General features: G+C 42.6%; 1 protein-coding gene across 10 annotated transcripts; it reads left to right on the top strand.

The window, feature by feature from the left end:
- Window positions 1-38,038: 38,038 nt before the first annotated feature.
- greb1 (growth regulating estrogen receptor binding 1) lies at window positions 38,039-69,173 on the top strand. 10 transcript variants are annotated; one of them, XM_029258709.1, is made up of 33 exons: window positions 38,039-38,138; window positions 38,451-38,639; window positions 44,030-44,189; window positions 45,275-45,388; window positions 45,814-45,990; window positions 46,921-47,103; window positions 47,920-48,054; window positions 49,732-49,857; window positions 50,574-50,696; window positions 51,063-51,182; window positions 52,194-52,379; window positions 52,931-53,281; window positions 54,469-54,597; window positions 55,929-56,039; window positions 56,207-56,404; window positions 56,650-56,830; window positions 57,359-57,542; window positions 58,078-58,214; window positions 58,496-58,835; window positions 59,151-59,266; window positions 59,653-59,852; window positions 61,342-61,853; window positions 62,189-62,291; window positions 62,408-62,563; window positions 62,867-63,003; window positions 63,389-63,550; window positions 63,690-63,894; window positions 64,148-64,340; window positions 64,740-64,961; window positions 65,890-66,049; window positions 67,348-67,548; window positions 68,235-68,373; window positions 68,523-69,173. In XM_029258709.1, exons 3-33 carry the CDS (start codon window positions 44,033-44,035, stop codon window positions 68,684-68,686), a joined length of 5,622 nt encoding a protein of 1,873 aa, XP_029114542.1. In that variant the 5' UTR covers window positions 38,039-38,138; window positions 38,451-38,639; window positions 44,030-44,032; the 3' UTR covers window positions 68,687-69,173. The 10 variants fall into 10 exon arrangements, with proteins under 10 accessions (XP_029114542.1, XP_029114541.1, XP_029114540.1 ...); XM_029258708.1 differs by having other exon boundaries at window positions 38,039-38,142; XM_029258707.1 differs by having other exon boundaries at window positions 38,039-38,150.
- Window positions 69,174-72,089: the final 2,916 nt, after the last annotated feature.

The following is a 72,089-nucleotide window of genomic DNA, read 5'->3' as shown; positions in this document are numbered from 1 at the left end:
TTTAAAAACCTGCTATAATTTTTCACATCAATTTTTGCAGTGGATAATTTTTCATTCTTGCCATGTTAATCATTGACCACGGAGTGCAGAATTAGCATGGAATGGTGATAATCATCACAATCACCATCATTATCATAATAATGAAAGGTAACATTTGTATGCAGTTTTATGTATGAACATGCACATTTGCACACTGTTTGCATGGTTGCAGATACTTTAGATGTGCTTTATGTCGCTTGAAAAGTTTTTTTTTTATTTATTATACACTTGTTTGGGCACATATGGGTACATATACCCAACACCACTGCTTTGCTGGACCCCATAATTGAATCATATGCTCAGTAAAGTGGACGTCAGCACTTTGCTGTCCCCCTTTCACACGTACAGTACGTTTTATTGTCCTTCCCTGTACCTTTTGAATGATAATGATACAAATTACAGTTAGGCTTTATTAATAGCTGAACCTCAAAAGCAGGAAGGGGAAGGGGGAAAAAGGGGACCATCTTTTTTTTTTTCCTTTTTTCCTTCCCTAAGTGCTAACTTGGGATTTCCCGGACCCATTGTCATGTCAACTGGACCCGCAGCTATTCCATTGTGATGATAATGGATTCGGTGTTGTTGGCTCCGAGGTCACGGGGTCAGCATAAGCTCCTTAATGGACTGTGAAATAACTCTAAATGCATTAACCTCCCCAGATCACATGGTGCACTGCACTTTTTTGCTCCTCGAACCGGACGACTTTATGGGGACAATACAATTGGACTGAATTTTAATTTGCCAGGCGTACACCTGGAGGAAGATAAAGGGGATTTCATAATTGATGGGGGATGGAGGGGCACAAATAAACTTTTTTACAGGATAATGGACAAAGGCACTTCAAGGCTTTTTCTTTATACAACAGATTAAAATAAAAGGTGGCAATTGTTTGCTGTTATGAAAATGCAATTGTGAATAATGTAAGAAGCTTTTTCTGCACTTATTGAAAACAGATAATGTAACTGCAATCAGTGTCTTTTGGCATAACACTGACATTCCTGATGCTTTGAATAAAATTTAAGATTTACTTTTTTGCATCAAATGAACTTGATCTGTTTCAAGTCGGTGATTTGATTGCTGCCATATTATTACTTAAGGAGTTCATATCACCATAATACTTCTGTATTTTCTACATATTTTAAACATAAATGCACCCATATTAGAACATTCCTTTGTCCGCCGTCTCTCCCCTCCTCCATTTGTCTTGTGATTAGTCCTCGGTCAGGTTCACCGACTTGATGATTGCCAGACCTTGCATGTAAAAAAATTATATAGTCACATGTGAAAGCTAATGCATACACCAGGGAAATGAATTTAGAAGCAAAACAAGAAGCAAGAAACGTGCCATTTAGTCTCAGTAAACCGGGTATTCGTAGTACTTTATCCACAAATCTACCACGTGATTCAGCAATGTACACTGGTCACCAATCTTCTGAGTCATTCGTATACAACTGATACAAGAACAGAACACGTTAAGGATGTTAGTAGACTTGATACGGTTCCAGAGGTTCCAAATCAAACGTGTCCTGTGTAGGTTTTTAAGACTTGTAAGTAACGCAATAAGAAAAAGATTATATCGACCATATGATTCAGTTTCCCAAAAGAAGAAACCTGTTCATCTGAATCGCATATGGTGAATATTAAAAGTAAGGGATAATAGTAGTTAATTTGCACAGCTAGCTACAAAGGACACAAAATTGTTGCACATGGATTTTGGGAAAAAGGTGTTTAAATTTCAAATTAAACTAAACTACATAATAATCAACAAGGCTTGGAATGATATAGGACATCTTCAGTTCAGCCAAAGGTACTATAGTGTAAAGACTGAATAAGCTGCCACTAAAAATTTTTTTTCTAGATGCACTTCAATTTATATCTAAAACGTTCACTCTATAACATGTTCTTTCTATTGTGAACTGTAAAAAATAGAACTATCATGTCTTTGATATTGTTATCACTGAATATGGGGTGCAGTGAAAAAAATATTGTTTACTCCATCTTTGAATGACTCCCGCAGCTAGGGTTAATAAAAGCAATATACATCTTGTCATTCTGACATTCCTTTGTTTGACTACAAACAAACCTAGCATCTATTGGTAATAAAACCACCGTTTCTTCTGGTTTCACAAAGTTTCATAATGGTGTATATATATATATATATATATATATATATAGCCATCAAAAATTGTTTGCCTGAACTGTATTTATTATAAATGTATTTATTCTTTCAAACTTCCATACTCTCACAGGCTTTCAGCCACACAACATTTTAGAGTTCTATTTGTTCATGTAAAGGTACAGTAAAATAAGTGTTACAAAATTTGTAAAAATCTTTTATATCATTAATATCACATTTAGAAGATGTTAGAAGATGATGCTCTGGGAAGTTTCATATTTTCATACATTTTCTAACTTTATGACAACAGAAAAGAAAGATAATAATTATAGAAATATTAATAAGATACAACTGAAACTGATTGATTCAGTTTTGACTACTGTGACCTTGTCCAGAGTGCAACTCTGCTACATTTATTGTATTCTGAACCATGCAGATACTGTTTACCTGTTCCCAAATTGTAATTTGCAAAGAAAAAACTGGGAACATGAAGTCAGGAATGCTAATTTCATTCCCTTACTGACTTAAGAGTAGAAGGAGAAAATTGTGAAAAATGATTGAATATGATAAAATATAAATATATAGAAAAAAAGGATTTCTGTACATTATGGAAAACATTTAAGGAAGTTTTTTTGCACAAAGGCAAAATATACATTGCTGATGTTTCTTGACGTATTACTATATGCACTGTATTTATATTGTATGTGGCTGGAACCTAAGGAACTTCATAACCTTAAGCATCTGGTTCCAGCAATCACTATCCCTGTCCCAGTTCAAGATCACATTTATGTAGAGTGCTGATGAGGTCCATTGACCTCATGTTTATATGTATTCCATGTATTCCATGTTTATAAAGATGACAAAAAAATTTCTAAATCTCAACTGTACTTGTAGGTTTTTTGTAACACCTTCCAAATATAAGAATAATTTCAAAATTATTATTTTGATTCTGATATTTACATTATGGAACATGGTCTCTTGGTAAAGGTATACAAATAAAGATCTGTTAATTTGCCGTTATTAGTTTGTTTATTGTTACAATTCATTTCATTTACTCAACCACCATTGTCTTTTGTTATTGATTTTTCAAGCATCATGTTACAGAATCATCCAATCTTTTTAGGGGTTCTGCTTTGGACATGTCAGGCATGGATGAGGGAGTTTCTCTTAGGATAACGAGAGCATGCTTCAACAGCACTCAAAGTCGTCTTCTCCCCAAAGTAAATGGCAAGTGACGAAGCAAGGAGCTGAAGTTCATAGCACCAACAGAGCGCAGTCTGTGCATGCGGAGGATAAACAGCGATTAATTTCAGTCAATAAATAACGGTCTGAGGCCCACGTCGGAAAAGCCGAACAATTACTTTTCCATTTTTCCTGCCAAATGGGCTGATGAGGGAAAAACAGGGGATCCGGCCACGTAAATCAGTCTTAATTTTGCCTTCCCCATTAAAAAGGCGCCATTAAGACCCTCTTCGCCTCATTTCATCGCCTCCTTGTTTCACTTTTTCAATTTGTGCGAGAGAGGGAGTTCACTCATCATAAAATTTCACTTTGGCTGGCCTATCATTTGCATCTGAGCCAATAAATAGCAATTAGCATTAACAATTAAACCAGAGAGTGGAACCAATGGCTGCTCCCTCGGAAAGCTGATGAATGGCTAGAGAGGTGCTTCTCCGGGCAAACTCGGGAACATTGCCTTCTCTGGCAACCCATCCCTCTGGCAGTAAAACCACACTCTCGAGCGGTTCCCCCCCCACTCCTCAGCACCACACACAGATTTATTCAGAGCCACATAGAGCTCTTGCAAAACTGTTTTTTCTTGCCATGTCTTCTCCAACTTTGGTTGTTGCTGCTTGCGTCTCCCCCTTGAAAAATAGGTAGGACCCCCACCTAGATTCAGGATGGGTGAACACAGCCGCATGCCCCTCCTGAAGTGTATACTGTGAACCACTCACTGCTTCTCACTCCACAGACTATGGGCACCATCAAGCGATATGATACACTTGGAGGTTACCATTGTTCAACAAATGTTAACCTCCACCCACTGCCCAGTAGACAGCCTAGATGTAGCTGTGAGAAACAAAAAATGAACCACTGCTATCCTACCAACATCACTAACGCACCACTGAGAGGGTTTTCAAAAGTTCTGTTCACAGAGTCCACTGGGGCATGTGAGGTGTTCAAACTCCTCAATGGTCTGGTTCTATACAATGTTCTTTGCTCCACAAATTTTTTCACGTAAACCGCATATTATTTATCTGAAGCATTTCCACAAAGAAACCTACAATGATTTACATTTTTTATATAGCAAGGAAACTTGAGCAACTGAGTCAAGAAGAGTACAGCAGAAGGTGGGATTCAAACCTGAATCATTCAAGTCCAAAGGCAGAGGGTCTGACCACTGTGTTACTTGCAGCCCCTTGGATATTTCGTGCCATGTGCCACCACACAGCAGTAAACAACCAAGATTAACTCACATATAAAGGTGTAAAAAAGAGGATCCAAAAAATTCAAGGGCATAACAGAAAGATGGAGAGTTAATATGTAGGAACCATTATGTGTTTTACTTCAACACTCCTTCAAAAATATATAGCGGCATTCAGTTTTTATTTAATATTTATCTACAATGAGTTAACATTTTTATTGTATGTTAAAGACAGTTTATAAACTTCCTGCCTCTTAGGCAGAAGATAATTGACTGCATCCTGTGGAATTATAGCCACACAAACCAACGCAGTGTGCTTGACTACTTAAGTTGCCGAAGCACATTTTTAATGCGTTTTTAGTGGGGCGTTTTATTTTTCCTTTGTGGGAAATGAAAGTAAACTGCAGTTTTGAAAGGCTTTCAGGATAACCTTTAACAATGTTAATGACAAAATTTTCATGCACAAGCAAAATTGTTCAACACTTTCTGACTGAATAAATACGGCACACAGTCCAAACAAAGAGCGTTAATTTTTTTTTTATTTTTTACGGTTACGCATATTTCGGAATTCATACGTTAAACATATATAAGAACTTATTTTCCAGTAAGGAAACTTTCTTTTCCAGAGTATGTCTGATGGACATCAATACCACGCAGCCAAGCAGAGATATATACTGCATGTCGGTCGATGTGTACACAGCAGGTATGACACCTATCACGAATACAGGAAAGGTATCACTATCCACGCTTTATGAATCTCTCTACTCATATTAATCATCCAATAAAAGCACTGACACAGCAGAATACCCAGTCTTGCCCAACAAACCATGGAGCAAGGACAGTGGCACCCAAAAGCAGAGCAGGGAGGGGGTGGTGTGGGGGTGTACTGGTGAGGTGGACGCTGGCGGACAGGGTGGAGGAGCACGGCGCTTTTTATTAACATCGCGGGCCCATTAGAAGGATCCCTGTTCTCCTTCACTGGAGCAATAAATGAAGAGGCTCCAGAGCGCGCGGGACTCCCGCGGTCGCCGTCGTCGTCATGGCCGCCACGCGGGCAATGCACAGACGAGCAGTAGTTGCGTTGTAACGCTTGTAAGAAACAGATGTTCCCTCCCTGACAAATCCCCTTCCCTTGATTTATTATTCATTTGCTCAAATCACAATGGAAAGTCCTCGGCCCATTAATTAAATCCCAAGCAAAAAAAAAATAAAATTTGCAGCAAGGGCTCATTACCAGTAAATGACTTTGACACATCATCAGATTTGAAGGTAAAACGGGCGACTTTTTGGAAGTGGAAGGTTGGAAGGGGAAGAGAGCTCTTTTCTTGGATTGTTTCGTGATTTTGCAGAACAGAAACATTGGTACAGGTTTTATATTTGCTGAAAAATCATGATGTCAAGACAGTGAATTGGGATACTGATTGGGAGGCCCTGGAGTTGTTTTTTTTTTTTTTTTATAGATCCAGAGAGGAAACTAAAAAGACCAATAACAATTCTAAGTTTAGAGGGTTATAGTTGATGTTGATTTCTGTTTTATGTATATTTCTGACTTTCGATTGTCTGATGTCTTACAACTGTAGAAGTATTCCCTTTTTGAGAGCTCACAGTTAAATTTGTAGCACAAGACAGGGGCAAATTCTGTGTAGTGGCTGCCAATTCCAGTGTGTCAAATGATCTTTTAATTACCGTTTTAGCTTTGCCAATAGAGAGCAATCAAAAACAGAGAAAAATAAGCTCTCTGCCCCCTCCTCTAAACACTTGCTAATCACAGGCCAGTTTTCAGCCATTAAAGATTACACTGTCTGGGCACATGGGGCGATATTACTCTTTCATTTACCTACAGCTGTAAACATAACGTTTCACCCACACGTTAAATCAGATTTTAATTATAATCCATCTACTAAGTCTTTAGCCTGTAACATGGCTAAATATGATTTATGATTAATAAAACACATTTCTCTGAAAATCTGGACAAAGGACAGCTTTATGAAGAATATTGACTGTTTCATGTACTTTTACTTTTTTAATTTTTTGAGCGCTACATTTTTGTTCACTGCTGAAAGGTCAGTGGTTTCCATCATATGAGGCGTTATTGGATTGAAAAGTTCACGGTCCAAATGAAGAACACAAGTATTTTAATAGTGTGGAAGAACTCTTATAATTCACCTGATGTCCTTAGAAATATATTCATTTCATGCTGGAAGAATAAACACCTACCAAGTGCAAAAAAACTCAGAGTCAGCCATGATCATCTATTGTTCCTTTTCCCCGTGTGGCTGCTTTGGTTGACAAACGCTGAGCATGTGGTAAAAATACCCCTCGGTCTCTCTGCTGCATTATTCTCCATTTAAAGCTCCTATCGCTATAGAGGTGAACTGAAGGCTGCTAAAATTAAGTGGCGTCACTTCTCAATGACACTTTAATGATACCGGCACTTGGTAACAGAGACGGAGATGGTGCTGAGCATCTGCTAAAAATAGCTTCTCAGTGAAAAGCAAGAAAAAACCCATCCAAATGGCTAAAACTTTGTCTGCCTCAGCTGGTAGGTGCACCATGGGGTGGAGAGTGGGATGAGGCCAGTCAAATTATTTGGTCCACTGGGAAAGCCACCGTCATTTCTGGTTGCCATCAGGAGTTTGGCACCACCAGCCCGCTTGGCAAGGACTCCTTTGGGGAGAAGGGGTGGAGGGAGGGTGGGATATTTGAAGAGATAAGTATGCTGGATTCTGGCACGTACTCTGTGTGTTGGCCTCCCCTCAGCCGGCTCCCTGTCTCGCCGCTTGCAGCGCCTCCCTGTAGTGCTTCATATTTTGCCAGCATGGACTGCGGAAGCTGGATCAACACGTCTTCTTAGAGTCAATCCTGACACAAACACAGAGCCCTGCAATCGATGGACAGAGGAAGTACGAACAGAAGAGGTCAATCATTAAGAGTGATTATAACAGAACTAAACTGAGAAATGTGAAAATTACATAAAGAAAATGCACTCAGCCACACGCACACTGATAGGTAGGCTGGTTATCTGGTTTTACAGGTTCTGTTTATGTATTAGCATCAAATGTTTGGTTAATTTAAAAGGAAATATTTCACAAGTAGGTTATCTGAAATTTGCATTTATGTCACGTTTTAGGTAATAAAATATTTTTTCACTTCTAAAATGCATTCAACAGAAATGATGATCCATTTTCAAGCTATCATTTTTCATCAGTTTACTTTTAACTGTTAACTTTTTAAACACCTGTACTTTTGTGATTTGTATACTGTTGGAAACATCCATGTTTATAGGATTATTGCAGGTTTTTATTAGCAGAGACAGCAAGTAACATAAGGGTTAAGGCCATTTTCCTGCAATCTGAAGGTTTCTGATTTGAATTCCCATATTGCTGTAGTACTCTTCATCAAGGTACTTTCATTAAATTTACATTTATTAATTTAGCAGACTTTTTTTTTTTCCAGTGCAAGTAAAATAGTATTTTCCACAACAGACCAACACAGGTCAATACTTATTCTGAACTGATACAGAAAAACTTTGCTGTATAAATGTGTAAAAGTTTTTAATCAGCTTACATTTATTCATGCAGATGCTTTTCTCCAAAGCGACTTCCGATGAACTCCATGTAGTGTTATGAGCCAACACACCTTATTCACCAAGGTGACTTACATTGCTAGATACACTACTAGATACACTACTTACAACGGGTCACTCATCCCTGCTTCAGCGGAGCACACTCGCTCTGTCATTGACACACTGTAGCTTAGCACAAATTCTTAACAAGTCCACTTAAAGTTTGTTTATTACACACACACACAATGTCTACAACCGCTTGTCCCAAGTGGGGTCGCGGCGAACCAGAGCCTGACAGTGGGTCCCGGCCAAACCTGCTGTACCACCTCACCCCCCTTGTTTATTTAGTAGCAAAAAACAAAATTTTAAATTATTGCTAGTCTGGAACCCAAAGGTTGCAGGTAGGCTGGCTATGAGAAATAAATTAAAAGCCCAGTTTCATTGCAGATGCACAACTAAAGAATGGTAACCTTATACTGTATATTTCTACAGCAGCTGTGACAAACCGTGAATAATTGTAAGTAGCATAACATTTTAAGATGCACTGGAAAAAACTGAATTAAAAATGATAAAATGTAAATTAAACTTTTAAACCATGAATGCTTTTATATTTCTTCCCACTCCTATAAAAGAAATACCCATATTTCAGGGATTAACAGAAAAAATGTAACTGTAAGAATTCTGAACAGTAGTACACAAATAATAAAACAGAACAAAGCTAGAAAGGCTATACCTTTAAAAATATAAGGTGTATTGTTACCATAAAACATAGTCTTCTGGCCTGCATTAACCAAGGGAAAAGGAAGCTGACCTCAGAGAAAAGGCAGAAAAGTAGTAATCTGGTGCATCACTGAGCAGTCAGGTTGGACAACAGGCTTTGATTTTGACTTGGGGAGGGTCCATGGCACAATACTACCCAGGAGCCATGTTGCAGTCCAGTTATATTGGTTTAGACTCTCACACCCTTATGGGCTTGAAGAGCGAGGCACCTGATAATGCTGTCAAGTATTTATGGTGAGACTGCAAGGGTAAGTGTTCATCTGGCTTTTCCCTTCCAGCCCCCAAGTACAGGCCAGTTGCAGGGGCACTGTCAATTACAACAAACTGTCTGTGACTTAACTAACTAGTCCAAAAGATAGCGAATTCTGTAGGTCAAACCAGGGACAGCATCTGTTGATGCAAGCCAGTTCAGGGGTGTCAGTTTAAATTCCACAGCTACCATCAATGTAAAAGTAGGGTGAAGATTGCATTCTTCTAATGCTAGCATTAGACAGAGATTAATCACAAATCTAAAACTAATTAGTATATTTCATATATTGGCATACTAATATTAATTCTTTTAAGTCATAACTTTTAAAATGCAGATTTTTAAAACTACAACTCCAATTATATATCATTATTTTAATGTTTATTTTCCATTTTGTCTACTGTGCATATTACTGTATTAAAGTGCATACATGAAATATTACTGTATTAATTCAGAAGCGAAACATTAGAATTTATCAGTTTTCACGGTCTGTAAAAACCCAAGTGGTAAGAATATTCCTGAAATTCAACAGATCCCAACCACGTGCGATGATAAGCTACCAAAGGGCAACCGGAAGCAGCGAGAGAAAAAAGGCCCTGACAAGTTAGCGACATAGAGCAGGACACACGGGAACGCTGGGGGGACTTCCGGTTGGCCTGACCAGCCAGCGAGGTGACGTCCAGGAGGATATGAGAGGAGTGGACAGGACATCGCCGCTCTGCTTGTCCCCAATGTGGCAGCTTCCCCAACTCCCCCCGCCGCCCCCGATGTGATGAGAAGAGACAAGGTGGGGATGTTCTCTTTTTGAGACGTCACATGAACTCGGCCTACTGAAAGTCTGGCCAAAAATCATCTTTTCTGATTTGTAGTGTCGTTTTACATTATTCGACGTGAGGAGGTACATAATAAAAAAGATGCGAATTGTGTGTTTACTCTGGGGTTTCATGTATCTTACTCTTGCGGTGCTTGTGCCATGAGCTAGCATTGCGCCACAGGTAGCTAACTGCGTTCCTATGAACCATGACTGTGGGAGAGGAAAACCGCAAATTGTTTGCAAAACACACAGTACAACCAAATAAAATCACAGAGAAGATGAACATCAGTGACAGAAAGATCCAGGGTATTGCTAAAGTGCAGCAGTGTCTTATTTCTTCCAACACAAGACAAAATTCAACGGTAAACGATTCCTGTACAATCCCTTAAGGAAGAGAGTTGTTACAAAACAGTTACTGCACAGTATCAAATTAACTCAATTAACTAAGCACTTTTTTGTAACAGAACTGAGTACATTTCAAAGTATCTTTGTGGATTCGTCACTTGTAAATCGGTGTAAAATATACATTTTATACAAAGTATGAAAAAGGGGTGACACGCATTGGTTATATACAAGTATTTCAATGCAAATTAGTATAACAAGCATTTTGTGAGCATTGAAATTCTTTATCTGATGCTTTTCTTTAAAGAAACTTGCAATAATTTACCTATTTATAAAGCTAGGCAGTTTAGGATAAGTATATTGCTTAGCAGGGGTGGGATTTGAACCTGTATCCTCCTAACCTGTGCAGCATCTGCTGATGCCACATTTGTAAAGAAAAAAAAAGAATATGCATTCAATTTAAACATGTTTTATAATAATAGAATAAGAAATCTGTAATGAAAAAACCCTAAAATTTAAAAAAATCTACACATATACAATATAGACTACCCATTATTAGCCCACTGAAGATTATTATACATGTAAAAAATCTCCATTTTTGAGGTCTTCTAATTTTTTTACCTTGCAGTGGCAATGTTTACAAGTTTTGATGGAGATCATTTCCTCTGGTGCCAGCCAAGGCTAATTTGTATGGCGAAGAAATTTATCTCTGCATATACACACCAAAAAAATAGTCAGTCTTTGTGATTTATCTCTGTGCCCACTTTGTTTGTTCTGGGAAACTCTATATTCCTACCTCCCAAAAGCAGCACTGACTTGGATCTGTTACCTTGGGTCCCCAGGTAAGGCAAGCAACAGGTCTGGAAGAAATAACAACACTGCCCAGGCATGAGGGGTCAATTGTTTCCATGTTTTAGGACTGAAGGCAATAAATTACAAATGCATTTGGTTATCATAATAGAAACATTTCCACGTTCTGAGGGTATAGATGATTAGTGCATACTCACGATTGCACCAAAGTGCTGCAGACTTAAAAGTCAATGAAAAACTTCAGTACACACATGAACAGGCTTGGTCTAACCAACACAACTTGCCAATAATCATTTTATAAAGAGTAATTGTACAGGACCGTTAAAATTCTCATAAAAATAGGATCAGTTTACAATGTCTTTAACATCTTAGAAGTGTTACACAATTTAAGCTTAACAGATGAATAAAGAACATTCAGTATTTAATGATCAAAACAACTTTAAGCATAGTTAAGGAACCTTTAACTAGTGATTGACTCATATATGAAGTTCATTTATCAAAAACATTGTTTTATTGTTTTCACATTGTATTTTACGTTTCACATTGTATGTTTGTGGCAAAATATCTGGTGCCTGTATGTGTAATTCAAACATTTAAAAAAAATCCATATTACTGAAACTTTACGTATTGTTATGTGAAGCTGAAGAGTCTATTTTAAAATGTCCTATGGGTAGAGTATTGAATCTGTGACTGGGTGCTTGAAACAGGGAGATAGTGAGACATCAATCAATAGACCTAAAGGTGTTCAAATTAAATATTCATTGATGGATGAAATCCAAGTTTGCATAAATAATGGAAACTTCCACAGTAGAATTCCAGGGAACTTGGGTCACCAAAGTATTGTTTATTAATACTGAATATATCAAAATAATGTCAAAATCGACTCAAGGCCGAGTACGATAAACGCATATTTCGAAATGCGACTGTACAATCAACTAAAACAATTTTTGCTGTATTTACTAATTTTGTTACCCTTCTGAAGTGAAACAATTATGCTATATAAATGGTGGTTGCAATATTAAACTGCATCACAGCACCTATAAATTGCACTGACATCTATATATGTATGATGATTGTGGCACACTATCTCAACAGAATCCTTCCATGCTAATTAACAAGTATTATATTTTATTCCAACATATAATATGTTGATTCCTTGTATGGATGTTTCTAAGAAAGAGTAATAAGTTGTAAATGCTGTATCTGTTGCACTGCCCATCTGGAAAATCTACTGCACGACAATAAATTGTCTTTCTTATTTCATTTCATTTATACTGTATGCAAAAAAATGGTCTGGTAATATGAACCATTGTTGAGTCTTCATTTCTAGTTTTGCTTTCACTTGTATTTGTGTACATTTCCAGTAAAATATTTTGATTTAGAAGTCAGTTTGTCCTTCAATCCAAAAGGGGCTTCTCCCTTCACGCAAAGTCTCTTAAATCTTGGGTTGTCAGTGTCTCAAAATGCACTATTAGCATTCCCTCTCTCCTCCAGCCCATTAATCTCCATACTAAGTCATGCCAAGCCTGGAAACATGTTCTCTCAAGTTGAGATGTCACTCCTGTGGACAATAAAAAACAGGTATATTCATGAACTCCATTTGCGTTATGCCCTTCCCCTGGTCAAACAGTCCCCCTGTGTAGCTTATGCTCAGCTCTGTGGAGAATAAAATCAAATTTGTCTGTCTTGTCAAATTGTCATCAAAGTGATCGCATTACAGTAAGATTAACATTTTGTCAAGCAGTAGAAGGTAGGAAGAATGATATGGGAGCATATTGCAATATACTATCTTTTTATAGCAGTCTCATACTGCAGACAAGCAGAGAATGTAACAACTTTCATCTCTTCTGTCCACAATGTCCACTTTTGTCTTTAAAGAAGTAAAAACCTTCAGTCATAAAATCAAATTTGTCCAAAGGGTGTTTCATAAGTTCATAGAAGTGCTCCTCCCTGGCCCAAAGCCAGCTCAGAACAAAGTGACAGAGCATAAAATATTGAGATTGCAAAAACCTCCATGAAATGTCTGATTATCATCTATAAACCATCATGAGGGATTTGACAAACTAAATATAGTAGCATCAAGTACCCCCATACACACAATGTCCACAACCACTTGTCCCAAGAGGGGGTCACGGCAAGCTGGAGCCTAACCTGGCAACACAGTGTATAAGGCTGGAGGGGACACACCCCAGACAGGACACCAGTCCACCACAAGGCACCCCAAGCAGGATTCGAACCCCAGACCCACCACAGAGCAAGCGCTGGTGAAACCCGCTGCCTCACCGCACTCCTACCATCAAGTGTCAGGTTATTATTTGTTTTGGGAAATCATGTCAGTACAAACAGCTAAGTTTGTGTTAGAATATAGAGAAAAGCAATCTGTGTGTAATGTGTGAATTTATCTGCAGAGATTAATAAGTATTATCCTAAATTTTCCAATCGTGATGAACAAGACATGATTACTTGGCATTACTTGAAAAGAGCACACTGCATTGGCTTTAATCTAGTGAAGGTATACAGTGACGTTGTGGTATACAGGGTTGAGGTGGAGCAAAAGTACAGTTATGGCAGAGATGTGGCATAAATAGGAAGTTGGTGTCCCTCCAGGGGAGGGGAGGGTGCGGAAGAGCAGATGTGTCACTGCCAGACGGACGGCTCTTGTGGTGTCGCCCGGGTTCAGAGTGTCTGTTAACCTCTCCCATCCAGGCCACGCCACTGTCTGTGCCCACCACACATGTCGTAAACTTCTAATTAATTTAGCATCTGTTGCTTTTCTTTATTCTCTTCTCTGGAGAAAAAAACAATATTTCACTCATGTTTTTCCCTAAATTCTTTGTTTTGGTCCAAATGGTGACATAATCTATAAACAGTTGTTAGACAATGAAATTCAATCCACAAAATATTTCAAAATTCTGAGACTGGAGACAATTGTGGGGTTTGTCAGTCCTTTTTTTTCTAGAAACTTGATAAATAAACTGGAATATTTATTAGAAAAGCCAGGAATTGTTTCAACCCATAATAGGCAACAACTAAATTTCTAATCTGCATCTGATTTTGAAATAGTACTTTAAAGATGAGGACAATGTGTTGGTTTACCACACTGTTAAAAAGCTCCAACACGGCACCCAGCCCAAGGCCCAAATCTATGTTCTCCCAAGACCTGAGCTTGAGTGACAGCGCGAAGAGATGTTCATTAAAACACTGTGATCGGCCATGTGGTTAGAATTCCCAGCCTCTCATCCTTACCTGCAGTCTTCAGTCTTCAAGGACACACCGCCGCCACAGTTTGTCTAGCTGCGAGTTGTATGGCTTTAGGCCAGAGAACCACTGAGGACAATTTTCAGTGTTTGCGCAAATTAAAACTGACAACTTACTCCAGTTTTTTTTTTTCCTTTTTTCTACTGCTGAGTTTTCATGTTTACAAATGTCACAAAATGACCACAGAACAAACCTGCACCAATTTGCTGTTTTTTACTTCCGCTCTGATTCTTCCAGCTATAAACTTTTTTCTCTATATAAGTTTAGTGGAATTTTTTTCAAAAATGCTATCCTTAAGGCTATTATTGATAGTAGGCCTGAAAGTTTTTAAAGATTTGTTTGGAGCTGACAATTTGTGCAGAAGCTGGATTTCATAAAGACAAGTGCAGGAATTTAAAAAAAAAAAAAAAAAAACACCTGCTGAAATGAAAAATGCTGTCACTGTCCCAATAAGGACCCGATGCAAATGTATATCATCAAATTCACATTCATAAAACACATCATGAGACTTACAATAAAAAAATATATACAATTAACATGAAATCCTGGTTATATAAACTGGCCTTTGGCCAGCAAAGTAATACAGATGGAGTAGCAGTCATAAAACACTTGAACAAAAACACATTGGTCTGTCTAAAAGAGCAAGAACGATTTAAATAGCGGTTCTGTGGAAACATGTTAATGAAGCCCTTCCAAGCTTCGTAATGTGAGATCTGTCAATACATGGAGTGGAGCAAACCCATTCCGAGGATGGGCATCTATGAAAGCAAGGCTATTGGATTTATTCCCGTTCTAGAGCGGCGGCCCGAACGCTGTGCCTTCCTCACCAGCAGCTGGAAGCGAGGCCATGGTGCTCAAGGGCGGGTCAAAGTCACCGTTGCCGTTTTTTTCTTTCCCTGAGCTGGATGTCACAAATGCTCCATGCCGTGGCAGCTATGCGTAGAAGCCTGTGGCTGTAGCCAGAAATGGGCAAAAATAGACGGAACAAGCCAGTGCCGGGCCTGTGCCTCACCAGCATTTAAAAAGCAGTCAGCACAGGGAGCGAAGCCGAGAAGGTGGAGACCTGACAGCTCAACCACAGTGTCCAAAGGGGAGAGCACAGGAGGACATGAAAAACAGGGAAAGAATAATTTACTGGTCATGTACACTCGCTATTGTAACAAATGTTTGCATTGCTCCCCCCCCCCCCCCCCCAAAAAAAAGACATGTAGAATGAAGCCATTAATACAGAGAAGTAATGAATCAGTTCATGATGAACATCACTAGAGCATTCATTTAACTCATAGTAATTTTAAAATAAATGTAGCTAAATGTTACTAGAAAGAAGCACAACTCATGTACACATCTATGCATCTGACAGCATCTGTTGATTTGCTGATACTGTACACCATAAGAGTTATTTAAAACTGCATTACCACTCAATAAATAATGTTTTTAGAATAGAAGGAACTAGTACTACTCAAAAGTAAAGGTTAGTATTTCATGTATTTTCTGTGTAGAACACAAAATTTCTCTCTCAGGTTCAGATTTCTTCAATGTAAGCTGAATAAAAAGGAAAAAGCAAGATTCTAAAATTGAAGTAGATTCTAAAACCTTTGAAGACTCTGGCCCGTGTACGGGCTGTGATGCTCGGGGTGAGGGGGCACGTTCTCCTTAATGAACACATGCTCGAGCCACATCATCGGGTGTCTGGCCACCTTGTCAAGTTCAGACTGCCCATGTCACCCCACCTGCCATCACCCATTAGGCCAATTTTCACCAGCTTTAACTCTCCACGAGACAATGTCACTGCTTTTTGTTCCTGTGTGTGATCTGGAAAGAATGGGGACACATTCATGAGGTGGGAGATCATGGAAATGTCATAGCGTAGGGTGTCTAAATCATGCACATAACTGCTACAGTCAGGACTCTCACACCTCAGACACTGGGGCTGTCATCTTTTATACTTCTTTCGGGAGTGAATCTTCACTTGTAGATGACAGGCAAACACAGCCTCTCAGTAGGTAGGTAGAGGTGTAGAAAACCAAAAGGCAGAGTCCATTCCATGGCAAAGCCAGCCTTGCAAGAGATACAAGTCAGACCAGACAAAATAAATACATGCCGTTGTAAGAGCAGGCCGTGCACATGGGACAAGGTTCAAAAGTGTATAAAGAGTATTTGACTAAGGTAAGTAATGCCTCTGTTTTGCCTTTGCACCTTCAGCGACTAGAATGCTGTGATGACTGTAATCGATTCAGCGAAAGGAAACATCAAATCTCAGTTCACCAGAGTACCAGCCACACTGCAAACAGCTCCCCAGGGATTAGCCATTTCCATCATTTTCATGTGAGCCTCTGGCACAAGAACCAGCAACTTGGGGATAATTAATATTGGTGCATGTAACTGGGCATGGCACCAAGACCCCATGGGCACAATATTGCCCACATTGTGATAGTAACAATGTGACTGCCTGGTAGAAACATTTGACGCTTGGGGACGACCAATTGTGACGGTGCATGTGACTGCATCCCTCAAGAGCCATCGAGGGCCACACACCTGGGCAGAGTCTTGTCTGCTCTACAGGGGATCTGTAGCGCTACACTGCAGTGCCTGCACATGACCTTGGATTGCTGATTGTAGACCTTGTGTGTGTGTGTGTGTGTGTCCTATTAGCAAAGAACAGGTCTAGTCCAGTACCACCTTCTTTTCCAGCATACACTGCATAATGAAAATGCACTGTTATGTATTATTAATGTATTATTATTAGATAAATTCATTGCTGTAGCAAAATAGTTATGATTATTATGATAATTTTAATAGTAACATTATTCTTAATGTTGTTTCTGTTGTCGTTGCTGTTATGTAACGCATAACCAAGCACTCACAACAAAGGCTTTAATACACTGCCTTGCAGAAAAACAAGTTCAGCACCTTATAGACTGTGTGAAATAATGCGTAATGTCTGTCCTTAGACCATCCAGAAGCGCCCCCTTTCTCCACTCCATTTATAACAGCCCTCAGCCTTCGCGACCCCACACAGGGAGAAGCTAAGCCAGTTCAAATTGTGCCCTAATTACTGCGCAGCTCGGGAAAGTGGAGCAGTTTGATTTTGAATCTGCCCTGCTTCTGAAATAGGTCCCCTGGTTTCAAGCTTTAGGAAATCTATTCGCAGGCACTTTTTCCCATTGTTTGAACACCTGGGTCTTGAGGCACTTGACACCAAATTGAAATGTGCAACCTTTTCATAAAAGGAGCCACGAGTAAGGGTTGATTTCCAGGAAAGAAATAAATAAAGGGTGCATGAAGGAAAAAAATTGTCAAGTGGAGGTCTTAAATTCAGTCGAGGGCCAGCAGTGATGGTTCTTGTTAATTACATTTCAGTTATCAAGAGTGATCCTGCTCATCAGTAATAACAGTATCAAAGAATATTTAGTACAGTATTACAAAGTATCTTGGAGCGGATTCACGATAATATATCCCGTGTGATAAAATCAGCTGATCCCATGAAAAGTGGCTGGAAATTAGGAAAAAACCACACAACTGACTGGCCTTTCTTCTGAGATCCCTGCTACATGAGACAATTTGCTGGTTATATACCACTGAAGAAATGTTTGCTGAAAGAGCCTTCTTGCAAAAACATGTGCCACCTCTTTCCTGGACTGTTATTTGAGCACTTATTATCCCAAAGGGAATCTGAGATACCAGTGGACCTCAGTTGTAGGAGACACACACTTTCTGTTTTACTCACTGCAGTGGAAATAAAACTGACATTATTCTATAAATTACATTTTTTAATCTCCAAGTTAAAAAAGATGTTGGCCCATTAAGCCATGGCAATTAGATTTCTCCAAACTCCCCCCACATGCCATTAACTGCAATATCTAATTAAAACTCAAAAAGGGAGTCATCTTTGATTGATAGGATCTCTTTTCACTATTTTGCATTTTAATGTTCATTAATAAACTTTTATTGTTTTGCTAATTATAATACCCCCTTTAGATAATGACTTCTTGAAGTTTGTTATGAAGTGCATCCAGCTACATATGGAGACTGTGATGCTGAACTTCTGAAAATATTAAAAAGTGAGCAAAGTCCATTTTTATTCATTGTAAATCTTAAGCATAACAAACAAGAGACTGGCAACAATGTCTACTTTGTTTTTTCTGAGTTTCAATGGCAAGAACGCTCCATGACATTTCCAGTAGGGTGCATTCGATAGGAACGCGCACGTCCTCAATTGCTGATTCTGTTGAAAGCACTTAGTGCATTTGCATTAGTGAGAAACTCACAGCATCACAGATGCGAGTGGTGCACCAGCTTTGTAATGCAAAGGTCCTTTAGTAATTATGTTAATAAATGTGCAGGACAATAAACAAAAGGTAATCCTAAAATTGAAATGAACTAAGTCACTGACCTCTGAACAAGGGATGTGTTATTACATTTGTACCCCAGTGAAAACTGGAAAGTTGACTACAGAACCAGTAAAGCTGAAATGCAATGGTGTGTCTGTAGAAGGGTGTGGTAACGGGAAGCTCGCCGAAGGTCCGGTGCTGCCGTGCATACTCTTCAGACAGCCCCAGTGTGAGCGCTCGATGAACTGTACAGTGGGTGTGTCTCTTCATCAGACTAGACCTACTGCCTGATCACAACGCTCGCACACTAAAATACAACACAAAACCAATTCTTGATGACCAAACTGATCAGAACCAAAGGCGACGCGGCACTACCCTTCCGTAATGATTCTTTTCCAGGTTCGGACAGCTCCCCACAGCAGTACTACATGCGCTCTGCTGGCCGGGGGGTCGTGCATGATGGATCACGATGGCAAGCTGATAGTGCCATTACTCACTGACACGCACACCTGCCTGACACCTGTCCCCTGCGGATTTGGCTTCTCCTAGCGTCGGGGCAAGAGGGAATCGCGCGGAACTTTTCTGCACCACAGCAAACACAGGGGACATTTCCAGAGAGTTCTGTAGCAAGCATACAACTTCTGTAGGACATCTCCCTTCTGATTCCATTCCTCGAGGTCCTCTCTCTCTTGCTCTTACTCCTGGACGCGGCAAATGTGGTGTGAATATACACATGACTTGAGCATTTCTCTTTTGTAATACTTCCCTGAGTTTGAAAAGATGAAAACGCTTCCCTGAAACATTAAAATGTCTCGAAATATATATAAAAAGTATTTACTAGATGTAAAGACTAAACTTCAAGGGCTGAACAGTTTTGTATAGCAAAACACAAAAATATGAGACCGGCTTGAAATGGTGGCCCATTGTTACACCACCGCATAGCATTGTCCAGTAAGGAATATCATTTCTCTTACTCTCAAAGTGTGCTTTTGTGGGGCTAAAAGAGCATTCTTTGCCCATTCAGACGTGACTGTCGCTGGCTTGCTAAATACTCATGCTTGTCTACAGTAGGTTTAAGCACTGATTTGTTCAACTGAAACTATTCAGCTATTAAATTGCATTACAGCTGTTAGCTTTTCCTTGGTGCTGTTAAATAATTCATGTCATTAGTCTCTAAATACACATCTAAATTAAAATACATTTGGTCTGCAATAGGAAACTTTCTACGTGAAATTAAATTTTAAAAGATATTATACTCTATTACAGATCAGGGTACACAAGAGCTGTGAATCCGTTGAAAGTTTTGTTGTGGTAGCTTTGGAACTATTTTAAACTGTATGAAATTTTAGGCAGATGAGATTTCGCTCCTCTCTGTCTGTACAGTGGGAATACGTGAGAATGAAATCCAGGTCCCTGGTGGAGTTGTTGGAATCCCCCCGGGACCCTCGCTTGTCCCCTCTCCTTCCACCACCAGTCTTGGAGAGGTATCTTAATCTAGAGCCCCCTACTGGAGGGTCTCAGGTGCCCCTCAGAGTGACCTGTCTCAGCAGCAGACTCCCATTGACAACTGCCCCCAGCTCTTCGGACACCCCTCCGAGGCCTACCGCGGTCCCACTCTATCAATCACACTGGGAGAACACACAGTGGCTGCCCCCATGACAGAGGATGATTGAAGAGGGAAGTGTGGACCAGGAAGCGTGTCGCCCAGTGCGTTCATACCCCTCACCGAGTGGGCAGGGGGAGGACTAGAGGACCACAGTGGTGTAAAGGAAATGTGAAGAACCGCCCTCTTCCTGTTATGAAAAATTAACACTGCCATACTTCTCTCCAAGCTGACCCATCTCTCCCCCGCTTTGTGGAATAATTTCAACAATAGTGCATGCCTTAGATTACATTATACGCAAGCAAAAAAGGAATATTGGATGCGTACACATAAGTAATGTAAATAAAAAACACAAAAGTTGGCTTTTGTGATTAAAATGTGGACAACCGGGTTAAAAAAGAAGGGCGCATTTATGCGGATACCTCTTATCCTTTTAGCAGACAATTTTTTTCACAAAGCCCCTTAAAATGCAAGTTTTCTGTACCAGTTTACTACAGTCTGGATAAGTACATTGCTCAAGTGTACTACAGTAGCATATTTGAACATGGCTCCTTTGATTGAGAAGCAAGAGCTCTAACCTCTATGCCACCTGCTGATTAAATACTGTATACACCTGCTTGTAGAACTGTATTTAATTTTTAAATGGTGGTAGTGAGCATGCTACATAGACCAGAAAACATTGTAATGTTGCTATTTCTTTTGCTATATAATCATTTCTTCCAGTGTGATTTTTTTTTCAGACAAAACATGACTTCATTAGGAATTTCATATTATTGTATGCTAAAGTTATATTACTTTTACTCAATATAAATTGTCAAAATATTGGCATCTATGCCATGACAGCTTTCAGAAGTTAAACTGAAAATAAGACATAAATCACTGCTAAAGAAATATTCAATTTCCTAATCATCTTGTGAGAGCTTATCACAAATAGACTGTGTTTCTGAATTAATTTGCATTTTATTATGCTTATCACCCACAAACTCTCACCTGTTCATTGAAATTACTGCACACAGCACTTTATTATATTAACTTCTCTAGTAAGTCATTCCCCTTTGGAGATGTGCTACTAACTTCTTAATCTGCTGAATTCTCTTGTTTATTTGTGGTGCTTTGACAATGTATTGTTCTCTTTGTAGTCTTGCTTACAATGCAAGTCTTCAGTACTCCTTTCAAAATGGAAATGTATATGGAGTAACAAAGCACTGGACCAAGAGCGGAACCATGAAGGACACCTAGGTAAGATTTGCTGTTGAGGGTAAGGAAATTATTGTAACAGAGGAGTATTTAGGGCAAATTGTTCTGTAACAGGCTGATAATTAACAAGGTCCTGTGCAGCATTTAAATCCATTGAAACAAGTGGGAATAAATGACCTGTGATGCAGAGGTGTCAATAAACCATTAACATTCCTGGTATACACTTTTTCAAACTAAAGGGGTCTTTGAAGCCTGATGGAGAGGTTTTAAGAGTTCATTAGCTTGCTGCCAGGCTATAGACCCCAGACCAAATTCAGCAATTTCAAACAGCTGGTATCTTCTTTGTATTATCCATCCATTTATTTTTTCACTTAAAAATTATGTAACTGTGTTGAGCAGCACATAAACACAATCATCTAAGGTCTGTGATTTATTTTTGAAAAATTTCAGCATGGAAAACTGTTGGCTTGCCAGTAGATCCCACGTAACATGAATGCAGGTGAAAAGCAAGCTGAAAGTTTCTTGAGACCAAAAGTTTTTTCTCTGTCCATTGAAATGCTCTAAGTGCTACAATATAAGAAATATAATTTTACATGCTTGTTTTGACCCATTTCAATTAATTTAAATTGTGTTGAACTCTGCTTTTGAAATAAAACAGAGAAGATGAAACATTTCTGATAAACATTTCAGTTTTGAAGCCATTATTCAAAGCCATTTCTGAAAAGTTACAGCTGTTGAAATGACCGTCCATCCCATAGCTGACCTTGCCAATTTAATTGTTTCGTCATATTCAAAGATTTTTCATGGCTGTCAACAAGGAGGTACAATTCTTTTGCGTGTGGCTTTGGGAAAGGCAATCAATACTAATAACAATAATGAATTTGAAAGCAGTTACCTTTCCAGTTTAACCTGAAATGACAAGCTAGGTCAGAGTCAAGGAGGATTTTTGATGGGCTCAAAGACAGAGCAAGGTTTAATATGCATTCTGTAAAAGATCAATGTCAAAAGTCAAGAGATAATTCACTCCCGGTTCAATGACCAATTACCACCACATTGACAGGGAACATACTTTATTTTGCATAATTATTCATATCATATCTATTCTTTATATGCAACAGGAGGAGTCAGGACACCCTGGCCATCATCGTTACTGACCCTTGTTTAATCACTAGAAGTGTGTGCACTTTGGCTCTGCATCACATCTGAAGCAGGCAGATAAAAATGAAGACTGAAGAGTGTAGAATCTTGCGTTGAAGAGGCCACGATGTGTTGAACGCGAAAAGCTCGTTCGGGTAAAAATCGACTGCCTAAGTGTCTCTACAATCTGCAGCGATCATTCTGTGTCTACAGATCGCCCTGGGTCAATTGCAGCACACGTCCATGATTTCCGCATCAGTACCACATCAACACGACTTCGCTAAACACAGTGCTAACAGGAGATCACCTCTGACTTGCACCACACCATTCATTCAACAAAAAATGTGTTTTGAGGTTAGTTTTAATCTTGCTATAGCTGGGTGAACTGGGTGTGATTTTAATCCCAAGGGGGGATCATTATTATCTGTGTGCCTGCGCCCACCGTCGTGATCTGAAAGAACCCACAGCAGATACAAAAATAATCTACAAATGAAAAATTCGCTGTTAATGACTGATCAAATGATCCATGACAAAGTGTGCAAACAAAATGTATTGTTCATTTTCCTAATTGCACCGGAATGCTCACCAGGAGACCTGGCAGAGAAAGCGAGATGCGATGACCTATTCGTTACAATAACGATCAGTATTAAATATATAAAGGGAGCAAAAAATATGCAATGCATTAGAAATCAGAACATCAGCTGAGAAAACTAAATAAGATAAAGTGACATTTCTGTACATAGAAAAAACTAAATTAGTGAAATACACAAATTGGAATATATGCTGCCACTCAAATACAAGCTGTTTTTTAGCTCTAGAACTTGCTGTCACACAGGTACTCAGTTTAACTTCCAGTGGTCTGACATATGTTTTTGTCAGTCTGCTGTCAAGTGTTCCAGTTATGTGTGCAAAGATGTAATACAATCTGTAGGTAACTATTCCGTCCCTAAAAAGCTATGAAAACATTCAGGTTATAAAACACACAAACACAAGAGTTATTATAATGCAGATTCTTTTATGGCAAGATGTGTGTGCATTGCTGCTAAATTCAGAGCAGTTAAAAAATTCACTTCTAAAAAAATTGATGAGATTTCATTAAGAAAAAGAATTGATTGTCATTAAATAATCTGTAGCAATGAATAAAATAGCTATTTCAATAAAATATTTTGTAAGTACGGAGACCTCTGTGTCTAAATCCTGAAACATATCCATTAAATATTGAAAACAGATTACATTTAGGTTGATTACATTTCATAGAGAGACAGATAGCTGCATGCCGAATATGTAAAAAAGGAAACTGCATGACACAAATAAAAGTTTAGCTTCTAATTAATACTAAATAAGCTATTTAATTGGTCTTGAACGCAATGAAAAAACATCCATATTTCACTTTGTCTTCATTAACATCATTTGAAGTTGTCCTTAAATTTATAATAATGAAGTTTAATAGCATATACTGATACAGAAGTAAAGGTTAAGGTATGTTTTCTGAGAAAAGCACAAAAAACTCTAAAACAATAACACCATAGTCACATTTTTGTATCTCAAATGACATGTAAATGTAGGTAAAAAACACTAAAAGTGCAGTAACCCACAACTTACTGGAGCTTTTGAAATTTGCATTATGAATTGATAGCAAAGATTACGTAAAACATCCATAATGATCTTAGTGGCCATAAGAATTGCGACACAAAATCGAAATAGGGGTGGGTGACTGACAGCTCCCTTCCAGCTGCCCACTTCCTACCTGGACCAATACGTCCAAGCCTCAGTCTGTAACCCGCGCGAGTCGCTTCGAACAAAACCATCTGCTTAGCAAGCGAATAATAATTTATTGCGGGGCAAAGTTTCGCTGGGAAACAGCAAGGCCTCGCAGGGCCAGTCTTCTGGTGGACGGCACCTGGGGGACTCGGCCATATGTTTAAGCTTTGTCTTGTCCTACAAAGTTAGTCTGCCCTTCGCGCGATTTGTCAAAGGGGTCTTACTGTGACACGGAGAATATGGGTTGCTGTAGGAAGGGGCTGGGGAGCGAGGAGGGAGGAGGGAGGCTGCGGGGGGTGGGTTAGTGCTGCCGGCTTTTTCCCGAGGCCTACCGGCGAACTGATTATGGCGTAATTAAGGCCGCGGAGCCGCCAGATTATCCACCTGGTTGTGTGCGGAAAGTCGCGGGGCCGTAATGAAGCAAATGAGCGCGCTCGGGCCGGCGAGCTTTGGGCCGCGAGCTCACCTGATTAACGCACTTTATCGGGATCTGTTAAAAGCATTAGCTGGAGACGGGCTCCGGTAATTCGTCATGTTTAAGGGCTGGGAAATTAAATCACGGCGAGCAAACGGGCGCAGATGAAGCGCGAGCTGCTCTTTTTTGGAGGTCGCACGCTCCGCGAGCTGGGGGTTTGTGGGAAGCCGCTGGAGGACTGCTTCCCTCTCACTTTAAGTGGCGAAATTGGTAGTAATTGCCTCAAAAGCAAACAGAATTTAATTAAAGGACAAAGGATACCTGGGAGATCAACACTGCAGTCAATTGATTCGATCAGCTGTTTTTCGTCATGAAATTGGATTTGAATAACTGCTAGGTGTGGCGTAAATAAAGACGCAACTTTTTTCTCCTTGCCTCGTTCAGTATGTGGCATCGAAGCACGCGAACAATACGTTAAGAATTTTATTGAGAATGTGCTTCTTGCATCCAGCCTGCTGTTGTATGTGAAGTGGCAGCTCAGTCAGTAGCGTGCGTGTGTGTGTGTGTGTGTGTGTGTGTGTGTGTTTTTCTTTTTCTCTTTTGGGTGACATTCCAAATACCTGCATACCACACACTCTGTGGACACACACTCTCCTTCAGCAGGCTACTGCAGCTCTGATTGTCTTTTTACAACGGTGCTTTATTTTTTCCCACCGAGATTTTTACAGATGCGAAGCATAAATGTTGTGTACAGCTACGTACACCTGTATGTACACCTGTACACCTACATCTGCAAACCGAATGTACATCGAAGTCACGGGACTGCCTCAAGGGTGGTTACTCTCTGCATGGATGGAGAAGTGATCGCCAGCTGAAAGTAAAACTTCTTCACCTCAGTGGTTATTCTCTCCACAATGAGTGTGTGTACTGACTCTCTCATTATGTTTATTCATTTTGCTTCTCTTAAAGCTCCAAAGGGACTTAGAGTGTTAAGGAACTATTTGCCCATTCATACAGCTGGGTAATTTTTACTGGCGTGAAATAAGGTAAATACCTTGCTCAAGGGGACTGCAGCAATAGGTGGAATTTGCAGCGGCAACCTTTCAGATCGGAAGGTAGGTTTCAGCTCTAACCGCTACCCTATCATGTGTCACTTGGCACATGAGTGTGTGGACTGAGTCTCAGCACAATGAGGGTGTAAAACCTCGGGCGCGACTTTTCACAAGTAGCTGTTACGGCAGCTGTCCCCTCCCACAAACATTTACATTTACGTTTGCATTTATTTACTTAGCAGATGCTTTTCTCCAAAGCGACTTCCAATGAACTCTCCGTAGTGTTATGAGCCCTCACACCTTATTCACCGCGGTGACTTACACTGCTAGATACACTGCTTACACTGGGTCACTCATCCATACATCAGCGGAACACACACACCCTCTCTGTCACTCAAACCCATGTTAAAGCTTCTTGTTTTTTCTAGACACTGGTGTACTGATTTCTAATCTAATAAAATCATAGTATAAAACTTATGCTATTGTTGTATACATTATAAGTCAGAATATCTTACGTGCTTTTTGTGTACCGTTTAGTATAAACTCTTCAGAGTAATGCGTGCACAGTTATACCCTCGCCCTGTAGCCTCCTACAGTTTCATTTGGGTTTGACAAAGTTTTTACCCATCTGTTTTACTAACTATGAAATGAAAAGCAGAGCATGTTTCCATATATAATATTATCCAAGAGCCAGGCGTCTCTGTGCAATCATTAATTTATTGCAAAAGCAACTTACGGATATGTCTATTCCCATATTGTTTTTTTGCTGTGATATCAGGTGGGTTTTTTTGTTATACAAAAGTGTTAAAGTGTAGTTATTTAAATGATTAATAATATTTGTCCTCAAACTATTTTGTTTCTGATTATTTTTAAGAATGTTTTATGGATGAATGTATTACAGTATTACAATATTAATTATGGTGGATTAATAGTTATTACCATCACATTCTTTATTAAAAAAATATCCTTTATTTAATGATAACATTGTTAGATCGCAGTATAAACATTTATGTTTAGCATACAGACACATATATATTTACCAGCATTTGGTTAAAATTGTATAGAACATTTGATTTTTTTATTTGTGTATCTGCACACCACTTTATTATTTAATAAAATCTGTAATCATGTATTTCAGCCATCAAAATATGACACATGACAACCGAATTAGGAAGCAAGGAGATGACCCTTACAGCACTGGAAAAATTTCACAGGTTTTTTATTTTGGCATATTTGATTGCTTGAAAGTAATAAGGATACTTTTTATACTCTACATGACATACATACAAACCAACTGTATTTAATATATGGTTCTAAGTTTTAATAAGTCAGTTATCCCTTTATGGTATTCACACCATTGCATGGTAAGATTGTACTCTGGTTTTGTATTTACAATAATAAAGTGTCACAAAACCTAAATCAGCTTCCCATAAATATAATAATATCAAGACATCAAAATATAATGATATGTTGTGCATCAGCTGCATGAATACTAATTAAATTTCACAAAATTCTGTTTCTCAGATTATTTTCAACAGAAATTTTTCATCCTCAGCAATTCATATTGGTGACTTTTGAGCATTTTCACCAAAGAAACGACATCGTTTGATGCATGTTACACACGTGTGTTCAGAGGGTCGTTCCCATGTTTCGACTGAAACAAGCTGAACGGTGGAACGTGGGGGGGGGAGGTGGGGTAAGAGCACTCGTGTGCAACACATGAAGCGGTGTAAAAAATGTACGTGAACGCAAACCCCCGAAAGGCCTTGCTGCCTTCGTGCTCCCCATCGCTGCGTTCCCCAGTCTCAAGGACAGAAACCGCACGGGAGGGACTCTTCCAACATGGGAGGCATTTCGAAAGGAACAAGTTAATACAATTTACCGCGCATCTCTACTGAATGCACGCCTGCAGTTCTGTAGGCATTGCTCCGGCGGTTTGTGTATACTATATAAACAGTGTTCTCTCCACTTAGTAAAAATGTTGTGGATATGTTGACAGGGGGTAAGCAGTTATTTTAAGTGCTATATGTAGATTCGTGTTGACTTCTTCTTATGTGGCTACAGGGGAGAGATCCTATAATCAGGTTTGACATTAAACAAGTGCATAAAAGTCACTGAGGCCCAGAAATCAGCAGTTTCTTTTTTTTTTTTTTTTTTTTTTTTTTTCCGAGGACCAGGTTGTTTCGTCTTACTTTGGTACATCAGGTTAAATATGATTTAAAAAAATGTTTTGGTGGAATTCAAGTGAATGTGTGGTTTTTTATTTAAAAAAAAAAAAAAAAAAAAAAAAGTTCTATTTACAAAACTTGTAGAACAATTTTTTCAAATAACTGAGATTCATTTAAGATAATTCCTTGGCTGATTTGGGCAAGCAAGTGGAGAAGATCCAGCGAAAACAGCAGTAGATGCACAGGGTGGTAAACATGAGCCAGGGGTTTGAGCGCTTTCTCAACGCAGTGCCGTGTGGGCCGGAGCTGCGCCCGCATTACATGGTAAAGGGCGCCATCTGCTGGCCGAGTTCAAACCAGCAAAAATCGGCCCAAGTCATTGCTGTTTGTCATTTACAGCTCATGTAACAATCAAATGCTTTTCGAAACACTTAGTTAATTGTGACAATGAAACCTGTAAAAAGCACAATGAGAGTAACAGCAATTTATACAGTTTCTCCTTTTGTGTTCTTAAAAGTAATGCATATGTGTGTGTGTGTGTTTGCAGGGCTGGAGAAGGGTAATAAATAAATTCTTGCTCGTACCCATGGCTCTCTTCTTTTTTTTTTCTCTTTCTACAACAATAGAGCGATATTGCTGAGGTGATGAATTAGCTCAGAAACTACTCTGTTTTTTTTTTAGCTGTGGACACTTTCAAAGTCATTGCCTTCCCCAGGGAAGGGTCCGAATAATAGCGGAACAGCGGAAAGCTGGCGCTTTCATGGAGAGGACTTGAGGAGGAAGGATTTCTATATACTTATGAATTCACATCACCAGATTTTGATCCCATGAGTTTCCTCGAGGATGAAGGGGGCTCTGACTTTGTGCTGCTAAACTAACGTGTCTGTTTCCCACTTTGTGTGATGGAGAAGCAGAGAGAGCCCCCAAATAGAAGGAAGTTGTCACAGTCAAGTATGTAAGAAACAGACTGTACAAAACACACACGTGCTGTTCCGTTTCTCCTGTTCCATGAAAACTCTGCTCTGGTCATTTTATTTCAGTTTATTTCTTCTGCTTTGCAAGTCATTTTCAAAAATACTTTAGGGATGTGGAGGTAACTTGTGACACTTAGCAAAGGGCTAATGAAAAAGAGTACAATAACATATTAGCAACGTTTGAAAAATCCACAACATGTTATTAGAAACGTGTTTTAATTATGCAGCATTCCATAAAATGTGGTGGTTACTTGTTACTCTTTCATGAAAAGGTGTGTTTCTAATGATCAAGATCTGAAAAACACAGATAGGATGGAAATAAATGTGTGTGCATATTAATTTTGTAACCCAGTAAATTATCATAACTTAATTATTAGATCATCACTGACTCACGCTCGCTATTGATAACAGCTTGTCCTATTTTAGAAGATTGCTCATTTAAAAGGTACATTATTTTCAGCATAATTTTGTTATGAAGAGTCCAAATCTACTGGTCTTTGTAAAGTCACTTTGGAGAAGAAACATTATGAAATACAAAAAATTAAAATGCAAATTTTGCTTTGCTCCTTTTAGCTATATTAACATAAGATCCACACACCAGGTCTTTTTATTATTATTACTGTTATCTATTATTATTCCTCATATTGCCACAAAATTGAAATGAGTGCTACACTTACTAGTGACCCCCCTAAAGTAGCACAAACAAAAGGACATGTTTATGATCTATAGTGTAGACTTCCACAGATCTCTGAGTGGTGTTCAGACAACACAGGATATAATAATAATAATAATAATAATAATAATAATAATAATAATAATAATAATAATCTAGAACAACTGTTTAATTTTTAGAACAGATAAAAAGGATTTTAAATTTTTCTGAGCGCATACATGAACAACAATGTGATACAATAAGTTTCTAGATCAGTTTTAGGGCTCCTTAACCAATTGTTAGTTTATCAAGGACTTGTGCAGGAAATTTTGGTTTGGATGATATTTTTAGAATTCTTTAAAAATGCCAATTTGTACAATTGTGAGAAAACCTGTCTGCAAGATTTATTAGTAACTTCTGCGCGCGTGAGAAATGTTTAACATCTGCTTTTAGAGCAGCATATTATTTTCTGCGATGTCAGTAAGTCACTATGGAAATCCGTCGCGGTAACGAAATATCTCAAAAGCAAAGGTGAAATTAAGATCATAAATTGGTTTTAAAGCTTAACTATGTACTTTCAGTATTGTCACATCTGGCCAGAAAAAAACGGCTCAGCACTGTTTCATGCGAAGCCCTGAGCAGCAAGTGTGTGTTTTCCCCATGGATGTTTGAGTTTTTAATATTCATGTGTGTTTTAGCTGTTCTTTATACTATTACTGTTTCACCCGTTTCCATCATTTATGCTTCGTCTTTCGTCCTTCAACCTTCGTTGATCTGGGGTAAAAAAAATCTTTTTAATGTTCACATGGCTGGTATCAGGACTCTACAGCTTCTCTTGGCCTAATGCAAAAATTCAGTTTGGTAATTAGTGGTACGTGGTACTATCTGCAAATGATGAAGTCCTGTGAATGCAGCACATCTTCACGCATTCCACAGCAATGAAACCGAAAGCAAAGTTCGGAAAATTTCTCAAGGGTTGTTAAGTTTCTTTCTATCGTATTCTTGGAGAAAGTCAACAATGAATAATGTATATATTGTGTTCTGCCATACTCCATCAAAGGGAGAGAAGTCTCTCTTGAGCAGCGGGTGCGAGAGCATGAAACAGTCAGGGAGACGTGCCACCGGGGCCCCAGTCCGTACCGCCCGCCAGGATCTAGAGGCGACGCGCCGAGAACCTTATTAAACACCGGCTGATAGGGTCAACAGCCCCCTCTCTCAGCACCACCCTAGAACAATTTCAATTTTAATAGCTTTTACTATGTATTTCATAAGCAAGCTCCCATTGAAATAGAGCCATCAAAAAGTGCGCCGACAGATTCCAGCCCGGGAGCCGGGGCGTAATTATCCCGTCGGACGCAGGGTCCGCGTCGCTCGCTTTGGCGTCGTTCATCATCTCCGGCAGCACTGCCACCCCACCTGCTAATTTCATCCCCTGGATTAGCCTCCCGCGCTTGTCTATCCTGTTATATTTCTGGGGGGTGAAATATCGCCTCCCTTCCACTTTTAATAAGGCCGAGCGGGGCGGCCCTCGCACCCGGGCCCTGGGAACCTTGCTCGCCTCGAGCGATCTTCGGGGGCGGGCGCTGGGGGGAGGGGGGGGGGGGGACGGGGACAACAGGAGTGAAGGTTGAAGGGGCGGCGGGTTGTACCTGCGGGCCCAACATGTGCTGTGCTCCTCTTGCGTGAGGAAGAGGAGGGAGAGGATGGTGGGGGTGGGCTGGGACGAGGGGACACCGCCGCCCCTCCCGAGAGTGTCCGTGCGCTGAAATTAGCAGAGACACGCGGCGGGCGCCGATGCAGCACGCGCCCAGTGTGTGACACATTATTAAAGAGCACGCGGGGTTTCAGTGTTTGCAGGTAATGACTTCCCTCCCAGACGTCCTTCACCTCTCGCTCCCAGAGCAACGCGAGGCTTTTCCTATTTTTAACTTTATGTTTTAATGCGATGCATTAAAGGCATCCTATCATCCTATTAAATATAATTCACCTATGGTTTTCGGAGGGTTTTCTTAAGCTCTGGAGGTGGTAACTGCCGTGGTGAATTTTCACGGTTCCCAAGAGCCTATCTATCTATCTATCTATCTATCTATAAAATGATGTCATGGCCCCATACAACTTCAGAAATGAGACTTGAACATTTCTCACTTTCTGCCACTTAGGTCCCGTTAAGCGTTTGTATACTGTACATGAGGAAAAAAAATGATTAAATCAATAACAACTGATTCAAATTCACACAGTACAACTTGTGGCTCTCTATTTTGACAGCTATTCCCTGGTGACACTGGCTGCAGGGTAGGTTGGGAAGTGAGACACAAATAAAATCCACTTCTCTCGCAAATAAAAGCCACTTCTCAGACCTACTTCTGTCCTGATCCCCACGTTGCCCTATAAACCTTCACATCCCATCTGTTAAAAAAAAGAAAAAACTAAAACTTGCTCCCTATCACTTCTATGTACAGCTGGTGTAATGTATGCCTGCAAAAGCAGTGGATTTGGATTAATTGGCTGAACATCGTGAATCACGTGTCTGCATCTATGTCTTTCCTTTCACTGGTGAAATTCACTTATCTTTTCTCTGAGATGCATGTCTCTTTGAAGAAAGGCGTTGGCTAAATGAATAAATGTAAATGCAAATTTAAATAAATAAATAAATGTAAATGTAAATACGAAAAATATTTGCAGTACTAATCCGCCTACTTAAGATTTACACAGTCCACAGATTTACACTGATTTACTAGAGCCGACAGGTGGAGGCCCAGGACTAAATAACCTGGAATTTTTTTTCTTTTTTAAATAATTCTTTCTTGATACTTTTTGTCAAAACATCAGGGACAAATTTTGTAGAGATTATCTATTTATGGTTCATTTTTACATCGGTCAAAATGGGCAAAGTCATCACTCAAAGGAATTACAAACTACACAGGTGTATGAATTGTTAAAGAAATTGTAAGTATCCCACTATAAAAATCGAAAATCATAAGATGCCTTGGAGAAAAGCATCAAGTCAATGAATATGTAAAACAAATGATAATTTTTATAAGAAATAATAAATGAAAATAGTTTTGTGAACATTTATTATTTTTGTATGCAAATCACAGGGTAACAATCCTGAAAGCTGTGCACGGTCAGCAGGTCTTCAAATAAAGTCTTCACATTTTGGGTTATATTTGCTCTAAAGAACTCTGTGGAAAATAATAGTTTTAATAATTACCAACAGCAAACTTTTGTTATCACAGGTAAGAGAACACTACAGTCAAAACAGGCTGATGATTATAAATATAAAAATATTATAAATATACACATGCTTATCAAAATAATGGTATAAATTTTTGCATGATTGTGTTTAAGTTGGGGGTGCGGTGGGTTGGGCCACAGTCCTGCTCTCTGGTGGGTCTGGGGTTTGAGTCCCGCTTGGGGTGCCTTGTGATGGACTGGTGTCCCGTCCTGGGTGTGTCCCCTTCCCCCTCCGGCCTTACGCCCTGTGTTACCGGGTTAGGCTCTGGTTCCCCGCGATCCCGTATGGGACAAGCGGTTCTGAAAATGTGTGTGTGTGTTTAAGTCTCACATAAATCATCCCAATATCAACAGTCCAGTGCAGGGTCACTGTGGTCCAGAGCCTATCCTGGAAGCATGGCCTGTGAGGTAGGACACCCCAGTCCATCACAGGGAAATCTCACACACACACACACACACACAACTGGTGGTTCAGAGGTACCAGTGCACCTGAGACATGTCTGCACAACGGGGGAGGAAACATCTGTGAACGGCAGCAGACCGCGCAAACTGCCCACCGACAGAGCTGGATTCGAACCCGCAGCCTTGCTTTTGTAAAGCACCAGCGCTACCTGCCGTGCCACCATCCTGCCCTTTACTTGAACCACCGTGAATGAACTATGCTTCTAATACAAGGAAAAGAAACAAGAAGCCTTGCAATTGTTATACGAAAAGGGACACAGCAGTAAGTGTTTCCATCTATTAATAACTGTGCTTTATATATCAGAGCAGTTGATTCATTCAGGTTATGTGAAGTGCAACTGGTCCAGCGTGTTTTTCTCCCAGGACAGGCCTGCACCGTGCCGGGATTTCATTCCATTTTTTAAGGCTTTATAAATAGCGTTGCTCCTTATTGTGGGCGGCTGGCAAGTCCTCGGCCGTCCAGCGCCTTCATTTTCTCGTTAATTGACCCAAAAAGAACCCCGGCAAGCGAAGCGGGGCTCTGCTCCAGTGGCGTTCTCCATCCCGGCCTCCATCCCGTCCCGTATGAATTCCCCCGCAATGAGGAGTGCATAAAGATAGCATTAATTGAATCGCCCAGTTTTCGACGCCTCCCTCGAAAAGGCCACCTGCCACTTCAGGTGTGGGGGATAATCGAGGATGACATTTCTATCCCACAATGCCAGAGGCAGACTTTGATACATCGTTTTCTTTCTGAAGGTTAAACTTAGATAACCTGCCTTTGGCATTTAATTAGCTACTTCTTAAATACTCTTTTGGTAATAAAATGATTAAAAATTTTATTGCTCCTCAAATGAGCCTCTTTTAAATGGATTTAATGACTTTGTTAAGGTTCTGTACTTTGCGGAGCGCATCTACAGTTATGCTAGTGTGTAAAAATGTAATAGTAATGATATGCTTTACAGCTTGCAAAATCCCAATGATTTTTATTCAAATGACTTTAGTAATCACCATTATAAATTTTCTTTTCTCGGGCTGAGATTTAAAGGGCTAGGTTCTCTTTTGGAAATTGGTTACTGCTAAGATTTATTTCACACCTTTTTAAAAACACTAATAGCCAAAAAGGCAATTATGTTTGATGTGCGATTTCCATTTTAAAACGCATTGCATGCTGTCTTAATGTAAATATGTGTCCCTCTTCAATAGCAACTTTTTCCCGCAAGTAGAGCGCTGTAGGGCTACTGAGCGTGGATTCCTTTTAAACTAAAGAGCCACAGATATGCGATGTGACAACATTAAAGATGTGTTTTAGACAGGGACGGATGCTTCCTCAGCTGCATATTCAGAATATCAGCAGCCGGTTACGTTGTATGTCACGCTGGCAGGGTTGTGGGTTCGAATCTGACCAGCCCTGCCCGTGAGCTTTCTCCAACAACATCAGCTGCGTTGTGTGACTCTGTGTCATCTGCGTGCGTGAACGATGCCCGGTGCGGTACTTTCTCCTGTGCAAGCCACTGACTGAAGAGCTGCGCGGACCAGTTGCACGAACATGAACCCAGTCCAGCGTAAACAGAAACCCCAATTTGCAGTGGACCCCTTTATCGCTGCCGGCCCAGAGATCCACTCGCATCTCACCTGGACTGGACATGCAGCGCGGCAGCTCAGATCCAGGCTCCCAGAACCACGTTGGCAACCTCTCCCGCAAATAAACGTGGTCTCCTGAGCCATCATTGTCTGGGCTGCCCTTTCAGAGCCCAGATGCACAGGTGCCTCCCCTAAACTGACACCCATATAAATGGCCTTATTATCTCCCCTTGGGGTGGAGGAGCCCAGTGCCACCCGGCCCAATGAATCACTGGTGCGGCCCGCTCCGTTGGACCCACTCCAGCTCTTGTTTTCCCATTAGCGGCTGGCTCCGACAGAGTGGCACGTCGCCGATAATTCAGCGGGATTGAGGACTCCGCGTCCGGGCCCCGAGCTGGTAGGCCAATGAGGCGCGATGGGGCGCATTCCCTCTGCTTTTCGAGGAACGGGCCTCTTTAATTTCCCCGCTCACGACGGCGGCGCAGGCGGCAGACCCGCGACTCGGGCGCAGACGAAGATGAATACACTCGTCGGGGTCCTCGGGAACTCTGCATTAGCGTGTGACAGCCAGAAAGTGCTCCTGTCATCACTGACTGTCTGATTCGCCCGTGGGCACTTAGTGGGGGAACGACGACCCGTCAGGATGACAGATGGCGGGAAAGGGGGACTCGAGAGCGAAAAAAAATGAGAAATGAAAATTTTGTGGGAACGGCTTCTCGGTGGGTGACAGTACGTAAAATCCTCATGCCAATTGAATAATTCTGTCATGTCGGGTAATTTGCGAGTCAGTCTTGAGGTTAATGCCTTTGCTGCGCCAATATCTATATCAATATCCGTGCATGCACATTTATACAAATATGCTTTTGTCCTTGGCAGAACAAGTGAAACAATGTAGAGAAAGAGGCCAAAATGCCACCAATTAGAGGAATTAAATAAGGACGCTGATTACGAGAGCACTTCATCCCGGCTTTTGTCCCTCAAACAGCACCGCGCTCTTCGTCGTCTGAACTCTTGTCAAAATTACCATGATACAGTTTTTCACATTTATACCCATGTAGCTGCTGCTCAGAGATTTACATTGACTTCTTTAGCTGATGCTTTTCTGCAAAGTGACATACTGTGAACTTTTGTTTGTACAGCTGGGTAATTATTGCTGGAGCCATCCATTTACATATTTAATTTACATTTACATTTATTTATTTAGCAGATGCTTTTCTCTGAAGCGACTTCCAATGAACTCTATGTAGTGTTATCAGCCCACACACCTCATTCACCAAGGTGACTTACGCACGGGTAAGTACTGTGCTCAGGGGTATTATAGCTTGAGAAGGAATTCCAACCTGTGGCCTCTGAGTCCAAGGACAGTAGTTTTAGCCATTACACTACCTGCTGCCCCAGTCACAAGATGAAATCTGTGAACTATTAAAGTAACCTCCCTAGTCTAACGCCCTATGCTTCTGGGATGGACTCTGGCCCACCGTGACTCTGCCTTAGGATAAGCAGCTATTGTCAGTGACAGAGTGAGTATTATTCTCATCTGGCTGCAAATCACAACCGTTATAGCAAAGGTTGATCAGTTTCGAAGAAGGGAGTTATTGCTGGTGACTGTAGGACAGCAAACCGAACACTAACAAGGGGAATATGTGACAGTGATTCTGAGGGGCTCTTTTGTTTGTTATTGACTGCACAGAGCGCCAGAGCAAAGCTGCAGGTACGAGCAGACAGAGGGTGAAGGGGGTCTGTCCTCGGGCAGTAAGGCTCACTGTGGGACACAAATAACTGTATATTTTTTTTACTTTATTAATCCCTGCAAAGAAATTCACCCACAGCAGTTCAATAAGATATGTAATAACAAAGTGCTGAATCACACTGACTAAATGCATAAATAAATAAATGAATGAATAAAAACAAAACCAGTTACATGTCATTATATATAACGGACAAAACTGGCTTTTTGGGGATAGCAAATAAAACAGGACATTTGAACACAGTGGCACTTATCTTGGTCAGTGTTTAAGAGGAAGAAATGTGACTTGATTTTGAAAAACTATTTACAAATTGGGGGTGCGGTGGCGCAGTGGGTTGGACCGCAGTCCTGCTCTCCGGTGGGTCTGGGGTTCGAGTCCCGCTTGGGGTGCCTTGTGGCGGACTGGCGTCCCGTCCTGGGTGTGTCCCCTTCCCCCTCCGGCCTTACGCCCTGTGTTGCCGGGTAGGCTCCGGTTCCCCGTGACCCCGTAAGGGACAAGCGGTTCTGAAAATGTGTGTGTGTGTGTGTGTGTATTTACAAATTAAAAATTAACTTACAAAAATTGTGCAACAACCATTGAACAATTTTGGAAAAAACACAATGTGTGTTTTTGCAATCAGGGTTCACACGGAGGCTGCTGTGCTATATTTTTTAGATATTGTTGGAACTGTAAGAGGACAAATATTGTTTTACCATTAGTAAATACATTTACATTATATTTCTTCATTTAGCAGATGCTTCTCTCCAAAGCGATGTACAGCCAAGAGTAAAAAAAGACACAAGGCAATGCCTATTCAAGGCACATCTAGACCAGCTTTTAGAAACACAAGCAAATACTAAGTAAATTAATTATCAAAGTCATGAGAGAAGTTTTTACAATTACTTAGGAGTTCTCCTAAAAGTGTAAAGGAAGCACCAGTCTAAGATAGGAATCCAAAACATTTTTTTTTTTAAAATTGATGTGCCAGATTAGACGAGAACTAGCTATAAAATCTAAACATTGCCTTTTATCCTTTTTTACTCATTATCTGTCATAATGAGTAGTTCACAGATGTAATAGACTTAAGTAGATAATAATAGAGCTTTATAGCACTAATAAAAACTCGTTTAATAAAGGTGCCTTTCATTTCACTTTCGGGGCAGTAGGTGACATAGCAATCTAAAGATTCTGTTGCAAGATTCGATTGCAATCTAAAGATTCTGGGTTTGAATCCCGGTCCTGCTGTGGTACCTTTGATCAAGGTACTTAACCCTAATTTGACAGGGTGAGAATACCCCGCTGTAAAAATTGTAACCTCAATATCAACCACTAGAGGGAGACATTGCGCGGTTTAACTTGACCGCTGGAGAGCCATTACGCGTGTGAAGAGACGCAGTAGCGCTGCACGTACAGACGTGGTCAAGTGGCACAAAAACCTGCGTCTCCCAGTGACACACTGGCGTTTCAGTGCAAGTATCAAAGTGAATTTTTTGAGTACGATTCATTCCAACTGCATGCACAGTCTGTATGTTCGGATGTAACGACGTATCGTATGTATGTCAACTTCCTTTGAAATGATTACATTTTGTTAATTCTTTTTCTAATTAGGGTTAGGGTGCAAAAATTTGGTAGTAAAAAAGTAAGTAAAGGCATACACATTTGCCTGCTAGGAGTTTATATGTAAATACATTCTTTCGTTTGCAATTTATTTTGTATTACCTGTAATTAGATGGTTTCTTCCAAAGTGTCGGCGCTTTTAGTGAGGACTGTTCCATTTGCAGATGGGAATAGGGGTCGACGAGTGAGCGCAGCATTCTGAGCGCATCTCAAGCCGAGACTCAGACTGGGCTGTTTACGGGTGTCCTGCGGTTAGACCACTGAGCACTGAGCGTCAGCGCTCATTCAATGTTCGCTCCCCCTCAAAGAAATCGCTTAAGGATATTTCCTTGGGATCCCCAAACGCCGGAAAGGTAAGATAAACATCGGGATGGTAAATATGGCTGTTATTATTTAATCATCTTAGCTGATATAATCAGTGGAATGTTGTTTTTTTAAGCTCAGCAGAGCAGGAGCCTCCGGAAGCACGCGACTCAAGAACGTCTGCGAAAAATTAATAGAAATGTTTAGGAATGTAATTTTTGTAAACACTATATATATATATATATATATATATATATATATGCGTGCAATTGGCGGTTTATATATATTTGTGTGTAACCGAAGTCATGCTCTTGTCATGTAGTGACTAGTGTAGCGTGTAAAAAAGTCTTATTTCTCTGCCGTATATCGAATTCTATGTTCAGCGTAATCACATTCAATCATTCATTCCTGCAGTTTTTTTCGTGAGAGATTTTGTCATTTTTAGCTTTTGATGTTCCCTGTTTTCCGATTAAAAATGATCGCGAAAGTAAGTGGATTCATCCATGATCATCACGTCTTGTTTATTTTACTCGTTTATTCGTCATTTTTTTTGTTATTCGGCTACACGATTAAGAATAAGATCATGGGGGGAAAGTTCGTTGCGCGCGTCTTAAAGGACGTGAGCCTACGATGTGGCACAGGATGAGTCCAGAATGTGCGACATTGTAGCGAAGGCAGCAGCGCGGAGGAGAGCAGGACTGAGATTTTGGCGAAATTTGACAGAGACGAGGAGGCCACATCATGTCGCTCAGCTCAAGTGCTGTAGGAATATTACTGCGTTGCTCTCTTTACCACACTTTACTGCTGGAGTTACACTAGTGATCGTGCTGCCTTCTCAGGTTTGGTGTGGAACAGCCGCTCCCAGTCGGTCATTTTTCATTTGCTGTCTTTGCTTTCATTTTTATGATCTATTACTGTAGTGCCACATACCTTAGAATTAAACCAAGTCTTAATCATACTAGTACTGTCCTAGATGAGTATCTGCATTTAATACCTTTTTTTGGAATTTTAACTGTATCAGGTGCCTGGCCAGTAACATGGAAATAAATGACAAATCATTTGCATTATAATGTAACATCCCAATAAATAAATAAATAGATACATCTGTAATAAAATTTATTTGTCTTCAGTTAGCAGTTTACAGCAAAGTTCAGATGAAGTTTTTCCCTTACTTATAGCCTAAATTTTTGAGTTTTCATTTTTAAAGATGCGCAGTATAACACATATGTTCATTATCCTGTTGCATTCCCCATAATAAATTGAATGCAATATACTGTATAGCTGAAGTGAATAATATTTTTGTTACCTTGGTATGAGATCCTCCTCCTGGGTCTTTCTTCTATAGATAAAACAAAGTTAGACAAAATTACATTTTGATTTAGTTTGCAAGGACAGGAACTTACTGGTCGTTTCCTTCTGCTGTGTGATAATAATTGATAACAATAACAAGAAAAAGAAGAGGAATTACACTTGTTCTTCAGATGGAAATATGAAAAGTATGGAAAAATCAGAAATGATGTACAATACTTTTGAATCAATTTACATAACTTGTAAATACTAGTAATAATGACGATAATTTTCTTATTTAATTATTATTATTATTTAATAATAGTGGAAACAACAATAATAATAATTATTATTATTATTATGTTATTTTGTTATGTATTATGAAATAAGAATAAGCCATCACACAAGCGACAAATACTAGAAGATTGAACACTTAGAGATCTATGGTTTGTTGTTGTACCTCCACGAGTGGTGTTGGTATTTTAGTGCTAGGAGATGTCTGTCCAAAGACGATATTTTTGTTATGTCTTCTTCCTCGTGGACTAAATGGACACAATAATCATTCGTCGTGGCTGTTTGTATTGCAGGAAAGGTTGATATCCTCAAAGATGGATACTTTTGAGAAAGGCGTTCAGGGTCTCGGTATTTTTAACCATTAGAGTGTGTCCTTTAGTGGACTTGTTTTGTCGTTGGTGGAGGACAAATTGACGTGTTGGACTGAGGGCGGCATAGTGTAAAAGGCCTGCTAAGTTTGAGGGTCTCAGTGCTCCAGAGTAACTCTGAAAGCAACTGGTCATCCCTGAAACATGATCTTTGTGCCAGAGTGCGGAGGTCAAAGGGCAGAGGCCTGAAATATGTCAAAAGGTGGCGAGAAGAATGGGCCAGGACTGTGTCCCCTGTCCCCTCCCCCATGCCTCTCTGTGGAGCCCCTTTGTTTCTGTCCTGTCGGGGGGGGGAGGTCCACGCTGGACAACATCAAAGAGCTGCCCAAACATTGTTATCTAGGGATGCCCTTTGAACCCCAGCTTTTCGCAGCGGCCTTCGGAGAGGGAGAGGGGGATGCTGGGAAAAAGGCCAGGTCTGCCGGCAAGAAAGTTGCATCTGCACCTTATCCCTGTCTTCCTGTCTCCCCAAGAGCAGTGCTTACTCTCTTCGTAATGTGGGTAACACCGCAACAGACACACACACACACACACACACACACACACACACACACACACACACACAATCTCAGGGCAAATTGTCTTTATTCTCTTTATTGCTTCTCCTTTATTGGTCCTCTGCCATGTTTAAGAGAGACAGCGGAAGCAACAGTTTCAGGGTTTCACTGGGAAATGGAAAGTTGTTAAGCAGTTCTGCCGTACCGCGGTATAGGCAGTGCGCTCCCTAGGAATTTCCCTTTGTATTTGTATTTATTCATTTCACTCATGCTTCTCTCCAAAGCAATTTAAAAAACTAATTGCTGTGATTTCCCCATTTATACAGCTGGGTGTTTTTTTACTGTATCAATTCAGGGTAATTACTGTACCTGAGGGTATTACAGCAGGACTAGTATGTACCTGAAACCTTTTGTCCATGGTGATTTACAATGTTAGATACGCAACACTACTTACAATGATCTGTCCCACCACGCAACACACACACACACACACACACACACACACACACACACACACGCACTAAGGGCATTCTGAAGTCACCAGTTCACCTGAAAAATGTTAACTGTGGGAGGAGACCCACATGAACATGGGAAGAACATACAGATTGCACGGAGTAGGAGCCAGATTCGAACCCACATCCAAACCCACATCCCCGGAGCTGTGAGCCACCAGCACTACTCACCGCTGCATTAATAAAAATGTAGAAAAAGTGTGTTTCTTAGCAGGAAGAAAGGGATGAAAGGAGTTACTGAGTGGGGAATCACTGTAGTTTATAATGGAAGCTGAAGGAAGAAGTTTTTTTTCTCTTTTTATGAGGTCAGTCCGGCCAGAGAGCGTTTCCTCTCAGTGGGGTTTGCTGCTTGTTGGACGACTTAGGAATGGCGGTGCGGGGGCATGATTCGGAGGTGACGGAGCCATTGTTGGCCAGGGGTCATAAACACACACAATAGAAGGAGATTTCCTCCGGAGGGCCGATCCACATGAAAGGCCTCGCCGCGTCGCTCGGACCTGCGGCGCTCACCCCGGCACCTCTCCCATGTCCTCTGGCTTTTGTTCGCGTCTCCGCTGCGCTCTCCTTCAGATCTCACCGCTGTGGGAACGTGCGCAGGGGGCCCTGCGTCGACCCGTGCGTTCATTTTGCTTTTGACAAAAAGGTGGGCACGCTCAATGAAAAGGCTGGCCCAAGTTTCCAAGAACATGAACTCAAAACGGGGGTCCAAAGCCACCGCCGGGACCCCGACGGACTGGGGCCGTCTTCAGCTCCGATACGGAAGCGTAGCAGAGATCCCCGAATAAGAGTCAAGTTCAAGTGGGTTTTTACTGTCATTCCTTTATATAGCTTGTACGCAGCGGAACGAAATGTCGTTTCTCCGGGACCGTGGTGCGACGCAACGCTACGCAGGACTACATAAAGTGCAAATACACAACGGCGTGAGACCGTGGTCCGCTACAGAAGAAAACGTGTGAAGTAAACGGGTGATTCCGGGTGTCGCCCGGATTTGTCGACGGGACACGCTAACAACACGAGACGCTTTGAAGAGGAGCTCATCGGTCGTGTCTAGACTTTAGACTTCCTCTTTCCTCTGGAGCCCTGCACTAGTAACCGTGTGAGACTAATTCGCAAGGCGCTGTGAATGGTGCCATCAGGGTACGCAGTATATAACCCGTCTTTTTCTGCCTATATTGCTTGTGTTTTAGTGTGAAACGCCTAATTTTGTTTATTAACCCCTTTATAGCACGCGCTGCATCCCATTTCATATTCTTTAGGACAATTGAAAGGTTGGCTATGAAACTCTGTGAGGTGATGTTTTAAAAATACTGGTAATCCTGCAAAGTTTTCTATGGTACATAACACACTTGAGGCAGACCCTATTAACGTTTCGTTTAGTGGTTATGGAAGCACGGAGTAGGGTTACTGTCTAATTCAGGCCGCTGTGATATGCTAGAAATTTGTTTTAAGACGCTGGAAATTGGAGGCCCAGAAAGAGTTGTGCGCGTGGTTGGGCTCTAAGTCTCTCCTTCACAGGATTAGGAATTTCGAAATTCATGTCTGGACATCATTCTGTCTGTTTTGATGTTATAGTTTTTCGTGGTTTTGTTTTGTTTACTAACTTTTTTGATGTTCAAGTCAATAATTTTTTAACAATTTCTTGACTATTAGCTATTTCTGAATTTAAAAAATTGCCAAATGAGCTGCTGTAACAGCTGCTACACTCTAAACATGTTGGGTAGCATGATGGCACATTTGGACGTCGGTTCAATGCCTGCTCAGTGAGTGTGGAGTTTGCTTGGGTTTCCTGCCACAGTCAAGATGTGTTTCAGGTGTGTGTGTGTGTGTGTGTGTGTGTGTGTGTGTGTGTGTGTGTGTGTGCGTGTGCGTGTATGTCTGTCTCTGTGTGTGTTACATTGCTCTGCTGTATAGATGAGCGAATGACTATAGGGAGTGGAGACTACCTACCAACGTATGTCACCTTGGGTAAAAGTGTCTGCTCAGTATCACATAGTAACCTGAAGTAAATCAGAGTCTGCTAAATGAATAAAAGTACGCTCAAGTCTTTGTTTTAAATGTGTAATGTAAACATAACTGCAGAACGTCCTTAGTAATAAGCAGTGGATCTAAGGCAAGAAGAAAATACTATCCATAGAAGTGATGCCCATGAATAAGTTGCCGCTAAATGCCATGTACCTTTTTACGTAGAAGGATTTTTGGGTGATTTTCCCTAAAATTGTCTTGATTCATGTGATTAATGTATATGGTGCAATTTCAGGTTTTTGATAAACCCCCCACCCACTGCTCTTATTGCTAAATCACTAACATTACTACATTCTTCATTGCTGGCTCCGCTTCACTTTTTTTTCTCGTGCCACGTTCCGCCTCCCTCGTCCCTTCTCCTTCTCGGTGTACTTTGTAGATGATTTCGCAGAGATTTTGACCCCCGAAGCGGTTCTATGGTTGGCCACATCATCTCTTTGCTTATTTGTTTATTGCGAAGGACATGGGAAACTCCTATGCTGGGCAGCTGAGGACCACACGCTTCGAGGAGGTGCTACACAACTCCATCGAGGCTTCCCTGCGCTCCAGCAGCGTGATCCCCAGACCCGTGTTCTCCCAGCTGTACCTGGAGGCGGAACAGCATGCCTCCTCGCAGGATGGTGAGACTTTCTTTCAACTGTTTCCTTCGCTTTATTGGCTAGAAAACAATAAAACCATGTCCTGTAAGTCATGTTGAGGTTCCATAGCCTTTAATTTTCCACAACTCTCTGCAGCTGTATTTTATTTTCAGCCTGTCACCTTACCCTTTACCATTTGAATTAGGTTGCTTTTTGAGAATATGACATCCTATATATGCATAACTGCATGTGCTTAGTAATTTAGCTGATATTTTACTCCGTAGCATGTTACGGATATGAGTTTCTTGCAGTGATTTACATATTTGCACAGCTGCGTTATTTTTACCTGAGCACTCAGGAAGGTAAGTACCACGCTGAAGGAGGCTACGGCAGGAGACAGGAATTATATGTGGGTCATACCTGCAAAGCAGTAGCTGTAACCCATAGCCACCTCCTGTCCCGGTTGTCTTACACTGGTAGCATGATGAGAATAATTTAACATGCTGTGATTGAGTGTCACTAAGATTCTGAAACACCAGTAAATGGGTCATACATGTGGTACTTTTAACTGGGGAACAGATGATACACATCACGTTGTAGTCAGAAAGTCTTAAATTCAAACCCCACTCCCACTGTAGAAACCTTGAGCAGAGTACCCTGAATGACTGCAGTAAAAATGTACCATGCTTTATACCATGCTTTATAAATGGGTAAACATGTAAGGAGTTTAGTGTACCAACCCTACATTGTCAGTTGCTTTGCACAGAGGCAGCAGATACCTAGCTACCTGGACAAAACAAACGAAAAAGTGGAGGAAACAAAGAATGAAAGTGATGGATTCATTATGGTACCGTGAGTTCATGTTTGGAAACACCACACAACAAACATGTCAAATATACGGTCTATACAGTACAGAGAATTTATGCAGTGTCTTTGAAGCTGTGCCTAGTAAAGAAATAAAATGATGAGTCTTTATCAAAAATATCAATTAACATCAGGAAATTTTTCACAGTTGTGAGATTTTTTAGCAAACACCAGCTGCGGCTCAGGTGGTCAGGTTTTTATATGAAGTACGTTGCACGCCAGATTTGCATTCTGGGTCCAGCAGATCAGTATTCTCCCTTCAGCTGGTAGACAGGACAACGAAGAAGAGGAGGAGGAGGAAGAGAGTTCTGAGTCCAACAGCCCTCCTATACCATACCAGATGAAGCCCCCACCAGAGGGCTGCTGCACCACTGACGGTAAACCGCCCCCCCCCCCCCCCCCCCAGATGGATTTGCTTCTATTTTGCAATGCGTTAGAAGGAGACAGGTGGCCACCTGCCCAACTGCACCGCATCACATCCCCGCCTTATCCACTTAGCTGGCGCGTGTGTCCATAGTGATGACACAAGTGTCCGAATACTTTGAATAATTTGAGCAATGGACACTTTTTTGAGCCCTCTTTCCATGTCAATGCCTTTGCTTTGTTTTCTCTTATCTGTTGCATAACCTACCATCTGTTCTCTTACTGGCCTCATACACAGTCCAGTGACTGCATTATAACTTTTTTTTCTTGTTTCCCTCGCTGAATCGTGTACTGTCATTAATTGTCGTAAACAGATTTGGCCTTGTGCAGTTTCCATCTGGATCAATGCATTTTCTTTCTTTCTATCTATCTATCTTAGGCTTTTGTCAGTCAGGGAAGGACTTAAGACTGGCTTCCATCGCCAACGACCCTCTGGAGGTACCGCCGGGGTTCCTGCTGGTGGGGGCCAAGTGCCCCAGCTTGCCGGACCACATCCTAGTGTGTGCCGTAGACCGCAGGTTCCTGCCCGATGAGAGCGGGCGCAATGCGCTGTTGGGTGAGGCACCTGCAGAGATTCTAGCTCTTTCCACTTCAGTAGCACCCTTCCTGTTCAACAGTATTTTGTGCAAAACCACTGCAGCTTGGGCATACTTCATTCTAAAATTAAATCTGATGAGATAAAGAATCAGAGGTTTTCCACTACCACAAAATATTCTTTTTCTTGGTTAATTGTGGAGCGTAACCTACTGTTATGTGTAGAGCTGTAAGCAAAAAGCATTTTGCAAATTGGATTAAAACCTCTTGAAGGCAAAGTTTTTTTTTTTTTTTTTTTTCTTCCGTAAGGGCCGACTAATAATAAGACGGCAGTCTGTGAGGTGCGATTCTCATGCACCACTCCAGCTGATGCCGCCCCATTGAGGTGCACCGTTCCGGCAAAGCAGAATGAGGCAGCCTGACTGTCAAAAAGGAGTAGGCTTAGTGAGTGACATAGCAAAGCAAGCCTGGGACTCCCAGACGGAGCGAGAGCTGGGTTGCGGTGACCCAGTCCTGCCGCTTCAGACCCACGTCTGTCACGCAGACCTCTAATTTCAGCAATTTTGTCGCTATCTGCCTAAGCCCCCTTCGGAAGCGTTGGCTCATTGCCATGGAAACAGTATGTCAGCTTCCCTGCACCGCTGATGCAGCTGCGATATTTCTGCTTTGCAGGGCTGGATCAATCTCAGGCAGGCACTGTTTCTTAAGGCATCCTTGTGCCCCAGTCTTTAGGAAAAAACAATGGTGCATGAGTTCTGTCAGGCTCACCGTCTCTGAAATCTGGCCCAAGAAAGCTATTGCTGGAAGTAGTCAGCAAATCAGCTTTAAAACACGAGGTATATTTTCCAAATATAATATTAAATCCTTATCCTTGACGTAACAGGTAAACTGTAAATATTTGATTAATCGTCCTCTGTGGTCCCATCCTTCTCAGTCATGTCTGCATTTCCAGGCTTCTCGGGTAACTGTGTGGGCTGTGGAGAGAAGGGGTTCCGGTACTTCACCGAATTTTCCAACCACATCAACCTCAAGCTGACCACCCAACCAAAGAAACAGAAGCACTTAAAGTACCGTCTCTTCAGGAGCCCGCAGGGGACCTTAGTGAAGGGCCCGCTCATCTGCTGGAAAGGCATCGGTAAGAGAGAGCGCGGTCGAGCCGCTGCGGCCGAAGGTGTGGACTTGTAGCCAAAACCTGAAAAAGTCTCTCTGAGAAAATAGAGAGAGGAGAATGTGCCCGAATCTCACAATTCCAGTCGAAATTTACGAGGCCCGAGTCACCAATTTGCTGTCCGACGTTCGTGTAGCAGGAAACGTGACTGTTGCCTCCCTGCGCTGGTTTCCGTGGCCTCTCGGACCCGGACCTGCTCAGCTCCTCCTTGGCCCCTACGTATAAAAGTGATTAGTAAACACAGAGGTCTCCGACACACCCTGGAACAAAATGACCTCCCTTCGCCCACAGCCTGACATCCAGCTTCTCAGGCGTTGCTGATCTTCACGTGTGGATGGACTGGTTGAGCCGCTTACGCTGCTGAGAGCGGTTGTGTGGCCACAAGGCATTGGAGGTCATAACTGTCATTATTGTCCCTGTATGCTCCCCATGGGTCTTTTGCACTGGAAGAAGAATCCGTGCATTAATTTCGAATTTTTTTTGTAACATCTCTTCTGCACCAGACATCACAAAAATTGTGCTGAAAAGCACTAATTATTGTATATTCCTTCAGCTTGTGCTTTTCTCCAAGGCAAGGTCATTTTCATTAGAACAATTCATGATAATTACCTTGCTCAGGGATACTACAGCAGAGCTGGCATTCGAACCTGGGTCCTTCTGTTGGAAAGTGACAGCTTTGACCACCGCATTGCCGGCTGCCGCTAGCAACGTCTGTGTCCGCACTTGTATTATGAAACTGCCTTTTTTTAATTCATAAGTGTCTGGATCTCTTTTTTTTTTCAGATGGTCGGGTGAAACAGATGGCTTCTAACACCTGTGCAAGTCACATAACCTCAGAGGAACTGCTGCCCACCCCCGCTGCCATGGAGATGCTGTCAGGCATAGGTCACGTCGCCCCGACGACAGGTAATAGCACAGGTATGATGACAAAGCACAGAAGGAAATGAGAAGGCATATAATTCACAGGCTTCTTTCACATGATGAATGTAATTCATCCCTGAAAATCTGCTCCTGAGGTGAATTCTCATAAAACAAACTGTCAAGATTAATTTAGGTTGGAACAATAATTAATGCAGGCCCAAGCTGCAAAGAGATTCTACCATTTTTTCACCAGATGTGTGATTCATGCCTTTTCTTTTAAACATAAAGAAAATCTAATTCAGAACAAAGTTCAAAATATCAGAACGTTACCCATCAAGGAATTTTTAATAATGCAATTACTGCTGAGCTCTTCTTATAATTTTAAGCAACTGAATAAGGGCTCACACAAAGTCATCCGTAATGATACTGCCTTTCAAGAGAATTTTATCCCTCTTTCAGTTTTTGCTGCCTTTTAACAGTGTTTTATCACTGAAGGTTTTTCTGTGATAGTTTTGGGTAGGTGCCTCAGCACCTGTGGGTCCAAATGTGGGTTCAGAGTTTGAGCTGGTGCATGGAGTTTGCATGTATTCCCTGTATTCAGATAGGTTTCCTCCCACAGTTCAAAAACGTGTTTCAGGTTAATACATGACTCTAAATACCCCTCGGTGTTTTTCATCTGTGAGTGAAACAGTGAGTGATTTGTCTGCAATGGACTGGCATCTTCTCTGAGGTGTGCCCTGTCACACCCCCAGCATTTCGGGGATAGGCTCTGGACCAACATAGCCCTGCATTAGACAACCAGTTGTTGTTAACGGATCAGAGTTTAACCTTGGGCTCATTATAGGGAACTTATTGGTGTATTTTGTAGCGCCTGGATACATTATTGTGTGACCTGAATGTTACTAGTACAAGTGCTGGAAGTCCTGTCATGTTAACACCTTGGTGAAGAAGGCCCGGCAGCATCTCTACCACCTTAGACGCCTGAGAGACTTCAGACTGCCCCCGAAGGTGCTAAGGAGCTTTTACACCTGCACCATTGAGAGTACCCTGATAGGAAGCATCACAGCCTGGTTTGGGAACAGCACCCAGCAGGACAGACAGGCTCTACTGAGGGTGGTGCGTTCAGCTGAACGTACCATCCGAACGGAGCTCCTTGACCTGCAGTCTATCTGCAGCAAGCGATGCTAGAACTAGGCCGGGAAAACAGCGAAAGACCTCAGCCGTCCGAGCGACGGACTCTTCTCTGTGTTGCGGTCAGGGAAGCGTTTCCGCTCCCTAAAGGCCAATACGGAGAGGATGAAGAGGAGCTTCTTCCCTCAGGCTGTTCGGGCCCTCAACCAATACAACACCTAGGACTAAATACCAGTCACCTCCAGGAACCACTCCACCTCTGCTGTTCCATTTCGCATACAAACTCAAACTGAAGTACCCGCGCGATCTTGCACATTACGTTGCACTGTTGCACACCATATTGCACTACGCCTCATGCCGCACAAATTTTTATAATTAGATATTTATATATTCGGGTCTTACGTATGCATAAATAGATTGTATATATTTTTTCCTTTAGATTTTAGTACCTGTTGTTTGTCTTTCTAGATTCTTATGTGGGACAGCTGCATAAAAGCATTTCACCGCACGTCGTACTGTGTATGGTTGTGTATGTAACGAATAAGATTTGAATTTGAATTTATTTTTCACTGTGTTCTTTCCTTGCTGTGTCTTGACCTCCAGCTGGTGTTCCTGCTGATGTTCCAGCCCCAGCCTACCCTCAAGGAGCTCCACCCACCCAGCCCAGCAGCAGAGACTGTCCCCTGTCTCAGCAACCAAGGCACCCCCCGGGCAAACCCCCGATGACAGGTACCTGTCCGTTTGTCATTTTTTAAATTTCCATCTACAAAGAGACTGAGAGAGAGAGAGAGAGAGAGAGAGAGAGAGAGAGAGAGAGAGAGAGAGAGACTTGCTGCAAGCTGCAGCTGAGTCTAAGAACTGTGAGAAAAATTCAAATTCTTCCCTTTATTAGAGCAACACCTAACAACCAACAGCTCCCCCAGAGTTTACTCCTCCCTGAAAGGGTCCACGGCAGCTTTTAACTGCTTCATGACTTTAGGAAGGGCCCACTCTATTGTCTGAAATTTTTTCCTGCTCTTCCTCTTTGTTACGCTCTCTTTCGTTATCCGGCACCCGGGGCAGTAAAGTGGCCTCTTCTCCTTTCTTCCCCTCGGACTGTCGGGTCAATAAAATGCAGCCATAAGACACTAAGGTCGGTTTTGTTGTTAAATTGAGTGCTTCCTTCCTGAAACTTCCAGCTTGTTTTATCCCAAATTCCTCATTTGATTTCCCACTGTAATGTAGTGTTTCGGTCCTGTGCTCTGTTATGTTTGCTCCTCATGTGAACAATTTAAGGAAATAAGGTCCGGTTACAGTAGCCTGCTTACTCTTAAAATCTCCATCTCGCTAGTATCTTTTGCATATTGGCTACGCTGATTTTACGTTAAAGTCATGGCTTTATCTTTTGGTTCTGCCAGCGCTGCGGTTGCAGCGTGTATTTTAAAGGCGTGCTTATTGCTTTTAAGGTACGATAGCGAACACGGGACCCCCCAAAAAGAGACACAAGGGATGGTCGCCGGAGCTGCGCCCTGCGACCGAGCCAGCCGTAAAGACGACCTCTTCTGCCTCGGCCCTTAACAATAAATTAGGTAATAGGCCGTATGAACCACGAGACGTGCGACATTACACATATGGATGTGAACGCAGGTTGAATGGTGTTTGCGCTCGTCTGAAATGCGCGAGAATGTAAATCCCTGTACTGTTCAGTATTCCCAAAGGCACGGTGAAATAAAGCTTTTCGCATTTGCAAGTTTGCATGTCTGCGCCAGATAAGAAGAACTGCCAATGCATTTGAAAAGTAGCTGACTCCGTGCTAACTTTGGGAAACGGTTAATTGGCCGAGGGACAGGGCTCGAGAACGGGGTGTTCGTGGCCGCGGGCTTCTCTAGTGCGCTTGGCTTCTCTGGTGCTGCCGTGCTGGGTTGTCTGTATCGGCTGTGTTTGCTGTTTGCTAGACAACAGCGCCCCCCTGTGCGCGTCCCAGGGCTGCTCACCGCTGCCGCCCCCAGAGGGTGCAGTCACAGTGCCCGACAACCTGCTGCAGACCTGCGGAGTGCAGCCCATCATCTTGAAAGGTACGGCGAACACCTTTCGCCTCGCACCTCCGTGTCCGGGATTAAGCTTACGCTGTTAGACGTGTTTTTTGAGCGGCGGGATACCAGACTTCCGGGAAGGATATCCTTCGCTTATATTTATGAATTACAGTTCGATATTCGGGAGGGGTGCGGTGGTGCGGCGGTGCGGCGGGCTTGGCCGGGTCCTGCTCTCCGGAGGGTCTGGGGTTCGAGTCCCGTTTGGGGTGCTTTGTGACAGACCGCCGTCCCATCCTGGGCGTTTCCCCTCCGGCCCTGTGCCCTGTGCTGATGGGTTAGGCTCCGGTTCGCTGTGACCCCGCTTGGAACAAGCAGTTTCAGCCAATGTGTGTGTGTGTGTGAGTTCAATATTTGGGGGTGGTGTGGTGGTGCAGTGGGTTCAGCCAGTGCTTGCTGTGTGGTGGGTCTGGGGTTCGAGCCCTGCTTGAGGTGCCTTGCGGTGGACCGGCATCCCGTCTTAGGTGTGTCCGCTCGGCCCTGGTCAGGGGAGGGGCCGCACCCAGGCCGGACCGGTCTCCGGCTTGTAGTCACCCTGCTCGGGACAAGCGGTTGTTGGCTATGGATGGATGGATTGAGTTAAATACTGAGCACATTTTGTTGTGGCATCTAGAAGTTCACATGTAGCCCACCCGCACAGAAAAGCTCACATCCGTTTTGGTATCTGAAGAGTCCCTCCATGTATGTCTGCCATAGTGTGTCAGTTTCTTCTTTTACTAAGATTATACTATTTTTTTTATGTAGATTCCTTCGTAATATCACTGCACAAAATTTCATCGGGTTTGAATGGGTAATTTTCTGTTTAGCCTGAAGTGAAACCATGGTAGGTCGTACTATGTCATCGGGATGTAAGCCTGGGGATGCGATCTGTTAAAGTCCATTATGTCAGAGTGTTCAAGGTGTGACAGACATCAGCTGTAGAAAATCAGTTATGAGTTCTGTTCATAAGTCTCACTCATGTTGCATCGCTCCCCCCGTACCCCACCCCCGACCCAGGTCACGGAAGTCTGCCTCCGCTGTGCGGGAATGTGTGTGAGGTCACCGTGAGCCCGCTGCTGGAGGCGTGTTACCGCAGCGCGCAGACGTTACCCAGGGTCTACGAGCAGTACGGCGCCTCTCCCATCCAGCCGCTGTCTGCCGAGATGCAGATACTGCTCACTGTCTACTACCTGGTGCAGCTGGGTGAGCTGCCCTGAGCCTGTGTGTGCGTGTGTGTGCGTGTGTGTGTTACTGTTTTTACGTACGTGGGCCTGTATGTGCGACTTTGTGTTTGTTCGCAGTTGTGTGTGTTTTTGTTTACGCTGGAAGTTGCGTGTATTAAAATTTGAACTACACCAGTCGCAGCCTCTGCAACTAACCGAGAGATACGGGGAAATTCTTAAAGGGCGGCCGATAGTGGATAGAACCGCGGTCTTCGGATCTAAAGGTCACTGATAGTATTTGGTATTACGTGTACTGGGGGACGGCTGGTTGTGTACTGCTCGGAGCCGCTGCCTTTAGGGTCCAACGGTTGCAGGTTTGCATCCCACTTCCAGCCGTACCACCCTTGAGTAAGGCGCTTACCCTCAGTTGTTTCGGTGAAACTTCCCAGCTCTATAAATGGGTAAATAATTGTAAGTAGCTTAACGCTGGAAGTCGCTTTGGAGAAAGGTGCCCCCTAAATATGTAAATGTAGGAAATTGTAAGAAAAGCATTGGGTAGTCTGGGTGTTAAAGTCCTTTTTCGGTGTCCAGCGCCTGACCAGGTGCCCCTCATCGAAGACCTGGAGCAGATCTTTATGCGTTCGTGGCGCGAGTCCCACCTGACCGAGATCCGTCAGTACCAGCAGGGTCACGGTCAGCCGCCGCCCACGCTGCCCAGCCCGGCCCAGCCGCTCACGGCCTCCCAGCTGCCCTGGTTAGCCAAGCTGGCTGCAAGCTCCTGCGGGGAAGGGGTGCTGGTGCTTGATACAGCTGGATCGCTGACGGAGGGGCTGGAGGACACCTTTCTGTGTCTGCAGGAGGGCAAGCTGGCCCAGACCAACTACGTGGTCATCATCTGCTTACCGAGGGGCCACGACATCGAATCCTGTGTGGTGGTTACAGGTAAGGAGCAGCTTCAGCTGAAATCTGTGGCGCAAGATCGCGGTGCTTCGCACGCTCGTTCCTTGTGTTGCAGATTTGGAGTAACGAACGTTTTGAGATACAGACATACGAGTGCAAGTCATAAAAGTATCTGAAATGTTAAAAATTTAACCGAAAGTAAATTATTGCAGATTCTTTTAACAGTCTCATATTGCATTTTATTCATTTTGCTTTAATTGTTTATTTCCTAAAATGTCTGTTTTTAACCTTATATGCAGCCATTAGTAGGTGGACATAGTATAACACACTCTAACAGACCACTTTAATTCCACTTACTTCCACAGTGTATACAGCTCGTCAGGTCTTTGTAGCAAGATGACAAGTAGTGCGTGTGTTTATAGCATGAACCATTAAACAGTCAGGATTCAGTAGGAGTTTGTGAACCCTATGTATTTTATTTATAGTCAAATATCAAAATATTATAATAAGCTTATAAAGAGTTTTTTTTTATTATTATTATAACTGTATCCAAGATTGTTAGAGAACCTAACCTGTAAATATATCTAGGGACATCTGTGTTTTTTTAAGCTTTTATTGATTGTGACTTAGTGGTAACAGTGACTTTGGACTTATGGACAAAATAAATGAAAAACAGGCTGCTTCTTGTCCTAATTGTGTTCTTAAGTTGAGGAGCCTACGTAGTGTAGCCGAGTCACCGTCTCTAACTTAAAATCAACACCAGATTACTACTTGCTCAGCTGGACAGATAATTTAAGTTCTTTAGAATGGACTGAATGGCCACTTCTCTCTTGTAGTGTTTTATGTACTGTTAAAACCAAATGCATGTAGGCATTGGTCGGTCTCCATATCCTGTGTGTTGACTGTCAAGATTCTGCATTCCTTAACCTCAGACACACTCTGCATGCACCGATTCCATTCTCACATTGTCTTCTGTCCCACTCCTTGTCATCTGGTGTGTGACTGACACAGAGAGAGTGTGTTCCACTGATGTATGGATGAGCGACCCGGTGTAAGTAGTGTATCTAGCAGTGTAAGTCACTGCGGTGAATAAGGTGTGTGGGCTCATAACACTACATAGAGTTCATTGGAAGTTGTTTAGGAGAAAAAGTATCTGCTAAATAAATACATGTAAATGTAAATCTGTGCGTATCAAGATATGTGATGGGCCCTGTTGCACTGTGTGTCAGGGAAGCAGCAGGCGCGGGCCCTGGCTGAGAGCATGCACACCCCAGCGGACAGCTTGAAGGAGATCGCCCGCCAGCTGGCTACTGGGAAGGTGGCAGAGTTGGACACTTTCTTCAGCTCTCTGGGCCCAGGTAAGCCCAGGACACTGGCACCCTGCTGTTACTGAAACATCAATTTAGGCCTGACTACAACTAAAACTACACTACATTTTGATAACTCCATATTTTCACTTAAAATGGGCAATAGTAATGTCAAGTATGGAAACTAGGCACATAAAAATTGTACTCTTTTGACAGCGAAAGCCGTTTCAGGAGAATCCAGGCTTAAGAGTAGATGTCATTTGAACCCCAAAGTTTGTATAACAATCAGCTTGCACTAGTTACACCTTGTCGTGACAGAGATTTCTGTTCGACGTGCTGTGATGTGCATCTATAATAGTAGTGAGGAAATTTTTAAAGAAATTGCTAAAAGTTGAAAAGACAAAGGAAAGCCTTAGCTATCAGTTTAATGCTTAAGGTTATAAAACATAGAATTCTTATACTATGCTGTACAGTACTGATGTCACTTGCCTTATATGATATGTAAGGAATGTTCACAATACTTAAATCTCACTAAGGCTAAATTGTGGTTGTTTGATCCAGCAACTAAATCAGTGTAAGTGCACTTAGATCATGTCACGCGGAAATGAGGCCTCTGGGAAGGCTGGACCCAGGTGCAGGATCGTTTAGTTGGAACCGAGGGGGGTCAGGCGAGTTCTCATTGTCGGGGACGGGCGAGGAGTCGGTCGATCGGCGGTCAGCACGGGAGTGAAGATCCGTAGACAAACGGGGAACGAAGAACGGGAACTAGGAATGAAAGAGAACGGGACATAGACGCAAACAGGGACGGTTGTCTCTAGGATTCCGCGAGCGCAAAGGGGCTGAGGAGGGTCTTTTAAAGCCGAGCGCTCTGATTGTCGTCGGGAGCCCAGTCGGCATCAGGTGATTGCTGATTGCGGTGCGGGTGTGGACGTGACAGATCATTGCTGTGAGAGAAAAATAAGAAAATGCAGTAGAAATGACGGTATGCATTAAATGTACAACTGATGTGTTCTGTAACTGCTGTAGAAAGCCCGCTGTGTGAGAAGCGGGACGTACCGAAACCAATGAGAAATGTTATCATGTATGTAGCATGTGCTTTTGGAACTATATAATATGTGTGTGCTGGATGCTCGGGGAGACTCCCTAGATGCTGACACAGGTGACGGGGAACTCTCCCTCCATCTGAGGTGAAATAAAGTAAGACGCTCTCTCCTGTCTTGGGTCCTTTGAGTTATGTCGAATTTCTTCCACATTCCCCTCACTCCTGCCGATGCCTTCCTGTTCCTAGCGGTCCTCCTGTCTGGGCTTTGTGTTATTGATTTGTCCGGTATGAAAAATTTCACTGCAGCACAGTAACCGTCTGTGAAATTCTGCATTGTCAGATGGCAACGTGGATGCCTTGTTAGAGGAGTCTAGCCTGGAGGGAAACAGCCATTCATCGCTATCCAGCATTCTCCAGTCCTCAGGGGAGTCCCTCAAAGGCGCCTGCACAGGTGAGAGTTGCTCCCTTATTCCAGGTCTATGCGCTGCTGTTTCGATGAGATTAAAAATACCCTGTGAGACAGGGTCGTTCTTGGAAAACTCTGGGCTGGGACATGGCAAGAGCTGACATACACCTTTGGGTCACGAACGACCAATAAAGGCGCTCCCTCTGGTGCAGAGTACCGGGTGGAATGGCACGAGATCCGTCCGATCCAGCTAGCTGTGGCCCGAAAGCTGCTTTCCCACCTGTGCGCCATCGCCGACTCCAGCACTCAGAACCTGGACCTGGGCTCTTTTGACAAGGTGGACTTCCTCATCTTAGTCCCACCGTCCGAGGTTACCTTTCAGCAGATAGCACTGCATCTGTGGAGCTCAGGTAAACCTCCTGCTTGCCCACCCTATTTCCCCACCCCTCCTCCAAACACGAGCCGAGGAGTTCACTTTTGGTCTCGAAGGGATGCGCCTTACTTAGCACGAGAACGCGTGGTTCCACTAATCTTTTCGAGAACTTTTCTCGGAGGAATCGCCTTTAATGTCACAACAGGTTAAAATTACAGCTTGACTGTGTGGACAAATTATTGCACAGTCCTGAAAACCGGAGCGCTTTTGCCACTGCTGTAGGCGTTCTGCAGGAGCTGGGTCTCGACGCGAAGGGCACGTCGCACATAGAGGCGGAGCAGCGTGTGGTGCGGCTGAACCGGGAGGCCCAGGGCAGGATCAACACTCTCATCCACAATTCGAGGATCAACCCCTCCACCCTTTTCATCTTGGTGCATGACCACGCGCACTGGGACCTGAGCAGGTAGAGTAGTGTTTGTCCTTTCAAGCGAAAAGACCACTGATAACCAGTCTGTGATCTGCTGTGGAATTTCGATTTCACTGCCTTCAGATTTTATCAGTGGTCGCACCTTCGGCTGAGATACTGCACGCTCAGCCATCATGTGCTAGGGTCCATACAATGAAAAACCGTTGCAACGGCTTATGAAAATGTGTAATTTTTTTATATGGGCGTTTTTGGCTATGATATGGTCATTCGACTTCCGCTATAAGTGAAAAAAGGCCTGATCAATTAAAACACCTATAATATGCAAAAATAGAGAACATTTCCTCAAAGTAGGTTAAAAGCTTTTGTAAAATATGTTTTCGTGCGTGACTGAAAAACATTCAAAGTGCGTAGGTCTTCAAAAAACATAAAATACAGAAAAGTTGAGTAGCTGAGTAAAGGTTTATGGAAAGTGGCTTTTATACTGCTGTGCCGTTAGTTTTGTGCAATTTAGCTGTAATCCTGAAATAGACAGAACTTCTGTTGTTTCTGCCTTCATCTTATCAGGGGACCCTACGCTGGGGGGGACTCCTGCTCCGGCCTGGTGGACAGTCTGCTGAACTGCCAGGGCATCTGGGAAGCCCCCAACATCGTGACCCTCCATGTGACCTCCTTCCCGTTCGCCCTGCAGACCCAGAGCACCCGCATCAGCCCCTACAATGAGGTGCACTGGCCGTCCAGCTTCAGCAACGTGAGTTCCTGCAACGGTCGGCGCTGACGAAGCCCACGCAGCACAGACACAAGTGCTCTTTCACCATTCATTTTGTGACAATATGGTTTCAACTCTGGTGATTTATACTAAATAATTCTAAAATCAATCTAGATTAGTTGCCGTTTTTTCCATTTTGCAGATGTTAATTTTGCTACATATCAGTCCTAGTACGCATATAGCATATTATGCTTATTAATTTCATAAATGGGGGTGCGGTGGTGCAGCGGGTTGGACCGGGTTCTGCTCTTCGGTGGGTCTGGGGTTCGAGTCCTGCTTGGGGTGCCTTGCGATGGACTTGTGTCCTGTCCTGGGTGTGTCCCCCATATGGGACAAGCGGTTTCAGATGGTGTGTGTGTGTGTGTGTGTGTGTGAGTGTGAACTTCATAAATATGGATTGCGTTGTGTTATAGGAATAAAACTGGACTCTTAGGGCAGTTTTGAATAAAAGTAAAAGAGAAAACTGGACTTTCATGCCAGAATTTCGGCTGTCGTTTTTTTTTCTTCTCGAGGGCAGGACGTGGATTTGTATCAGGAAAAAACCAAATACTTCGGAATGTCCGAGTTCTTGGAGTCTACGCGTTCGGGGAGCGGGTTGCCCCTGCTTCGATACGACAGCTTGTTTGAGAGCATGGCCTCCGCGTTGGGGGAGAGGTAACAGTCACACTCCAGAGCGGCTGATGGGTAACACACAGGGCAATATGACAAGATTCACAAAAATTGACCTTAATGGGAGTTGTACGGTGTATTATACAATACGGATTCATTACTACTTTATCACACAGTTGTAATGGAAAACTGTTACATGTCAGTATCAGGATCATTATAGAAGATTGCGCAACATGAAAATGGCCTTTCTAAGGACTGAAAAGAGAGAGCTTCAAATTACAGCGCTAAAGGGACACTGTCACAGTATGTGCCCTGCCTTGGCCCAGGTTTCCCAAGCTGCACAGCTCCGTGATCCGGACCTACGTCCTGATTCAGCACTACACCCTGGCCCTGATGGTTCTGTCGGGCCGCTCGCGGCTGCAGAAGCACACGTCGGCGGAGACGCTGGAGCTGGTGCGGGACCTCTTGGACTCCTCCCGGGGCTGCTCCGGGCACCACGGCCACATGGTGCTGCTGCGTGTCCCCTCGCTGTCCTTGGCCTCGCTGGCCCACCAGCGTCTGCGCCGTGTGCGGGACTCCCTGGGTCTGCAGGATCGCTTCGAAATCGTCCTGGGAAGCCCCGGCTCAGGGCTCTCCGTCAGCAGGCACTTCCTGGAACAGCTGAAGGTGACACTTTGGAGAAGCGTCTGCTAAATGAGTCGATGTGATTAAATAAAAAGGAACGAGGAAATCGGTTGACATTTACCACTTCGGTGGGTGTTTTATTAGAACTATTTGAGATACCTTATGTAATCTATTTTGAAATTGGGGCATTCTCACAAAGGAAGCTGCTGTCAGACCTTTCACAGATAAGCTCATTTATTTCTGAGTACATCTCCAGTTACGTGCCGGTGGGTATTTAACCGCAGTTTGTGATTGGGATGCTTCTTGACGTGTGGACTGTCCCAGTGAAAGGAGTTCTGTGTGGTTCTACTCACCCAGACATGGTTGAACATCCAGGACTCCAACTGGACGCCACGCACTTACCTAGAGCTGGAGGCCTTGCCGTGCATCCTCATATTCAGTGGGATGGACCCCCTGGGGGAGTCACTGCCCAGGTACGCAGAATAAGTAAAGCTAAACATGGGACAATCATCGTTGCAAAGATAGGAACTCTGGTCTTATCGAAAATAAAAAACCTCATTCATTTAAACAAAAATATACTTGGAGAACTATGAATGAGGGTAAGAAGTTCTTTTCTTGGATACTGCACTTCAGTGTGGAGCTTAATTTTTGCGAACCGGTGAGGTGAAATGTGACCCCACAGCAAAATGTTTGTGTCACTGTCTGCTCCAGTTATTCTACACAGACTTTCTGACTGCTTATTTGTAACCCCCGAAAGTTCTCCCGGGGTTAAGGGCATGGGTTTGCGCTAAAGAAACAGAGGCTTTCAACGCTACTCATCAAAATCTTCAATTACATTGATATTTCTTCCCTTTCCCAGGTCTTTGAAGTACTGCGACCTGCGCCTGATCAGCCCTTCCCATCTCCTACGCACCACGCTGGAGCAGGAGCTGGGCCTCGCAGCCTACCTAGTGAGAGCGGAAGCACAGGGGGGGCGTCCACCTGTCAGCGACCTGTCCGAGAGCGACCCCGAGAAGCTGAGCAGCACCGACAATGAGGAAGAGGAGCTTGTGGGAAATAGTGGGTACACCACCCTGGATGAGCATTACAGGCTGAACCATTCATGCAACGGTGGACACCTAACCCCAAGTTATAGACTTTTGTTATACAGATGTTTGCTCAGCAGGGGATACAGTGGCGCAGCGGGTTTGGCCGGGTCCTGCTCTCCGGTGGGTCTGGGGTTCGAGTCCCGCTTGGGGTGCCTTGTGACGGACTGGTGTCCCCTCCCCCTCCGGCCCCATGCCCTATGTTACCGGGTTAGGCTCCGGCTTGGGGCAAGCGGCTTTGGCCAATGTGTGTGTGTGATGTTCGCTCATCCCGATTTGCATGACTCACCCTATTTTAAGGGCTCCACCCATTGTTATGTGCACCAAATCAGGTGTGAAACATCTTCACCAATCAGGGCAAGTCCTCACTCTTGCTATTGATGGAATGCGCCAACAGTTTGCTCTTCCGTATTTCCATTTTCAACTCTGGCTTTCCATCTCCTCCACGCACACCTTCTATGAACATTCAACAAAGAAGATGTTAAAAATTAGCCCTATGCTACAGTATGCTGACGGCTGCCATAAAACATGCTTTTAGCTTTCAGAATGTCCAAACACGCTTCATTTACGTAAAGCTACGCCAATAATAGCGCTTAATGAACGTTGATAATAGGGACAACTAATTTGAATCGATGTTAAGAAATGACTTAGGTTTGTATAGTGGGGGAGTGGCGTACATATTTATTGTAACAATGGAGCAGCCATTTACTAATACAGGCAAAAGACAATTTTCATTTACATAAACCACATACGTGAAATGTAGTGACATACAGTAAGCAACTGGACCGTTGTTATGCGACTGAAATCATAGGTATTCACACTACAGTCTGTGGTTCCCAGTTATTATGTATTCAAAAGCTACTTCTTGGAGATCTCTACCTGCTGTTTGATCACCACCTACAACTCATCCTGTCTAAAAATGGGATCCTTCATCTCCCAGCTGGTCCATCCTCTTGTTGAGAACTCTACCAAATTGGATAACTAGCTTATTTTGCCTACATCATCGCTAGGAGTAATGATTTACTTAAGTCTGCCTTTCTCTCAGCATATCAAGCCTGCTTGGTAGTCCTACACACAAAAGGTCCAAAACACAAAAGTTTTTGGTTCTGGCTTCAAAGTGATTGAATGACCTACCTCTCTCGCTCGGAACTGCTGAATATCTATATTTAAGAAGGGTCTCAAAACTGACCTGTTTCAGACTCACCTCTCCCTTGATCTTCTAAGTGCTGGATAAACGCGTACGCATTCGTGTAACACTTTTCTTCTCAGAGGCGTACATCACTTTGGAGAAGTGTCTGCTAAATGAGTCGATGTGATTAAACAAAAAGCAACAAGAAAACTGGTTGACATTTACCGCTCCGGTGGGTGTTTTATTAGAACTTTTTGGGATGCCTTATATAATCTATTTCATCATGAACGTCAGAATTCTGACGTCCATTTCTTTCATTCTATCATTGCTACAGGAAGTGCGGATCCTCCTGGCCTGGACCGCTCAGTTCCTTCAGCTGGCTTGTTAACCTTACCCGACAGCAGCATAGTGGATCACGAGCAGCAGGGGGTCCGCCAGACCCCCGGCAGCTCCGTAATCGTTTCTGGCGACCCGGCCCAGTGTAAGAGACGGCCATCCTCGTCCACACAGGCTTCTTCCCATTCATCCCCCGGCCGCCGCTGCCCCTGGGCCCACAGCCGTAACCGGCCGCCCGTGGTGCTCCTGCCAAGGGTTGCATATGAGGCCCTGACCTCAGTGGACAGCAGTGGCCTGCCCAAGTCCACATCCTTCCTGCCACACCCATACGTCGAGTGGGCCAGTTCCTTCCGCCCGCTGCTCAGCAAGATGATGACCTGCACTGAGCAGTCACTCTACTATCGCCAGTGGACGATACCTGGACCGCAACACATGGACAGCAGCAACCGTGCCGAGGGGAGGGCCGAGAACTTCCACCCCCGCAGGCTGCTCCTCAGCGGGCCACCCCAGGTATACTCCCATCTCTTTATCATGCCTGTGCATCAGACTGAGTGATTTTCTGAAAAAGTTCAATCAGATGAATCATCATCGTCCCCTTTATGCCGTCACTGCAGTGCTTTCATAGTGTTTGGTTGTGTCTTTCAGTAGAATCATACCAACAAGATTGCTGTTCCTGTAGACTATGTACTATGGTTAAGGGTAGTTTTATTTCATTTTACTTTGAACCTGTATGACACAGAGGTTTAAAAATTTTGATGCTTCCCGTGAAGCTGAGGATTTCCCTCTCTTTTTATTTGCTTTCTGTGCAACTTCAAAAAGGATTTTTTTTGCATTTTTTTTCGAAGGTTGGGAAAACAGGAGCTTACTTGCGCTTTTTGGGCATACTCTCCCGGATGCTCATTAGACTGATGGAGGTGGATGTCTATGATGAAGACGATATCAACTTAAGTAAGTTAGTTTCTTTATTATTCCTATGATTTTTTTACCCTTTTCGCTGTTGGTAACATCGCTTTAACAACATCGCTAAAACATTACCCAGCGTTATGTTTGTATGTATTTTTTAGGTGTTCCTGTGAAGCCAGTTCAGTATCATCAGCCAGGTGTATCTTGGCCAAATATCGACATCCTCAAAGCCATGCCTTTCGATTACACTGTTCATGACCCCAAGTTTGAGGACATCAGCACTGTATATTCACCAGACTTCACCTCTGCTGGAGACGGTTAGCACCTGTTCTTTTGTTACTGACACATTTTACCAAGTACTCTTTGCATTGTCTACCCAGTGAGCTCAAAAACATGCATTTAAGGTTAATTTTGTCACTTTGGATTGCATGTACTGTGTGATTTCCCTGCAATGGACTGGCATCCCATCTAGGGTCTACCCTGCCTCGGCCCCACGTTTCTTGGATAGGCTCCAGACTGCAGTGACCCTCCTCTGGAAAACACTTTACTGATAATCAATGTACATATCAGTCCTGATAGTGATTTGACCTGCGGCGTAATTCCTCCCACGATCCCCACAGGAATTGTCCGGAGGCAGGACGAAGTGTACCTGCGGCGACGTACCTCCAGAATCAAGCTGTCCAAGTATGCTGCTTATAACACCTACCATCACTGTGAGCAGTGTCATCAGTACATGGGCTTCAGTCCCAGATACCAGGTGAGCACTGCGAGCTGTCAACACTTTCACCGCACCCGCAGTCAGATGTGTCCCGGAAATAGAAGACTGAAATGGCAAACGGATCATCGTTCTGCGCAGTCATTTACCTTCTCATGTGGCATTTTGAAAGATGAAATCTGTACTGCCAGATCAGTTTCTGGGGTGAAGAGCTTCATAATTCCAGTCTTTCAGTGCAACTAAAAACTAACTGATGTTCCACCAGTGTGCAAAATCTTTTGTCCAGACGGCATAAGTATGGTTTTTATTTTTCTAAAGCACCATAATCAGGCAGAAGGTCTCTCTGTGAAGGTCTCACCTTATTAGAGACTGTAGAATTGATGTAGCCTCTTGAGTGTGACCTCTGTGACCCCCTCCCTGTGCTCAGCTCTACGAGTCCACTCTGCACACCTTCACCTTTTCCCACCTGCTCTTGGGGGAGGAGATTCAGCTTTATTTCATCATTCCCAAGTCCAAGGAACACCACTTTGCTTTCAGCCACCCCGGGGGACAGCTGGAGAGCATGAGGCTTCCGCTCACTTCGGACTGGGTATTATGTGCTTTGCCTCCATAAATGCATGGATTTGTTTTACTGTCTGATAATACAGTCATACTGCCATGTTTATGGTTATTACGTATGTATCATTTTCTTAACGGGTAAACTTGTTTTTTTTTTTTTTTTCTTCCAGAATCCCAACAGCATCAAGAGTCCTATTTTCACTCCTACAACAGGACGACATGAGCATGGCTTGTTCAACCTGTACCACGCCATGGATGGCGCCACACACCTCCACATCTTGGTCATCAAGGAGTATGAGCTGTCTGTCTACAAGAAGTACTGGCCCAACCACATCATGCTGGTGCTGCCCTCCATATTCAATGGTGCCGGCATCGGTATGTGGACTGCTGTCCTACACAGTGCTGTTCAGACTTGTTGCTGCTCTGTTACACCTTGCCTTTTGATTTATTGAGGTCTGAACAAGCTGTAATGAATTGTAATGGTAGAATGGCCCAGTCTGCACACAGTTGCAAGGTACAGATGGGGTCCAGCTGATTATGGATAATACTCAAAATCCAGATAACTTGTGTAGGTTGTTGTGATTCAGCTGCCAGTGATCTTGCCCACCTTTGACTTTGGCTCTCCTAGGTGCAGCCCACTTCTTGATCAAGGAGCTGTCCTACCATAACCTGGAACTGGAACGCAGCCGTCAGGTGGAGCAGGGAAGCCGCCCGCAGGATGTCTGGCCCTTCATCGTCCTCGCCGATGACTCCTGTGTCATGTGGAACTCCGTGGAAGTCGATCCCCGGAGGTGCGGCTTTCCCAGCGCCCGATTCTTGTGGTATCTGCTTTTTCATTTCAGCTGCATACATGTGTTTTAAATACATTTGGCCTGTTCCTTTCATCTTCACAGGACATAAAGATGGAATGGGTTTTTTTCTTTTAACGGCTGCGATGCAGCATAATATATTTTGAACTAATGCTGAGTGGATAATGCACAGAATTCCGTTTTTTGTGCATGTATGTAAAATGCTGTTCTTTAGTTCCACTATCGAATAGTTGCAATTGGTGGAACATTAAGTACCTTAATTAGAAGTTTTATCAGTACGTTTAATACATCATTTAAGGCCGACATGATGGTAATGAAAGCGCTTTAATGCCTTTTGGGAGTATTGAACCAATAGTATCTCTTTCACAACGTAGCTCACTGTAACGCTGATGTTTCTGTCCTCCTGGACAGCGGGGGTGCCGTAACGGAGAAGAACGTGTCCCTGAAGCAGGTGCTGCAGCACATGGAGTCGTCACCAGACATCACGCGCTATGGCCTGTGCGGGCTCCGGAAGTGGTCCAGCCGAGGCGTCGGGCCAGGCCGGCCCCGGGAACCATTCTCGCGAGGGCACCTCCATGATTTCCTGCTGCTTAATGTGGACCTCACGCAGGACGTCCAGTTCAACCAGAACCGGTAGGCAAGGAGCAAGAAGTTCCCAGAAGCACTATTGCTTCTCACTTGTCATCCTTCCAACAGACCATTGGTGGCCAAGGTTACATTGACCTTAACCTCTATGTGCACTGTGATATGTACACATTGACGTTAAACTGCATTAAATTACATTACCTTGCAGTTTTACTTTCTTTAGTTAAGTGTGTTTTACTCTGTGACTTGACCAGGGGTGTAAAAGCAAAACTCCTGTGCAGCGTGCATAACTTGAATTGCTCCAGCAAATATAAAGTTTCAGCTTCATTCATTTTTATAGTTCTCGTTTCAACAGAGTGACTCAAAGAACATGTATGGATGTATGGACGAGTGACCCATTGTAAGTAGTGTATCTAGCAGTGTAAGTCACCACGGTGATTAAGGTGTGTGGGCTCATAACACTACATAGAGTTCATTGGAAGTCGCTTTGGAGAAAAGCGTTTGCTAAATAAATACCGTAAATGTAAAAGTAAGAACATGATGAACACGATTCCTGTTAATTACCTAATTTTATAGATAACAACAGTAAGCCAGCTGACTGCAGAGGAGAGGAAAATTGAAAACTCCAGATCTACAAAAAAAGGGAGGAAAAAACCTCTGGGTGCCTGAGTACCTGTGGTCACCCCCCCCCCCCCCCCCCCCCCCCAGACATCGTACACTACTATTTTATTCTACTCAAATACAGTAATATGTAATAATGATGCTTATTTTTATATTACAGTTCAAAAGAAGAATCCGCAAATTCTTTATATTATAACAGAAATATATACATTTCAGTAGAAAGATACGCTACAGAAAGTTACATGACATCAGAACATCAGATATACATATTCCAGTTCAAAATAAATCAGCGTAAACAGGTTGAGTGTAATCTGAGAGCTAACAGTGTTTCTCCACATTCCCCACGTGCAATCAGGTTCTTGTGCGATGGCGTGGACTTCAACCTGCGGGTTCACAGTGCCGGCATTCTCATCTTCCGCTTTAACAACTTCAGCGTGATGAAGAAGCAGATCGCCATTGGGGGACACCGCACCTTCCTCATCAAGACCAAGGTCACACCAGATCCCATGGCTAAGGTCTACATTTTTCCTTGACCTTAGCTGAGTATATTCATCACCTCTAATAACACAGATGGTATCATAGGAGTCGTAGCAATAATTTTACAAATTAACAAAGGTACGCTGGCTCTTCCACCTAAAAACACAACTGGGATCACAGAAGTCTTAAGTCTTCTTTGAATATCTTAAGGCACTTTTACCATTACATCAGAATCAATAAAAGCTTGGTTATAGAAATTCCGCATATAGCTTAGGTTCTGTAAGTGGTCGTATAAATCTGTAATGAATGAAAAACATTTATACTAGTACCTCTGTGCGGGGCCCCTGTGTTCCAGAGACTATCCTAGTAACGGTGTGCAATACAGGGTACACCCAGGATGAGATGCCAGTCCGTTGCAGGAATTCTATCTTTTATTAACTTGAAGCAACATTAAAATTAAGTTTAATTTACAGTTGCTGAAAATGAAAAAAGCACACTCTTACGCAGTGTAGATTGTTGACCAACTCGCCCCATAAATGTGCAACTGCTTTCGACTTTCATTGTTATCTACACAATCGATAAAGGCTTTATAATAGAGGGGGACCACAATTTATTCGCTAGTTGGATCCTGTAAAAGTCTCGGATATAGTTACAATAAATACAAAGTACACTGTAAGACTTTTAACATTTTTATTAATTTCAGGGTACATTAGAATGAAATTTAAAATGACAAAATAAAAACGCATTGTTTCGGCGAACTTCTGTTCGATACCAGTTGTTGACTGATTTATCCCACAAACACGTACGATGTTCCTTGTCTTGTTACTGATCGGCAACGCTCACAAACACCAGACACAGCTGTAAACACGAACTTCCGAATGAATCGGTGCCACTTTTTTTATGCCGATCGGAGGCATTCTGCTGCTGGCTGATGACTGCGGAAATGCGAATCACGTTCACAAAACGCGAAGCAAAATTCTTTCAAAACGGACAACGGAAAGAAAATAACATTAAAAATAAATTAATAAACTTAAAAATGTTTTTGCCCTTGGAAATTTGTAGCTTAAATTTTTGTAATTCATAATGTTACAATGTAGTGTAATGGCTAAAAATATACAGAAGGTTTATGCTGATTGTTGATTAATGACTGATTATAACAACATAGAAGTGTAGAAAAATTGCTTCCCTCACCTTAGTAGTGTATTTCTATGTTTTAGTTTTCAATGTAATATTAAGTCTCCTGAATATTAGCTGAGGGTTTGTAGATATTACAAGTGTCGTTATGACTCCTTTATAGTGTCAGGCCTCTAAAGAGTGCGATTAATGGTCGTCCCAGGTTTCGGACATTCCTACCTCACTGCCCCCCTCCCAGTACGTCTGCGCCCCCGACAGCAAGCACACCTTCCTGGCTGCACCTGCACAGCTGCTCCTGGAGAAGTACCTGCAGCACACGAGCCAGCACTTATTCCCCCTTAGCGTGCGAAACTACAGCCACCCGGTGCTGTCCGTCGACTGCTATCTCAACCTTGGCCCTGAGGTAAGCCAAGCGGCAGCGGCTGTTGTCATGGCAACCGTGGAGTCCAGCTACGTTCGGTGTCGTTTCGGAAAAGGCGCAGAGGGTTTCGAACCGCAATGTCCCTTTCATTGCCGGTGCAGTTAAATATTAAGATGGGCATTATGGTGCCTTTGTGTCCTTTCATAATGCCTTCGAGATACCGAGTGTGGGAATATTCTGACATCTCTCGACTGAGGCTGTTTAACCTATACAGCTTATCTGGCATTACAGTATATATCAATACAGCACTGGGATTTAGTAAATAGAAGGGATTACAGCAAGAAATACCAAAAACATGGCCATTCACCATGCGCGTGAAAAGGTAAGAAAGGTGCGTACTAAATTGTAAGCTTATTAAAGCAGTTTTAGTGCTTTCCCCTACATTTCTAGGAGTCCCAGCATTATAAACTGCATGCTACCAGCTGTAGAGAGAGCTATGAAAATGCTTATGTGATAGAAGGACTTGATGGATGGGGGGGGTCAGTAATGAGAAAATTGTTGCACGGCTTCCTTCTTTCTCAGACTCCAAGACAGAAAGGTGGTATAAAGGGGCACCTCTGGTGAGATATGACCCCCCTCCAAGCCAAACTAGTAGCCAATCTTCCAGCTACTGTCCTGCTATGTGGCCGCTAACAGCGTGAACACACATCCCGCTGTCTCGTCTCCAGGTTACGGTGTGCTTCATCAGCTCCAGACCTCACTCCGTCAACATCAGCACCACGGGGCTCCTCTTCGGCGGCCTGCTGCTCTACTTCTGCGACTCCTTTGTCACTCCCAGCTTCCTCAAGAAGTTCCAGTTTCTCAAAGGTGAAACGTTCACACGTTGTGTTTGCCGGTTGTTTTTCTCTCCGAAGACAGACCGTTTTGATATAGCACGGCTCCTCCTGAGACTCAGCCCAAAGACCCTAAGGTTGCAGGTCTTTGCGTTTCCACTGTAACCCTTCCTTCCTCGGTAGGCGCCACCCTGTGCGTAATCTGCCCCGACCGCAGCTCCCTGCGTCAGACCGTAGCGCGCCTGGAGCTGGAGGACGAGTGGAGGTTCCGCCTGCGGGATGAGTTCCAGACGGCGAATGCCAAGGAGGACCGGCCTATCTTCTTCCTCACGGGGAAGCACGTGTGACAGTCGCAGATGTGTAAACTAGGGCGAGGAGCGGGTGGGGGGCGTGCTGCATCCATGAATCCTTGTGAACACTGACCCCTCCATAGGGCTGCACATATTTTATCTTTATGAATCTGTTGTCAGCAATTTTAACTCATCACATTTTAACCATTAAGACAAATAGTTTCGTGTAACACTAATTAGTATGTAATAATACTAATACTATAAGTAAATTATACTGTACCAATATCAAGCAGTGCACAGGCATCAGTCGGAAAACATGCACATGGCACCTAATTCGCAGTGTTGGAAAGTGTGCAGACTGCTGAAAAGCTGCATTAATGCGCACTATTGAGAATCCAGTCCCTGAAAGCGGCACATAATTGAAGAACTGTATCAATATGTGATGTAATGTCCCTATCTTCAGGAAACTGTCAAAATGTCCTGTATGTTTTTAATTTTTATGTAAAAATGTGTATTTATATGTAAATGCTTATCATTGCTGCGGGGGGTGCAGTGGTGCAGCGGGTTTGCCTGGGTCTCGATCTGGCGGGCCTGGGGTTCAAGTCCTGCTTGGGGTGCCTTACGGTGGACTGGCGTCCCGTCCTGGGTGTGTCCCCTCGCGTCCTGTGTTGCCAGATTAGGCTCTGGTTTGCCTTGGGACAAGCGGTTTCTTTCACTGTGTGTGTTTATCATTGTCAGAAGAGCACCATACCAAAGGAAATATTTGTGATTTTTTTTTTTTTTTTTTTTAGCCAGTAGTGGGATTTAACGTTTTCTTGTTTTGTGATATCTTATGTAATTGTAAGTTTGTAAGTTAATTTTGCTCCATGTAAAAAGTACTTATTTCTGTAAAAATTGATATATTGTGTGAGGCATATTGTGTTACCAAAAAGGCAGTTTTTGCCCTGGTAGTTAATACTTTGTTAGTTTCAACAGAGGAATTTTTATTATAATGCCATATATTGTAATACACCCATGCAGTATGATTTTGTATATAAATGTATAAAGTCTTTTAAAATCTCTGCCTTTGGTGTGTAAAATTCTCTTTTGTTTAGATGACCGCATTCACAGTTGTAACTGATTTTTTTTTTTTTTTTTCATTTGAGCTGACATTATACGTAGAAGATTCAGGATGAGATGGCGCGGTGGTGCAGTGGGTTTAGCCCGTAGCTCCTGTGTGGTGGGACTTGGGTTTGAGCCGTGCTTGGGATGCTTTGTGCTGGATTGGCGTCCTATCCTGGATGTTGCACCCTATGTTGTGGGGTAGCCTCCGGCTCACCGCGACCCTGCTCGGGACAAGAGGTTGTAGATGTTGGCTTCCGAATGAGGTCAGCAAATTGAGAATATACATTTTAGAATATTCAGTTTTGTTCAGTAGTGAACTTTTAAGTTTGAGAATGGAATCATGCAAATAAATACTTTGGGTCTACCTGTAATAGACAGGTGCTGTAGAGAGAATACTACGTGTTTTATTTACTGTACATTCTGGTTTGCGTGTATGACTCTCTGTGGCCACAAAGTGGCAGCGGTGCCCAAGTTCGGGTCTCCACGAGGGCCCAGTCCTCGCCACGCAGTCTCTCTCTCTCTCACACACACACACACACACACACACACACACACACACACACACACACACACACACACACACACACACACGTCCGACTACCATAAAAGCGTGTGTCAGGATACTTGACATCTAATTTTTTTTTTTTTTTTTTAAAATAAAGGTTAACTATTTTCATATAGGCACATTTCATTCAAAGAAGCAGCTCTTTCCATCTCATATAAGAAAAAAAAATATAATCATGTGACAAATTAATACAATGTTTAGAAATGGTGAAATTACACTGAGACTGTCGACTGGAGTATTTCAATATTGAATACAGGCTGAGATTCGACCGAAGTTTGCGAACATTCAATTATGTATTTGAATATAGCTTGGAACTAAGAATCTTTAATGAGTGCAATGACATACGGTGATATATGTATGATAATAGATGTCTTGTGGAAGAGGCTATAAAAGGAGCATTAACTATTTTCTGACTGTACAGTCAAACCTGTAGTATGAGAAGCAGATTGAGTGGTGGTGAGTGAGTTCCACAATTCCTGGGATGCACCAGGGTGTGGAGATACCATATGATGAGTTGTTTTGAAATGGGAGCTCTGCTATTTACTCGAGTGCCCTAGGATGGTCAACTCCCTGATGACTCACCCGATATGCACTGATGGGCTTCAAATTAAGGAGAAAACCCAGGACAGGACCATCATCCTGTAATGTACACTTTGGCAGAGAGGTATGCATAAACCTGATCAAAAACACGGTGGAAGAAAAGGAAAAATCTGCAAAAATAGATATTACACAATATCCATAGGGCAGACTAGTCTTCACAAGCATAATGAAGGTTTTAGTTTCTTGAGCACTGGTTTAATTTTTTTCTCTACCTTCAGTCCAAAATAAAGCTATTAAAATGTCTGTATTTGCTTTATTTTGACAGAGCAGCCATAGGTTTGAAACTGGTAATGTAAATGTTAATTGTACATTATGCATATTAAATGCCACACCATAGTAATCCATAATACAGGGAAAATGTGGGTCTGGATATCACAGGAAGTCTAAATAGGCCTAAGAATAAGGCAATTTTTATACATGCTGTATTTACTACATTATTTTCCACCGACCTCTTAAATGTGTGCACGTGTCGGTGTGTGTGAGTGTGTTTAAGAAAAACTGAGTGTTGCAAGTTTCTTGAAGTCATGTGAGAACGTGTCCCACTCCAAGTCAGCAGCTCTGCTGGATGAAGAACCCCTGGGATGTCTCGGGTTTCTGATAGGAACCAAGTTCCTCGGGAACATCTCGGTAACATCAGCAAGGAAACATGCCAAGTCCAGTTATATAGAGTCCTGAGCCTGGGTGGACCCTCAGAGAAACGGACAAGGTGGGTCTGAGTGTCAATGTGACAGATGAATTCGTATGGGAGAGCCATGAGGGAGCTTGGCAGTGGACCCCTGGAGGACTTTGTCAGGTACCGAGATGGCCAGAGCCCCACTGAATCCTCTTGGTCGTGGGTAATCAGTGCACTTTTTCCATCTCTTGCTGCTTGCTTTTGGGCATTAGTGTATTTGCATATATATATATATATATATATATATATATATATATATATATATAGAAATGTATTTGCATATATATTAGATAGTGGAGAGAAGAATCTGAGGTATGTCTGCAGAACCAAATCAGAGTTCTGGTGCTGGGCATAGATGGTTTCATCATGAACTGCAGTGAAATCAGATAATCCACATGTTTATTTTTTAAATTTATGCTTATTTCATGCTGATCCTACATTGGACAAGCAGCTGAGGAAAAAGGAAAAAAGTTTTTAAACATTTAGTTGTTTAATGTGTAATCACTCAATTTATGGAA

The sequence above is a fragment of the Scleropages formosus genome, chromosome 15 (genome assembly GCF_900964775.1).
Source record: "Scleropages formosus chromosome 15, fSclFor1.1, whole genome shotgun sequence".
Classification (NCBI taxonomy): Eukaryota; Metazoa; Chordata; class Actinopteri; order Osteoglossiformes; family Osteoglossidae; genus Scleropages; species Scleropages formosus.
The sequence above is the reverse complement of the archived record's forward strand: the minus strand, read 5'-3'. Positions and strand labels throughout refer to the sequence as shown.

Excerpts from the sequence above, each read along its gene's own strand:
- greb1 (XM_029258709.1), top strand. The coding sequence starts at position 44,033 with ATGGGAAACTCCTATGCTGGGCAGCTGAGGACCACACGCTTCGAGGAG. Across the intron at positions 50,697-51,062 it reads GGCCCTTAACAATAAATTAG|ACAACAGCGCCCCCCTGTGC; the intron begins GTAATAGGCCGT and ends GCTGTTTGCTAG. Across the intron at positions 54,598-55,928 it reads CTTCAGCTCTCTGGGCCCAG|ATGGCAACGTGGATGCCTTG; the intron begins GTAAGCCCAGGA and ends CTGCATTGTCAG.